This window comes from Helianthus annuus, chromosome 17 (genome assembly GCF_002127325.2).
Source record: "Helianthus annuus cultivar XRQ/B chromosome 17, HanXRQr2.0-SUNRISE, whole genome shotgun sequence".
Lineage (NCBI taxonomy): Eukaryota > Viridiplantae > Streptophyta > Magnoliopsida > Asterales > Asteraceae > Helianthus > Helianthus annuus.
Genome location: NC_035449.2, coordinates 124,386,545 through 124,458,633, shown reverse-complemented (window position 1 = coordinate 124,458,633; position 72,089 = coordinate 124,386,545). Strand labels below are relative to the sequence as shown.

Below are 72,089 nucleotides of genomic sequence, written 5' to 3'. Positions count from 1 at the left end.
GACTATTTTTTTGTTCATATGTTTACTTATACATTCATTAACAATGATAAAGCCGATTGGTAGTACGATATAGCTCTATAGGACTAGACACCCCATTCCTGTTGTATGGAATGTCAGAAACCAAACTTTATCCAAATAGAATTTGCCTTTGTGGTAATTCTATAGTCTCCAAAGTGTAGTTTGATGCACTAAGGTTTGAATGTATTGCTAAACCGCGATTTATGGTATATTTCGATATACTACCAACGTGATACTGTTTACTAAAGCATAATTTGATATGCTATTGTTTACTAAGATATAGTTTGATATATTACCAAACCACGATTTAGGTATGTTCCGACATACTACCAACATGATAATATTTACTAAAGTATAATTTTGATATACTATGTACGAATCCAACATATATTTTGTTATTTACTAAAACATAGTTGATATGTTACTTACCAAACCAAAGTATACTTATGATATACTACCGAAAACTATTATTTTAACAACTAAAGTATATTTGATATACTATCTGTTTAACTGTTTTGAAACTAAAATATATTTTAATATATTACTTATCCGACTTTCTTAAAACCAAGGTATATTTTTATGTATACCACAACTTTTATATCAATGCAAAGTGTTCTAGAAACCAAACTTTTATCAAGGATTCATGGCTACTTTTATAAACATATAATCTTTTCTTATATGATCCAAAGCCATGAATCTAATTCACAAAACCTATGTTACTCACAGGCATTTTTATGCTGACGTATTTACTTTCACATATGTTTCAGGTTTATTCGTGACGACTGTTGATTGCTTTATATAGGATGGACGTGGGGCTTAGTAATTATAAAAACATGAACGGCAATTGTACTGTTTGTTGAACAAATTCCAAGACAATGTAACTTTTTATGTAATAAAACAATATTCTAAATTCCATGTGTTGTGAAACAATGATTCTGTTACAACACTCCCCGACGTTTCCGCCACGATTTATTGTTTTACGTGGTCGGGGTGTGACACTTTTGATTCCTGACACTTAGGAAAGCATTCAGGACCATTTTGCCATAATTTTGCATGTTACTAGCTTGTTAAATTCTTGAATTTTGCTGAAATATGCTGAATTCAGCACTTTAAGTGGGTTTTAGGCACTTCCCGGCACTTTAACTATCACATAGTGAAGCAGTTTTATGATCCTCACTTTCCTACACACTATACTAGTGTGGTACCTTGGTTCTGGGGCTCATTCTGTGTCTTAACATTATGTTTGTCTAAGTACTGAACTCCCGTCAATATTTCTAATTTGTCTGATAGTTGTGCCAACTCTGTCCTGAGCATTCATAGAATTATATTGTGTTGCAAGTAGTAATGATAAAAGTCTTGCAACATGAAATGCCATTGTGCGTATATAACAGTAATCAGAATTTCATTTGTCTTGTAAACTAGATCATGCATAGTTATTAAATCACATATTACTGTCTAATTATTGTACGAAATGTACGGAAAAGTGACAGTTGTCACATTTATAACGCCAAAACATGCAAAAACATTACTGAGTTTTGTTGTCAATAAAGTTTAGTTGTATGGGGTGGACAACATTGTCAGTTATCTTTCTTAACTAAGGATTAACAATGTGACAACTCGAACTTCCAAGGTTGGTCTCGTAATTTTGACTTTCAGTATTCTCCGTTTATAGTTGTGATTGTGCTAAACTTGTTTCGTAAACGGAATCGCATATGATTGAGTGTGTAGATAGATTCTAAGTGTTTGACTGTTGCGTTGGGCCACGAGCGTTTGGGCCGCACACACACAGTGTATAATTGGGTCGCGCTTACGGTTGGGCCACATACTCTTCTTAGTTATAAGATATTGTTTCTAAATCCCTTTGGTCCATATACACACATGTTATCCTAGATCGAACTACACAAGCCCGGAGCCCAAATCGAGAATGTATGTACGCCCAGTTACACTTGGCTTATGTTGGGCCTGGTAGGGCCCAGGTGGATCTTAGTATTGGGGGCCGACCATTAGTATTTGTGCACACACATGAAGTTTACGTAATATGTACCACAAACATATGCAAACCCTAGTTTCCTTGTATCCCTTCTTCTTGATTGCTCGACGGCAGCAGGTCTACCCCTATTTCCGATCAAACCTCCGGCGACTTCCGAACACTCCGATTACTCCACGGCGGCCTACGTCTCCACCGCTCGGAGCTCCGTTTCTTTAACCGGCACACACACCTCGTTACGAACCCGAAACCAGGTTAGAACGCAGCCTTTAATTGTGTGCTTGATTTGTCAAACCGTATGAACCTGCTGAATGTTGTTTTAAACCTGCTACATCTCATGTCGTGATATTGTTAAATGATGATACAAAGCTGTTTGAAAACTTGAAGCTTATATGCATAAATAGACATGCTTGTTGAATTATTTAGGAAAATAAGTGCTCTAGTATACACCTACGTTCTCGGTTTAGTGAAACAAGGAGTAACATGTCTGATGGTGTGTGCATACTGTGGTTTGATTGTGAAAACGTGGCTTAATGTGTTCATACCGTGATTTGATGTTGTGACATACTAGATATATGAAGATGAGCATGTTAATGTGATGATTGATTCTAAATACGTGATGTTGATAATGATGATTCAAGACTTTGTATCACATTAATGTTTATGACTTAAATAGTGAAGCTGGGTTTTGTTGGAATAATTGTCACTGTGCCTTCACGGTGGTACAACTGTGTATGCACTGAGTACAACCTGGTTATGCTTGTTAAATGATTAGAAAGTAGAGAATGATTTCTGTTAACCAGAGAAGGATCGAGTACATGCTTGTTAGGAGAACCGACGAACTAAGTTAAAAAAAAAATATATATAAGTAGTTGTGATAGTGTCTACTGTGATCTGTTTGTGATTTAAAGGTGTCGATGAAGAACCAATTCCAACATACGAAACTTGTAGGATCAAATGACGAAGTTATTAGTTGATTTCAATGACAAAATATATGAACTAGATTGTGTCTATTCGGCATACAAATAACTTGAATATAGGAGTTGGGTTTCAATAGTGGTACAAAAATGATTGCATAGGGTACAACCCCCTTTTCTTGAATGTTTGAATGTTGCATGAATATGATTTTGTCTTATATGGTTTGATTTAGAAAGATATGAGAAAGGAAGATACTGATTGCACACTATAAGACACTTGGGCCCCACCACTAGAGTTGCATGCTACTAATTAAGGTCACACAATTGATGTCAAGTATACAAAATTGTAAAAAGGAAGGGTGTTGTCTGATCGCACAATTCAAAAGGGCCTGGCTCCACTTTTGTCTTTTGTTGAGTCGCACACTCATGTTTGGGTCGTATGATCGTACACTACTTGTGAAATGCGTGTTATATGTGAATTACGTAATCTTTGTACACCGCCTGTCGATCATGTGAAAATATGCGAAATACGTGATTACTTGATACGTGTATGAACTATGTGTTATACGTGAACTATTTGCATATGGTCTTAACAAGTGGTAACCGTTATAGGACACGGTTGACCAAGTTTAGGATAAACATATTTATCTACCGAGCAAACCTAAGGTGAGTTCACTGCACTTTCCTAAGCATGCGTCCCGGTGGTTTGGGACATCTGGTAAACGTTTCTAAAGGGATAACGGGTAACGTTCCGAGGGGGAATGCATGTGTAATGGGATGTTGGTTATCATACTCAGTTTTCTATCATTGTAAGACCACTACATCTACCGGGTCGTTGCTTGTAGGGCAACGGGGGTTATTAGTTGATAGCGCTATTAGGTTTGGCACCCTCACGACGTTCGAGGAGAACGGGCGTGAACTAATTACCTTAAAACATGACCAATGCTTTGATAGAGGCATTGGGGTTGGCAATCACATATCATATGGCCATTCGGTAATCGAGTAATAACAACATCGAAACATCAACTATCATAACAACAAACGACATATCGTCTTGTAAACTGTTTTACTCACATGATCGGTAACACAACTTGGTAAACAAACACAAACTTTGAACTCACCAGCGTCGTCTGACACACTTGTCTGCATGCTTGCAGGTCTATTGAGTTATATCTTGTGGAACTTGCTGTCTGGGAGGCTGGGGTGGTCATGGGTCGAGAAACAAAGAATCTCCATACAAGCTTAATGGTTTATGTACGCATGGTTTATGAAATACTTAACAAATGAATTATGCTTCCGCTGTATACAATGAATGACAAGTAACATTTGTAATACTTTATGTTAATGAATGAAATTTTATTTAAATACATTTATGAGTTCAATGTGATTGGTGGCTTGGATCCTGGTACGTCACGCGCCTCGTGGGGGTTCCCGCATGTGGTATTTTGGGGGTGTGACAGTTTGGTATCAGAGCCACTGGTTATAGTGAACTTGGTTTTAAAACGATTTCATAAAACCAGACTATAACCGAACAGTACCGAAATCGACCATGACACTCAGCTCCAGACTGCAAGGTTCGTCTTTCTCACTTGTTGCATACATTACATGAATAGTACACATTTGTTTATGCGTAACGTATGAACACACACCCGTCACTATAACATGATTACATGGATTGCTTGCTTACATTATGATGTGTTGATAGTATGCCGTAGTCCTTAGATTCCTATGATCTTGTCATTTTGATAACCTCTGTTTGATATCTGAGTTTGGAGAGCCATTTGACACGAGTTAGGAGGAGCTGAGATGAGCATGCAAATCACAATATTATTGTGGGTGCACACATAATAATAATGTGGGGTGCATGCGAGTCCCAGTGAGACTTAACAAGTGAAAAGGGGGTTCTGATCTGTTATTTGATCAATGTGAAACGTAACAAGTCTATAGGAGTCATAATAATGATTGTCTCCTACTCGAATGTGACCTTTTCACCTCCTTCTAAATCCTTTCGAATCTCGATGCTATCGAGTATTATCTGAACACCCCTCTGAACGCCTAGCGAACCGTGTAGAATGTTAGGTGCTGGTACAAGCGTCCCTGAATTGGATGTTGCAAAGTCAATGATTAACCTTTCTTACTTCTCATTGTATGGTGGACTCAAAGATTTGGCGCATTAGATCCAGAAGTGCGATCACTTCTGCAACACTTTCGCAGCAAACCGTGTAGTATTTAATCAACTTGGAAGAACGATGGACAAGAGGGTAAATGTAGTATTTTACCGACTTCAGCATTTGAACGACTCTAGTTACTGGCAACGAATATCAGCGATTTGACTCCAAACGAATCCTTAACCCTAGTCAACAACTTATGGGAGCTGACTTCTACGAATTAATCGGGGCATAAATGATGACAATTGACCATGATGTGGAATGTGTAACTGCCAGCACAATGAGTAGCGCCATGGAACGTGGCACGGAATGTGAAGAGATGGACATTGTTGGTGAAAGATCACAGGACTCCATTTCGAGAAACAGCACTAGAAGCAACAGTCATGATGACAGCAAGGTACTTGCAAATCGTGACTTTCGATATAGAAACGATGGTGGATTCAACAGGGAAAGGCCGATGTTAAGGCAAGACTCCAACAACCCAGGAAGAAATGACAGTTTCGGGAATTCTAGTAGCAGTAGCAACAACACTGGATATGGTACTCGTGAAGGACATTTAGGTTCAGCGTGGGCGATGCCAGGATTATAACATTATGGTGGCCTAAACGTTCTTGGTAACTAATCGCTTCGTCACTGTTTTGCTTAACCCTGATGCTTCTTGCAACCGAAACCGCTGTGGAATCGGCTGATGGCAAGACAATTGAAGGCTCGTAAGTTCGTTAGGATGCAAACTCGACCTTGTGGGACAAGTGTTCGACCCCGACCTTCCTTCTGCTATCTTTGACGATTTCAAAGCAGTAGTTAGTGTGGATTGGCTATCCAGATATCGCGCAGCTACACCCTGTAAGGAGAAAACATTGTGTATCCCTCTTCCTAGTCGAGAATCGTCACCTGACCTAGGGTGTTAGAGTAGTGTAAGGATTACCAGCATGTCAGCAATGAAGGCCCAGAAGTGTTTACGGAGGGATTACTCTGCCACGTTAACAACCGTCACTAACGTAAAGCTAAGGAAAAGAGGATCGAGGATCCACCAATCGTTTAAGATCTCTCTCGGTATACTACCCAAGGAACTTTCAGGTTCACTTTCATGACTGTTAGGTAGAACCTCAGTCTGATCTCACGCCAGAAGTAGCCCTGATTACTCATACTCTCCACCGTTTTGCACCAGGAGGGTCACCGGAACTGTCAAACCAACTACCGAAACTGTTGGACAGGAGTTTTGTTGGATCTAGTTCTTCGCTTTGGGGAGCCCCAGTTACACCTGTGAAGGTAAGCCTTTTTGTATGTATATTGATTATCCAGAACTCAGCAAGGTGACAGTCCAAAACTGTTTGCCTCGACCATTGTATTGGCAACCAGTTGACCAGTTGCGAAGGACAAGCTTCCATTCGAGGATTGACGAACGAGCAGACTTTCATCAGATGGAAGTCCAAGGGGAGGACGTTCCTAAAACGACATATTGAACGCAATGTGGCCACTGTCAGGAGACACAAGAAGAATTATTCCATGACCTTTTGGGATAAACAACACATCACATGAATCGACCGTATCTATTGTGGATGTCCTGAATCACTTCCAGGAGAAAGGAACACCATGGGTGGCATTTGTATCCTGTCTTAGAGATCCCGAGGGAGTGGCCACTACATGCGAAGTCTCGTTAGGAGTAACTTCTGGAGTCGAGAAATACATACTTTTCTTAGACACGTAGCCGACGAAGAGGTAATACACGTGGATCTCGTTAATATCCATTCTGTTAGAAACTGATCGACACCAAAGATCCCTTTGGGGGTACAGTAAACCTTTGGTCTCCCAAGATACAATCGCAGATTCATCGCAGGATTTTCAAGGATTTTGCAGCTCTAACCTCTTTAACACAGCCGTGTGCTGTGTATCCGTGGGAGACAGAACAGGAGAACGTCTCTTCAAGCTTTTGAAGCTCAACACTACAATGTCCAGAGTATTGTCTTTACCTAAGGATACGAATGATCTAGTAGTATATCATGACGATTCAAAGTAGAGACCCAGTCATGCCAATGCGGCACGAGAAGGTGACGGTTTATGTAGTGGATTTACAGGAAGAATTGCACGAGTAATAACCTGCGGTAGAAGCCATGGACCTTGGAAATAAGATGAAGGATTTATTTGGACGGTACCAATTGCACCATTTAGACCGATCATAAGGGCCTCCTGTGTACCCTTGTTTTGAGAGAGCTAATTATGCGATGGCATTGCTGTATGGAACTCTTGAATGATTACGACTGTGAAACCTGAACGTGCACGAGCTTTGCAACTCACTATCGACTTACCTGCTCAGACTCACTCCGTTCAAACTGGAGAACTGAAAGAGGAGGATTTTCGAGATTGGACCCAGGCGAGGCAGGGAGAAGGATCAGTAACTAGAAACACACATAAGGAAATGAGTACAGACTACCATGGATTCGGTCACTAGTCTGCTTATAACTCAAAACGGAACCCATATCACCTGGGTGATCGTTGATTGTCTCATGCTACGAGCACATTTTCTTTCGATTATGGAAACTGACAAGTCTTTACAGCTGTGAATGTTCCTCTGAGAGAGGCGGCTTTTAGGCACAAGGAGCCAGCCTCTGTTACCTTTTGATTTTGAGCTATACCTGATGGATGACTGGCAATACACAACACCCTTGTCCCACGTCTGGACATGAGCATTACTTATTGTTGTAGGACAATCGGACGGAACAACGAGCCATCTTGACACACGAAGGCATGCTGCGAGCATGTGCGTGATGGACTTTTGTAAACATTTGGAAGAACACTTATCCTTGAGCATACCGCCATTACCACTTTAGTATGCATACAGCTCTGTTTGAGGCACGCATGAGTTCAACCAAATTCCAGCTCAGAAACTCATCTTTGCACCCCCCCCCCCCTGCACGCGGGTAGTACTCGTGGTAAATCATGTCATAAAGCTACTCGAACCACATGGAGAGATTGTTTAGATCGGAAATCGTCTGGCGGCAACGTGTGACCATCAGGAAAGCTAATAAGCTTAGGAAACACTGGGAGTTCGCTGTAGGCGAACACATGATAATCTAAAGTCTCACCCTGGGAGGGTTCGATACACTATGGAAAACGTGACAAGCTTAACTTACGATATGTTGGGTCATTCAGAATCCTGCTAAGAATCGGTTGCGTGGCCTACAAACTCGAGTTACCCGACCGGTTGGGTAACATGCACAATGTCAATTACGTCTCGGATCTAAGGCAGCGTTGGATGAAACATTTGTGATGACTTTACTAGATAAGTTGCAGTTGTCAAGGAGCCAATCAAAGACATAGATGAGGAGGTAAGGATCGTTAACACAGTTGGATTCCAATTACGAAATTTTGTTAAGAACTCAAGATGTGGACTGGAGTTCACGTGGAAAAGCAATGGTCAGAGCAAGCTCTAGCATCCGGAGTTGTCGAAACGGTTGTATCAACTTCTGATATCATTGACGAATTTCGGGACGAAATTCTCTTTCAAGTTGGGGATGATGTGACACCCAACTGACTTCGCAATCCTGTTTTTACAATTTGGTTTTCGTGGTGTCTGTGTAGTTGTCTAGATGATTAGTGTTCGTGTGTAATGCTTGATTATTTGTGTAGTATTACACATAGTTTAATTAGAGTTTCTTTCGCTTCACTACTCTGTTGTGCTTGTCAAATTTCGGGACGAAATTTCTTTCAAGTTGGGGATGATGTGACAACTCGAACTTCCAAGGTTGGTCTCGTAATTTTGACTTTCAGTATTCTCCGTTTATAGTTGTGATTGTGCTAAACTTGTTTCGTAAACGGAATCACATATGATTGAGTGTGTAGATAGATTCTAAGTGTTTGACTGTTGCGTTGGGCCACGAGCGTTTGGGCCGCACACACACAGTGTATAATTGGGTCGCGCTTACGGTTGGGCCACATACTCTTCTTAGTTATAAGATATTGTTTCTAAATCCCTTTGGTCCATATACACACATGTTATCCTAGATCGAACTACACAAGCCCGGAGCCCAAATCGAGAATGTATGTACGCCCAGTTACACTTGGCTTATGTTGGGCCTGGTAGGGCCCAGGTGGATCTTAGTATTGGGGGCCGACCATTAGTATTTGTGCACACACATGAAGTTTACGTAATATGTACCACAAACATATGCAAACCCTAGTTTCCTTGTATCCCTTCTTCTTGATTGCTCGACGGCAGCAGGTCTACCCCTATTTCCGATCAAACCTCCGGCGACTTCCGAACACTCCGATTACTCCACGGCGGCCTACGTCTCCACCGCTCGGAGCTCCGTTTCTTTAACCGGCACACACACCTCGTTACGAACCCGAAACCAGGTTAGAACGCAGCCTTTAATTGTGTGCTTGATTTGTCAAACCGTATGAACCTGCTGAATGTTGTTTTAAACCTGCTACATCTCATGTCGTGATATTGTTAAATGATGATACAAAGCTGTTTGAAAACTTGAAGCTTATATGCATAAATAGACATGCTTGTTGAATTATTTAGGAAAATAAGTGCTCTAGTATACACCTACGTTCTCGGTTTAGTGAAACAAGGAGTAACATGTCTGATGGTGTGTGCATACTGTGGTTTGATTGTGAAAACGTGGCTTAATGTGTTCATACCGTGATTTGATGTTGTGACATACTAGATATATGAAGATGAGCATGTTAATGTGATGATTGATTCTAAATACGTGATGTTGATAATGATGATTCAAGACTTTGTATCACATTAATGTTTATGACTTAAATAGTGAAGCTGGGTTTTGTTGGAATAATTGTCACTGTGCCTTCACGGTGGTACAACTGTGTATGCACTGAGTACAACCTGGTTATGCTTGTTAAATGATTAGAAAGTAGAGAATGATTTCTGTTAACCAGAGAAGGATCGAGTACATGCTTGTTAGGAGAACCGACGAACTAAGTTAAAAAAAAAATATAAGTAGTTGTGATAGTGTCTACTGTGATCTGTTTGTGATTTAAAGGTGTCGATGAAGAACCAATTCCAACATACGAAACTTGTAGGATCAAATGACGAAGTTATTAGTTGATTTCAATGACAAAATATATGAACTAGATTGTGTCTATTCGGCATACAAATAACTTGAATATAGGAGTTGGGTTTCAATAGTGGTACAAAAATGATTGCATAGGGTACAACCCCCTTTTCTTGAATGTTTGAATGTTGCATGAATATGATTTTGTCTTATATGGTTTGATTTAGAAAGATATGAGAAAGTAAGATACTGATTGCACACTATAAGACACTTAGGCCCCACCACTAGAGTTGCATGCTACTAATTAAGGTCACACAATTGATGTCAAGTATACAAAATTGTAAAAAGGAAGGGTGTTGTCTGATCGCACAATTCAAAAGGGCCTGGCTCCACTTTTGTCTTTTGTTGAGTCGCACACTCATGTTTGGGTCGTATGATCGTACACTACTTGTGAAATGCGTGTTATATGTGAATTACGTAATCTTTGTACACCGCCTGTCGATCATGTGAAAATATGCGAAATACGTGATTACTTGATACGTGTATGAACTATGTGTTATACGTGAACTATTTGCATATGGTCTTAACAAGTGGTAACCGTTATAGGACACGGTTTACCAAGTTTAGGATAAACATATTTATCTACCGAGCAAACCTAAGGTGAGTTCACTTCACTTTCCTAAGCATGCGTCCCGGTGGTTTGGGACATCTGGTAAACGTTTCTAAAGGGATAACGGGTAACGTTCCGAGGGGGAATGCATGTGTAATGGGATGTTGGTTATCATACTCAGTTTTCTATCATTGTAAGACCACTACATCTACCGGGTCGTTGCTTGTAGGGCAACGGGGGTTATTAGTTGATAGCGCTATTAGGTTTGGCACCCTCACGACGTTCGAGGAGAACGGGCGTGAACTAATTACCTTAAAACATGACCAATGCTTTGATAGAGGCATTGGGGTTGGCAATCACATATCATATGGCCATTCGGTAATCGAGTAATAACAACATCGAAACATCAACTATCATAACAACAAACGACATATCGTCTTGTAAACTGTTTTACTCACATGATCGGTAACACAACTTGGTAAACAAACACAAACTTTGAACTCACCAGCGTCGTCTGACACACTTGTCTGCATGCTTGCAGGTCTATTGAGTTATATCTTGTGGAACTTGCTGTCTGGGAGGCTGGAGTGGTCATGGGTCGAGAAACAAAGAATCTCCATACAAGCTTAATGGTTTATGTACGCATGGTTTATGAAATACTTAACAAATGAATTATGCTTCCGCTGTATACAATGAATGACAAGTAACATTTGTAATACTTTATGTTAATGAATGAAATTTTATTTAAATAAATTTATGAGTTCAATGTGATTGGTGGCTTGGATCCTGGTACGTCACGCGCCTCGTGGGGGTTCCCGCATGTGGTATTTTGGGGGTGTGACAGTTTGGTATCAGAGCCACTGGTTATAGTGAACTTGGTTTTAAAACGATTTCATAAAACCAGACTATAACCGAACAGTACCGAAATCGACCATGACACTCAGCTCCAGACTGCAAGGTTCGTCTTTCTCACTTGTTGCATACATTACATGAATAGTACACATTTGTTTATGCGTAACGTATGAACACACACCCGTCACTATAACATGATTACATGGATTGCTTGCTTACATTATGATGTGTTGATATATGCCGTAGTCCTTAGATTCCTATGATCTTGTCATTTTGATAACCTCTGTTTGATATCTGAGTTTGGAGAGCCATTTGACACGAGTTAGGAGGAGCTGAGATGAGCATGCAAATCACAATATTATTGTGGGTGCACACATAATAATAATGTGGGGTGCATGCGAGTCCCAGTGAGACTTAACAAGTGAAAAGGGGGTTCTGATCTGTTATTTGATCAATGTGAAACGTAACAAGTCTATAGGAGTCATAATAATGATTGTCTCCTACTCGAATGTGACCTTTTCACCTCCTTCTAAATCCTTTCGAATCTCGATGCTATCGAGTATTATCTGAACACCCCTCTGAACGCCTAGCGAACCGTGTAGAATGTTAGGTGCTGGTACAAGCGTCCCTGAATTGGATGTTGCAAGGTCAATGATTAACCTTTCTTACTTCTCATTGTATGGTGGACTCAAAGATTTGGCGCATTAGATCCAGAAGTGCGATCACTTCTGCAACACTTTCGCAGCAAACCGTGTAGTATTTAATCAACTTGGAAGAACGATGGACAAGAGGGTAAATGTAGTATTTTACCGACTTCAGCATTTGAACGACTCTAGTTACTGGCAACGAATATCAGCGATTTGACTCCAAACGAATCCTTAACCCTAGTCAACAACTTATGGGAGCTGACTTCTACGAACTAATCGGGGCATAAATGATGACAATTGACCATGATGTGGAATGTGTAACTGCCAGCACAATGAGTAGCGCCATGGAACGTGGCACGGAATGTGAAGAGATGGACATTATTGGTGAAAGATCGCAGGACTCCATTTCGAGAAACAGCACTAGAAGCAACAGTCATGATGACAGCAAGGTACTTGCAAATCGTGACTTTCGATATAGAAACGATGGTGGATTCAACAGGGAAAGGCCGATGTTAAGGCAAGACTCCAACAACCCAGGAAGAAATGACAGTTTCGGGAATTCTAGTAGCAGTAGCAACAACACTGGATATGGTACTCGTGAAGGACATTTAGGTTCAGCGTGGGCGATGCCAGGATTATAACATTATGGTGGCCTAAACGTTCTTGGTAACTAATCGCTTCGTCACTGTTTTGCTTAACCCTGATGCTTCTTGCAACCGAAACCGCTGTGGAATCGGCTGATGGCAAGACAATTGAAGCCTCGTAAGTTCGTTAGGATGCAAACTTGACCTTGTGGGACAAGTGTTCGACCCCGACCTTCCTTCTGCTATCTTTGACGATTTCAAAGTAGTAGTTAGTGTGGATTGGTTATCCAGATATCGCGCAGCTACACCCTGTAAGGAGAAAACATTGTGTATCCCTCTTCCTAGTCGAGAATCGTCACCTGACCTAGGGTGTTAGAGTAGTGTAAGGATTACCAGCATGTCAGCAATGAAGTCCCAGAAGTGTTTACGGAAGGATTACTCTGCCATGTTAACAACCGTCACTAACGTAAAGCTAAGGAAAAGAGGATCGAGGATCCACCAATCGTTCAAGATCTCTCTCGGTATACTACCCAAGGAACTTTCAGGTTCACTTTCATGACTGTTAGGTAGAACCTCAGTCTGATCTCACGCCAGAAGTAGCCCTGATTACTCATACTCTCCACCGTTTTGCACCAGGAGGGTCGCCGGAACTGTCAAGCCAACTACCGAAACTGTTGGACAGGAGTTTTGTTGGATCTAGTTCTTCGCTTTGGGGAGCCCCAGTTACACCTGTGAAGGTAAGCCTTTTTGTATGTATATTGATTATCCAGAACTCAGCAAGGTGACAGTCCAAAACTGTTTGCCTCGACCATTGTATTGGCAACCAGTTGACCAGTTGCGAAGGACAAGCTTCCATTCGAGGATTGACGAACGAGCAGACTTTCATCAGATGGAAGTCCAAGGGGAGGACGTTCCTAAAACGACATATTGAACGCAATGTGGCCACTGTCAGGAGACACAAGAAGAATTATTCCATGACCTTTTGGGATAAACAACACATCACATGAATCGACCGTATCTATTGTGGATGTCCTGAATCACTTCCAGGAGAAAGGAACACCATGGGTGGCATTTGTATCCTGTCTTAGAGATCCCGAGGGAGTGGCCACTACATGTGAAGTCTCGTTAGGAGTAACTTCTGGAGTCGAGAAATACATACTTTTCTTAGACACGTAGCCGACGAAGAGGTAATACACGTGGATCTCGTTAATATCCATTCTGTTAGAAACTGATCGACACCAAAGATCCCTTTGGGGGTACAGTAAACCTTTGGTCTCCCAAGATACAATCGCAGATTCATCGCAGGATTTTCAAGGATTTTGCAGCTCTAACCTCTTTAACACAGCCGTGTGCTGTGTATCCGTGGGAGACGGAACAGGAGAACGTCTCTTCAAGCTTTTGAAGCTCAACACTACAATGTCCAGAGTATTGTCTTTACCTAAGGATACGAATGATCTAGTAGTATATCATGACGATTCAAAGTAGAGACCCAGTCATGCCAATGCGGCACGAGAAGGTGACGGTTTATGTAGTGGATTTACAGGAAGAATTGCACGAGTAATAACCTGCGGTAGAAGCCATGGACCTTGGAAATAAGATGAAGGATTTATTTGGACGGTACCAATTGCACCATTTAGACCGATCATAAGGGCCTCCTGTGTACCCTTGTTTTGAGAGAGCTAATTATGCGATGGCATTGCTGTATGGAACTCTTGAATGATTACGACTGTGAAACCTGAACGTGCACGAGCTTTGCAACTCACTATCGACTTACCTGCTCAGACTCACTCCGTTCAAACTGGAGAACTGAAAGAGGAGGATTTTCGAGATTGGACCCAGGCGAGGCAGGGAGAAGGATCAGTAACTAGAAACACACATAAGGAAATGAGTACAGACTACCATGGATTCGGTCACTAGTCTGCTTACAACTCGAAACGGAACCCATATCACCTGGGTGATCGTTGATTGTCTCATGCTACGAGCACATTTTCTTTCGATTATGGAAACTGACAAGTCTTTACAGCTGTGAATGTTCCTCTGAGAGAGGCGGCTTTTAGGCACAAGGAGCCAGCCTCTGTTACCTTTTGATTTTGAGCTATACCTGATGGATGACTGGCAATACACAACACCCTTGTCCCACGTCTGGACATGAGCATTACTTATTGTTGTAGGACAATCGGACGGAACAACGAGCCATCTTGACACACGAAGGCATGCTGCGAGCATGTGCGTGATGGACTTTTGTAAACATTTGGAAGAACACTTATCCTTGAGCATACCGCCATTACCACTTTAGTATGCATACAGCTCTGTTTGAGGCACGCATGAGTTCAACCAAATTCCAGCTCAGAAACTCATCTTTGCACCCCCCTGCACGCGGGTAGTACTCGTGGTAAATCATGTCATAAAGCTACTCGAACCACATGGAGAGATTGTTTAGATCGGAAATCGTCTGGCGGCAACGCGTGACCATCAGGAAAGCTAATAAGCTTAGGAAACACTGGGAGTTCGCTGTAGGCGAACACATGATAATCTAAAGTCTCACCCTGGGAGGGTTCGATACACTATAGAAAACGTGACAAGCTTAACTTACGATATGTTGGGTCATTCAGAATCCTGCTAAGAATCGGTTGCGTGGCCTACAAACTCGAGTTACCCGACCGGTTGGGTAACATGCACAATGTCAATTACGTCTCGGATCTAAGGCAGCGTTGGATGAAACATTTGTGATGACTTTACTAGATAAGTTGCAGTTGTCAAGGAGCCAATCAAAGACATAGATGAGGAGGTAAGGATCGTTAACACAGTTGGATTCCAATTACGAAATTTTGTTAAGAACTCAAGATGTGGACTGGAGTTCACGTGGAAAAGCAATGGTCAGAGCAAGCTCTAGCATCCGTAGTTGTCGAAACGGTTGTATCAACTTCTGATATCATTGACGAATTTCGGGACGGAATTCTCTTTCAAGTTGGGGATGATGTGACACCCAACTGACTTCGCAATCCTGTTTTTACAATTTGGTTTTCGTGGTGTCTGTGTAGTTGTCTAGATGATTAGTGTTCGTGTGTAATGCTTGATTATTTGTGTAGTATTACACATAGTTTAATTAGAGTTTCTTTCGCTTCACTACTCTGTTTTGCTTGTCAAATTTCGGGACGAAATTTCTTTCAAGTTGGGGATGATGTGACAACTCGAACTTCCAAGGTTGGTCTCGTAATTTTGACTTTCAGTATTCTCCGTTTATAGTTGTGATTGTGCTAAACTTGTTTCGTAAACGGAATCGCATATGATTGAGTGTGTAGATAGATTCTAAGTGTTTGACTGTTGCGTTGGGCCACGAGCGTTTGGGCCGCACACACACAGTGTATAATTGGGTCGCGCTTACGGTTGGGCCACATACTCTTCTTAGTTATAAGATATTGTTTCTAAATCCCTTTGGTCCATATACACACATGTTATCCTAGATCGAACTACACAAGCCCGGAGCCCAAATCGAGAATGTATGTACGCCCAGTTACACTTGGCTTATGTTGGGCCTGGTAGGGCCCAGGTGGATCTTAGTATTGGGGGCCGACCATTAGTATTTGTGCACACACATGAAGTTTACGTAATATGTACCACAAACATATGCAAACCCTAGTTTCCTTGTATCCCTTCTTCTTGATTGCTCGACGGCAGCAGGTCTACCCCTATTTCCGATCAAACCTCCGGCGACTTCCGAACACTCCGATTACTCCACGGCGGCCTACGTCTCCACCGCTCGGAGCTCCGTTTCTTTAACCGGCACACACACCTCGTTACGAACCCGAAACCAGGTTAGAACGCAGCCTTTAATTGTGTGCTTGATTTGTCAAACCGTATGAACCTGCTGAATGTTGTTTTAAACCTGCTACATCTCATGTCGTGATATTGTTAAATGATGATACAAAGCTGTTTGAAAACTTGAAGCTTATATGCATAAATAGACATGCTTGTTGAATTATTTAGGAAAATAAGTGCTCTAGTATACACCTATGTTCTCGGTTTAGTGAAACAAGGAGTAACATGTCTGATGGTGTGTGCATACTGTGGTTTGATTGTGAAAACGTGGCTTAATGTGTTCATACCGTGATTTGATGTTGTGACATACTAGATATATGAAGATGAGCATGTTAATGTGATGATTGATTCTAAATATGTGATGTTGATAATGATGATTCAAGACTTTGTATCACATTAATGTTTATGACTTAAATAGTGAAGCTGGGTTTTGTTGGAATAATTGTCACTGTGCCTTCACGGTGGTACAACTGTGTATGCACTGAGTACAACCTGGTTATGCTTGTTAAATGATTAGAAAGTAGAGAATGATTTCTGTTAACCAGAGAAGGATCGAGTACATGCTTGTTAGGAGAACCGACGAACTAAGTTAAAAATATATATATATATATAAGTAGTTGTGATAGTGTCTACTGTGATCTGTTTGTGATTTAAAGGTGTCGATGAAGAACCAATTCCAACATACGAAACTTGTAGGATCAAATGACGAAGTTATTAGTTGATTTCAATGACAAAATATATGAACTAGATTGTGTCTATTCGGCATACAAATAACTTGAATATAGGAGTTGGGTTTCAATAGTGGTACAAAAATGATTGCATAGGGTACAACCCCCTTTTCTTGAATGTTTGAATGTTGCATGAATATGATTTTGTCTTATATGGTTTGATTTAGAAAGATATGAGAAAGTAAGATACTGATTGCACACTATAAGACACTTGGGCCCCACCACTAGAGTTGCATGCTACTAATTAAGGTCACACAATTGATGTCAAGTATACAAAATTGTAAAAAGGAAGGGTGTTGTCTGATCGCACAATTCAAAAGGGCCTGGCTCCACTTTTGTCTTTTGTTGAGTCGCACACTCATGTTTGGGTCGTATGATTGTACACTACTTGTGAAATGCGTGTTATATGTGAATTACGTAATCTTTGTACACCGCCTGTCGATCATGTGAAAATATGCGAAATACGTGATTACTTGATACGTGTATGAACTATGTGTTATACGTGAACTATTTGCATATGGTCTTAGCAAGTGGTAACCGTTATAGGACACGGTTGACCAAGTTTAGGATAAACATATTTATCTACCGAGCAAACCTAAGGTGAGTTCACTGCACTTTCCTAAGCATGCGTCCCGGTGGTTTGGGACATCTGGTAAACGTTTCTAAAGGGATAACGGGTAACGTTCCGAGGGGGAATGCATGTGTAATGGGATGTTGGTTATCATACTCAGTTTTCTATCATTGTAAGACCACTACATCTACCGGGTCGTTGCTTGTAGGGCAACGGGGGTTATTAGTTGATAGCGCTATTAGGTTTGGCACCCTCACGACGTTCGAGGAGAACGGGCGTGAACTAATTACCTTAAAACATGACCAATGCTTTGATAGAGGCATTGGGGTTGGCAATCACATATCATATGGCCATTCGGTAATCGAGTAATAACAACATCGAAACATCAACTATCATAACAACAAACGACATATCGTCTTGTAAACTGTTTTACTCACATGATCGGTAACACAACTTGGTAAACAAACACAAACTTTGAACTCACCAGCGTCGTCTGACACACTTGTCTGCATGCTTGCAGGTCTATTGAGTTATATCTTGTGGAACTTGCTGTCTGGGAGGCTGGAGTGGTCATGGGTCGAGAAACAAAGAATCTCCATACAAGCTTAATGGTTTATGTACGCATGGTTTATGAAATACTTAACAAATGAATTATGCTTCCGCTGTATACAATGAATGACAAGTAACATTTGTAATACTTTATGTTAATGAATGAAATTTTATTTAAATACATTTATGAGTTCAATGTGATTGGTGGCTTGGATCCTGGTACGTCACGCGCCTCGTGGGGGTTCCCGCATGTGGTATTTTGGGGGTGTGACAGTTTGGTATCAGAGCCACTGGTTATAGTGAACTTGGTTTTAAAACGATTTCATAAAACCAGACTATAACCGAACAGTACCGAAATCGACCATGACACTCAGCTCCAGACTGCAAGGTTCGTCTTTCTCACTTGTTGCATACATTACATGAATAGTACACATTTGTTTATGCGTAACGTATGAACACACACCCGTCACTATAACATGATTACATGGATTGCTTGCTTACATTATGATGTGTTGATAGTATGCCGTAGTCCTTAGATTCCTATGATCTTGTCATTTTGATAACCTCTGTTTGATATCTGAGTTTGGAGAGCCATTTGACACGAGTTAGGAGGAGCTGAGATGAGCATGCAAATCACAATATTATTGTGGGTGCACACATAATAATAATGTGGGGTGCATGCGAGTCCCAGTGAGACTTAACAAGTGAAAAGGGGGTTCTGATCTGTTATTTGATCAATGTGAAACGTAACAAGTCTATAGGAGTCATAATAATGATTGTCTCCTACTCGAATGTGACCTTTTCACCTCCTTCTAAATCCTTTCGAATCTCGATGCTATCGAGTATTATCTGAACACCCCTCTGAACGCCTAGCGAACCGTGTAGAATGTTAGGTGCTGGTACAAGCGTCCCTGAATTGGATGTTGCAAAGTCAATGATTAACCTTTCTTACTTCTCATTGTATGGTGGACTCAAAGATTTGGCGCATTAGATCCAGAAGTGCGATCACTTCTGCAACACTTTCGCAGCAAACCGTGTAGTATTTAATCAACTTGGAAGAACGATGGACAAGAGGGTAAATGTAGTATTTTACCGACTTCAGCATTTGAACGACTCTAGTTACTGGCAACGAATATCAGCGATTTGACTCCAAACGAATCCTTAACCCTAGTCAACAACTTATGGGAGCTGACTTCTACGAATTAATCGGGGCATAAATGATGACAATTGACCATGATGTGGAATGTGTAACTGCCAGCACAATGAGTAGCGCCATGGAACGTGGCACGGAATGTGAAGAGATGGACATTGTTGGTGAAAGATCGCAGGACTCCATTTCGAGAAACAGCACTAGAAGCAACAGTCATGATGACAGCAAGGTACTTGCAAATCGTGACTTTCGATATAGAAACGATGGTGGATTCAACAGGGAAAGGCCGATGTTAAGGCAAGACTCCAACAACCCAGGAAGAAATGACAGTTTCGGGAATTCTAGTAGCAGTAGCAACAACACTGGATATGGTACTCGTGAAGGACATTTAGGTTCAGCGTGGGCGATGCCAGGATTATAACATTATGGTGGCCTAAACGTTCTTGGTAACTAATCGCTTCGTCACTGTTTTGCTTAACCCTGATGCTTCTTGCAACCGAAATCGCTTCGTCACTGGCAGTGGTATAATTGTTCGCACGCATGGTGAGGTCAACACACACGAGGTGACCAAGATGGACCAACTGTTATTCTTCAAGCGGTTGCCTCACAGAATCTTTGGGTTTGGTCTGCTTACTTTCGTGTGGCAGGGTCATACAATGATATAAACGTTTTCAAGCAATCTCCATTGGTAGAGGACTGTATTTCTGGTGGAGCTGAGAAAGCATCTTTTTATGCAAACGGGAACTACTATCCGCACAAATATTATTTGTGCGATGAAATTTATCCTAAGTATTCGATGGTCGTAAAGACGTTTAGGGACCCGTACGATGAAAAAAGAGTTTACTTTAAAAAAGTTCAAGAGTCTTCGCAGAAGGATATTTAGAGATTCTTTGGGGTTCTTCAACAACGGTAGCATTATTTGAGAAATCCTTGTCGTGCATGGATCAAAGAAAAAATGAGAGATGCTATGTACGCTTGTATAATGATGCATAATATGATTTTGGAAGACGAAGGAAGAGAAATATGCCAGAACTATGTACCGGAAACTGTTTAGGAATATCACCAAGCAACAATGGAAGACAGAGTGAAGAATACACATGAAATGCGATCTGAAGCCGCACATAATGCGTTAGCAGTTGATTTGGTTGAACATGTGTGGTCGGTTCGGTATATTCCAAACGAGGGTGAGGAAGAATCAGATGACGAGGAAGACGAAGGTAACGAGAATGACGAAAGCGAAGACGAAAATCAAGACAAGTAGTATTATGTGTTTGTGTTTTATTATTTATGTAATTTTTATTTAATTAATTAAATATTATTAGTTTTGAATTGAACAAAAAAATAATTGGTTAATGATTGCTTTGGACATTATAGGGCGTTATCTCACTATACTCATTTATGAAAAACACCCCATAATGTTCCTTTGGTAAGTGAACTACCATGTGTCACAAAACAAAACAAAACAAAACAAAACCCACAAAAATAAGACATTATTCACTTGTACAAGTACACATCTTGTTAGACCATGTGTAGTCGAGCGTTTTTTGTTTTTTTTTAAATTCACAAAAAACGCCCAACACCCATTATATAGGGCGTTTTTTTTTTAAATTTCAAAAAAGCCCCCTTGGCGTGGTTTAAAGCACGCCAACACCCTTCTCCTTGTCCAATCATCTTTCATCTCCCTTTTTGTTATCCAATAAGATTTTTAGGTGTTTTTTCTTTATTTTATTTAATGCCTCAATAATGCCCAATAATGACGCATCCTCACTACACCCATTTTAGAAAACGCCCAATAATGCCTCTTTGCTGATTGGACCACCACATGACGTAAAATGCCTTAAGATGAGGGCATTATCTTCCCCTTCCACTACACATTTTCTTATAATCAAAACCGAGTGTGGAGAAACAAATACCTTGATAGAGGGCTTCAAACCCTTTAATTTGTATTTATGGGTTATTTTTAAATATGTATCCATATTTCTTCCGACCTGGTCAATATAGAAGACTATGTATACTATTTACTATCAAACTCTTTAAAGATCCTGCATCTCCTCTTTCCTCATACCACACGAAAGTATGTTCATCCTTGACAGAAAACTGCCCTTATGGCTATTATCTTATATTTTCATACATCTAATCCATACAACCACCTTAGCTCAACCAGATTTCCTTTCCTACTTCTGCGAAAGCGCAGCTAACTATACAATAGACAGCACGTACCAAAGGAATCTCAACACCACCCTCTCCACACTCCCCACCACCAACAATGGCTTAGGTTTCTACAATCTCACCATCGGCCAAGGAAACGATACGGTCAACTCGATCGCCCTATGTCGGGGCGACATTAACCTTGAAATGTGTCGTAGTTGTGTTAATGACTCCATTATCAAGTTGCCACAACTCTGTCCTAACCAAAAGGAAGCAATAGGATACTACGACAACTGTGTGGTGAAGTACTCCAACGAGGTCATATTGAGAAACACAAGGATAAAGTTTTATGTGTATCTAGCTAACCCCCAAAACGCAACGGATATCGATCAGTTCAATGGTGCTTTGGGGCCGCTACTGAAGGATCTGAGAGGTAACGCGTCGGCTGGCGGTCCCCTACAGAAGTTTGCCAGCGGGAGCACAAGTGGTCCAGCTTTCTCAACGATTTATGGGCTTGTTCAGTGTACTCCAGACCTATCGGAGATACAGTGTAGTGATTGCTTGGAAGCTATGTAGCACGGGGACTCCATTTATGTGGCCGTACCCGTCTCGGGTACTTGTCGGGGACGGAAACACCATGGGTACTCGTTGGGGACGTTTCCTAAACGTTTCCAATGTCGGGGACTGGTAGAAGTATCCAGCCTGTTTCCATTTAATTTTAGGGTTTTTACCCTTTCAAATTCCACAACCGGCCATTAAATAAATAGACCTATAATATTCGGCTTCTCTAATCTCTTAACTCTCAAGTCTCATCATCTCTAATTCTCTATCGATTGCCAATCTCTCACTAGATGAACCGGAATTTGAAAATGATTTGATTATTGCTAATTAATCACCTTTGAAAGATGTAGTATTTTTGGAATTTGTTTAATGTATTTTTATTTTTTTATATTTTTTTATTGCCGTACCCGTATCTTAAAATTTTGAGTTTTGCCGTTCCTCGTTCCCGTACCCGTTCCAGTGCTACTTAGCTTGGAAGATATAATCAACCGAATTGCACTTTATTTTAATGGGAGAGTTGGAGGAAGAATTCTTGTACCTATGTGCACCTTTAGATATGAGACGTATCGGTTTTTTAACCAGACTGCTCGGGCAAATGCACCATCACCACCACCAATTTTACAGCCATCTCCGCCAATAGCACGACCTTCATCACCACCAGGTATGAGTTATATTTTCTTTATATCCTGAATAAATTATATTATATATTAGGAGATATACATAGATCTGTTTACTTTGAATACGAGTGGCTAAATTAAACATTACGCAGTTACGTCCTAATCAGTTTGATTAAAATATATATAATGAAAGAAGATTTTCGAATTATTTCGGTAAAAGTGGTTGGAGGTGTGGGGCTAATCTTATTAAAAGAAGAACGCGTCTCAACCATCAGATCAATGTCTTCACTATATATGACCAGTTTTTAATAAAATTATATTAAGGAAGGTGGGGTGGTGGGGAGTTTCCGGGGTTCCTTGTTGTGCCTATATCTTTCTATACTAATAAATAAAAATCTTTTTTGGAAATGTGTCACTTTCTTATATTTTCTCACCTTATTTTCTTATTTATCTCTTATATTAAATAATAATAATAATTTTAAACAAAAATATTAGATAAGAATAAATATTTAGATAAGGATAAACATTTGTTTTTATTATTATCATATTAAATAATAATAATAACTTTAAACAAAAAAATTAGATAAGAATATAAACGCTTATTTTTATTATGATCATATTAAATAATTATAATAATTTTAAGCAAAAAAATTGTTAAGAATACAGATTTAGCAAAGTAACATGTTATAGTAAGTAAATAGTACATTAAACTTCAATTTGAAAAGATAAATCTTGACGACTATATGTGTTAACATATGACATTATATTGTATTAAACACGTAAAATATATGAGTTTTTTTAAAGATATATCTTTTTTATTATTTATTATATAAAATTACATTTATGCAAAATAAAAAAACAAAGTAAAATGTTATAATAAGTTAATAGTACATCAATGTTCATTTTTAAAAGATAAATCTTAATTACTGTTTATATTAACATATGACATTATGTTTTATTCAATACATGCAATATACAAGTTTTTATTTAAATATATCTTTTTATTATATATTATATAAAGTTATATTTATGCAACCCGTGTAATACACGGGGTTTTAACCTAGTGTATATATATATATATATATATATATATATATATATATATATATATATATATAGTTAAAAAGTTAATTACACAGATGAACCTTGTGGTTTATAGTTAGTTTACCTTTGTATATTAATTTTTTTAACAGTTTAGGTTTTATAGTTTCAATTTTGTAACACATTTTGGTACTAACACCAAAATTATCAAAATAATGACTAAAATACCCTTCCATTCTTTTTAATTCTATCAATGTAACACCTTTGGGTAGTAACAACTAATTTTATTTAATTTAAATTAGTTTTACAAAATCTATTTTTTTATTTTCATCTTTTTATTATATCTCTTAATTAACATAAAATCTATTTATTTTTTTTATTTTTTTATTTATAAATTTAGATTAAAAAAGTCAGAAAACGTCCGCTCCATTTTTTTTATTAATAATAATACTAGATGTGGTGGGGTTCGGCTACAAAGTCCATTTTTCCTACAAAGTGTACAAAGTCATAAAACACCACAATTTTAGCCATAAAACACACTCAAAACCCACAAATAACAGAGTGAAGATCACTAAAACACAATATCCAAACCTTAACAGTCCATAAAAACTTCAAACACGCCACCGTAGAACTATGAATATAAAACACAACATGACAATCAACATAAAACACACTAATATTAGTCATTCGATCATCAAAGCCTTATCATCCAAAACACAACACAAAACCCCTAAATATGGTGTTTTAGTAATCTCCACTTTGTTATTTATGGGTTATGAGTGTGTTTTATGGCTGAAATTGTGGTGTTTTATGACTTTTTACACTTTGTAAGAAAAATGGACTTTGTAGCCAACTCTCACCCATACTAGATAAATATCTGACTAATATTATGAATATATAAAAACTCTTTATAATATAAATTCAATAATGAAACAAATGATATAATAAGTATCTATTAAGATCTATAGTAATCTTGAAAACACATGAATATAACATCTGAAAATTAGTTAAATTAATATATCAAGATATGTAGCATAATCGAGAAAAACTGTTTAAAAATAACTACAACTAATTTAATATATTTTATAGTAAAGTCGTAAAAATGTATAATCTAATCTGATTTGTTTGTTACGATCAATTACTTGGCACATTTTGAGACGGTGTGATTAAACCATGACGTCTCTATTTTATTTATATATCTATGTGCTTAGGAAACACTTTAGTGCTGATGAGATACAGTCTTTTATTATTATTGTTATTGGTTTCATATTATTTAATCCTATATATTTAAAATTACAAAAATTAAAACTAAGTTTTATACATTAAACATGTGTAATACACGGAGTTTGAACCTAATATCTTAATAGTAATTTATTTGTACATTACCAACTATTATTATACCTATTGAATTTTTATTTATTTAAGATTTTGAGTAACTTCTGTCGTGCTAAATTATTTATCATTTCATAAAAAATTATATATAAATATTTCTTATAAAAAATAAAAAATAAATAGATTTTATGTTAATTAAGAGATATAATAAAAAGATGAAAATAAAAAAAATATATTTTGTAAAATTGATTTAAACTTTAAATGAAATTAGGTGTTAGTACCCAAAGGTGTTACATTGATAAATTAAAAAAAAATGGAAGGGCATTTTAGTCATTAAATTGATAATTTTGGTGTTGGTACCCAAAGGTGTTATAAAATTGAAATAATAAAACCTAAACCTGTTAGAAAAAGTTAGTACCCAAAGGTGAAACTAGCTATAAACCACAAGGTCCATCTGTGTAATTAACTCTATAGGTAAATTTAGAATTTTTTTTATCAATTTATTATATTCTCCTAAATTAGCTAACTAATTAAACTTGTAACTCATTTTTAAAACTCTTTCAAGACAATCTAATTTATGGTAAGATAATCTTTTGATATGTGTAGGATAAGGTGTACGCTAATTTCGATATGTATGATAAATTTTGATATTTGCTCGTGTAATTTTTTGAAAATGTGTAGAATAAAGTATTTTTGCCAAATTAATGAGAAAGAAAATAAATAATAGGAGTTATGAACTCTTTATTGTTTTACCAGTCTGTCTTTTCTTTTTTACATCACATATTAATTTTTTTTTTCAAATGATCGTTCCTTTATGTATAGGGAGGAAAAGAGTAAAATGAGAAACACCTGATGTATTGAGAAACGTAACAAATATGCCTTACAAACGGATTTTTTTTTCAAAAAGAAATTTTCTCCAAAAACTTTAAAAAATCAACTATTCTAGAAAATAAATAAAAAATTATAAAAATGTCGCCGGTAAAACATTTACTGGTTATCGTTTCGTAAAAGAAATTGCATAAGTGTAAATGAAGAATAACAACCAGCTCGGCAATTTTTTAATTTTTTTTCAGATGTATTTGTAACATTTTTATCTTTGTTTCTTTAAAAAAATGGTGGGCAAACTCGCACGAGAAACTTATAGTGGTTCATCTCATCTCTGATCTGGAGCACTTGATCAACATTATCATTTGTCGATTAATTAGTTTTCCTGTTATTCAACCTTTTAAAACATATAAGCGAAATCACCATTCTCGTTATTATAGGACTCCTACTAAACAATCATCAATTTTAAAAAGCAAGCGGTTCTAATAAACAAAAGGTAAAATAAAAATAAGCGAACATTGAACAAACGAACTGTCCAAATAAATGAAAGATTTGAAAACTTTGAAGTTAATGTTTTGCAATGGGAAACTAAATTCATTAAACAACTTTAAAGATCTAGATGTAATGAAGGGATTCACAGCATCAAGTTGTTTAGGTTCAATGACATTAGTATAAGAATTTTTTTATTTTACCTCCTAAAGCATAGGACCGGGAGGCCTTGGCTGAATTCCTGGCTTATTGAAGTTTGACCTTCTTTTTGAACAATCCCAATTGGAAATTAGTTGGTTTTGCAGAGGTCAAACCTACAATGACGAACTCCAACGGTCTTGATTAACTTGTCCACCATCATATCACATGACTTGAATCCATATCGCATAGATTTTAGATATTCTAACTCACTCAGATCTCTAGCGGTTGTGTCACACAACAATTCTTTCTTCTGACCCCGTCACAGGATTACTTGTTTCATTCACACGCATGCCTTCTTCTTGGTCTATCACAAATTTAATCTCGTCATCACGGTTGTTTCTCACAACTGGTTCTTCATTATTGATTGCTTCCCTCACGGATTCTTCACTTTTTCCTTATCCACTCACTGGATTATTTTATTGCATATTGCACATGTTATCTCTCTCCTCGCATCACACGGTTTTTCTGCTTTGATCGTTTCACATGACCAAATTTTCCATTTTACTTGTCTTCATCGTCTAGGCACATCAGAAGTGTAGGTTCATCATCATCTTCTGTTTCGACCAAGAGTGTCTCATTTTCCTTGGTTTTCTTTTGTTGGTTTCAAAATAGGACATTGGAATTAGGAAAGAGAACTTCCTTCCTTTTAAATAACGATTTGTGGAGTTGGTCCGGTTATTCCTGGCATATCTTTTGACCAAACAATCTTCACTTTTAATATACCTTATTTTTCTTGTTTCAAAAATTTCTAACCACCAATACAAACTCCTGTACCGGTAAACTTTGACTTTCTAGAACCTTCAATTCTTAACCCGCGTATAACTCCAACGCGTAATAACCAATCAATCTAATTCGCACTAAACCCAAAAATTAAAAAAAAAAATTAGATTCCTAACCCCTGGTTCGACCCTTAACCGAAAATAAAACTAACTTGCGAATTGAGAAAGAATAATAAAACCTGATCGCGAATTCCCTGTGATTTGATGCCTTGCGATTCCTCTAACTTGATGCTCTGATACCAATTGTTGGCCCTAATGGATCTTTGATCTCTAGACAATCGAATAACTTGAATATATAAACTGAGAATTTGAATTCAATACATTGGAATAGACTGAATTTTACAAATGAAATCTAAGCCCTATTTATAGTTTCTAATGGGTGCGAGTGAATGGACATGTCTCTTCACGAACGGGTGCGTCCTTTGATCTTGTGGATGAGAATTAACATGAAGAGGTGTGTCCATTCAATCTAAAAGTCGTGTCCTTTTCTTTTCTTGTGGCTGCCAATCGATCAAGGGGTGTCTCCCAAGGGATTTCGCCACCCTTGAGGTGGTAGTTATCAACTTCTGAAATTTCACATTCAGTCCCTATACTTTGTAACCGCCAATCTTTACACTAATTACCATATAACCCATGTACTTTAAGAATGTGTACAAATTAAGGATTTCAGAAAGCAATTGAATTGTCTATGTAGTTGTTTGGAATTAAGGTTTATGGAACCAAATTTGACGAGATTGATAGCTGAAATTTTGGAAATAGAATTTTTTGGAGATTAGGTTTGATGTTGCAATGATAATCAGGATATATCCGGGCAGAGAGTGTTTCTAACATTTGGGTAAGCAAGTGGTTTAGGTAGGAATTTTTTGTGATGAAGGATGTGGTCTAGACGATGTTGAGCTTTGAAACATTACAACCCAACAACGTTTCTGTTTGTCGCAACCTTTCATAACCGTTTTCAACGTCTAACTTAGGTCTTTGGGCAAAAATTGATTCATCCCCAACATTTTTCGTTTTCTTCTGTTGCAGGAAAAGAGAATAACACAGCAAGAAATGTGATAATCATAATAATTGTGATAGTCATCGTCATCATAGTAATCGCTTCACTTTGTATCACAATGAGATTCAGGAAGAAGAAAAAGCAAATTACATCTTCAGCAACCATTACAAGTATACATTGTAAGTTCATAAATGGAAATTGATGCATAAGTGTGACCAATAAATATTGTGAGCAACACTTTTGTGTTGTGGATAAATGTTTAACTTGGATTTTCCTATTAAACAATTGTTTGAGTTTTTGTTATGGTATTACCAATGCCTCGAAAGCAATTTCTAACTCCTCATCATTTCTTATAGCTGACGCAACGACAATGGATATTGGCGCAGCAGAGTCTTTGCAGTACGACTTTAGTACTGTGAAAGCAGCAACAAACAATTTTTCTGAAGAAAATAAGCTTGGACGAGGTGGTTTTGGAACGGTTTACAAGGTATGAACTAATCACTTTTGGTAATTATCATTACAATAATTACATTAATTGGGAGCACTTTTTTTTCTACTAAGGGGGTGTTTGGTGTTGTATTTTCAAAATAGATTTTTCGTTTTCAAAACTGCATTTTGAAAAAGCATGTAGGTACATGCTTTTCCAAAACTGCGTTTTGGAGGCAGATAAGCACTTTTTCATCCAAACACTTTTTTAGATTATTTATGTTTTACAAATGCAATAAACAAATAATCACTTCAAAACGTAATCTCAAACACCCTCTAAGTACATGGAACTAATCCCTTTTAGAGTTATAGTAATATATAGATACAATAAAAGCTTAAGATCTACATTTCTTTGGGTGTGTGAATATAAAATGATGGCGCATAAAATTTGGATGGAGTTATCGATTTGGACGAAAGGGGTAAGTTTTGTCAAGTGCGGTCAAAAAAATCTTTTGGACGGGAGTTGCAAAAAGGCCAAATCTCAGAGACGAAAAGACATTTTACTCTGCTTAAAAAATAAATTGATAGTGCTTAAATAAAAATAAAAATGACCATTAAAATGAAACTACAACTATATTATCAATAGTAAATCAAGAGTCTTAATTTAGTGTGGATAATATGGTTGTATGCTTGTAAGCTCTTTCTAATTTTTTTAAATACTTGCCTCCTAATTGTTGTGGTGCTTTACATTTTTACAAGTATAACCATATATACAGCTATATAAGTGTTAAAAAGCTCGTATATATTATACATTGTTTTAAAGCACATATAAACAAGAGTGTAGAAATAACATATTCAATGTAACAACTAAGATTCCTAAAATAATTAAGCATCGGTTTATATGCTATCATATGATATCTAGGGTAAGCTTGGTGAAGGAGACCATATAGCAGTAAAGAGGCTAGCATTGGATTCTGGGCAAGGTGATGTAGAATTCAAGAATGAGGTGTTGCTAATGGCAAAACTTCAACATCGTAATTTAGTTCGATTGCTAGGTTACAGCATAGAAAGAAGCGAGCGACTTCTCATTTACGAGTTTATGCCAAATGCAAGTCTTGACAAATTTATATTTGGTATGTTCTTTAAGACCATACATCCTTTTGAATACCACATGTTGCATTGCATTTGTCGTATAAGGGTTTTGGATATTTTATTTTAATACCAAATGCAAGTATCCATAGGTAAGCTGGATAATTCCTATTTTATTATAGGAAAATTCCATTGGATTCTAACCAACTTTTACAATTGTTTCAGTTAATTCTTTCAAACTTTTTTTTTTCAATTTAGTCATTGTGCTAATTCTCCCAATTTTATATGTTAAGCAAGTTAAAGTGATGGGTGACTTTTTTTTAGAATTATTCTTCTAATAAAATTTGTTGGCTTGGAATAATTAATAAACTTTAAAACCTAAAAATCATTAGGCCTCCCTTCATGACCAATATCCTATGTCTATCATTAGGCTACCATCACCATCTCCCGTCGGTAACAATCACCATCCATCACCGATCACAAACTTAACAACACCATTAAAACTAGTTGGTTTATTAGAATTAGTCGGTGTCATTTCTCACATTTCCCCCTTGATCATCCTCGAACCTAATTAAGCTACATCAATTTCCCAAATCCGCAACGTAGGAACCAAAATTAAATCGTCACCGACAATGTTTGGACAAGCTTTGACTATGGGGGAAACCATTGTGGGTTAGACATGAAATCGGAGCTTGATTTACAGCCATGCGTTTTGGACGACAAAACCGGATTCCCAAACCTAGCTGCTGACATAACACACACCGTATCAAGGATTCAGATAGGATGCAAGAATGTTCACTCTACTTTGGTTTCGTACTCTCACTAGAGGGGTATTTGGTTCAGGTAAGATGAGATGAGGGAGTTGGCAGACTTAAGTGTTAGGTTGAACAAGGCGGTGCAATGGAGTTTCACATGAATATTGCATGGAAATATTGGTATTAGCATTTGTGGTGTGGTGGAGACGGCCATCAATGAAGATGATGATGGTTGTCGTGGGACATATTTATTAATATTAATTTATATTGTATAATTATTAAATTCACAGGTAAAATATATAGGATTAACACATTACCAGTGACTACATTTGGACATTTTTTTGAGTGACTTAATTAGATCAATTGTAAAAGATGTTTATATTTCTATGAAGTTTTCCCTTTATAATATCACAAATAACCTCATAAAAGACCTAAAATTTAATAAAAAAAGGAAAATATTGTTGCTTGATCAATTTAACTATTTAACGTGGGTAGAAAATGACGTTTTGTTGCAATGGATATTGTTACTAATACCCAATAAATGATGATGTTTGCAGATCCAATTAAACGTACAGTTCTTAATTGGGAAAAACGATACAATATAATCAAAGGAATTGCAAAAGGACTACTATACCTTCATGAAGATTCCCGTCTAAGAATTATTCATCGTGATATGAAGGCAAGTAATGTTTTGTTAGATGAACAATTGACACCTAAAATTGCTGATTTTGGAATGGCAAGGTTGTTCAAAACTGAGGAAACCCAAGGAGACACAAGCCGAATTGTTGGAACCTAGTAAGTACTCATCCTTTAGATTTTGTTTTAGTTATAACTCAAGGACCACTACGACTTGTTTATTTTCATCATTCTAAGGCAGACCTGTTATTACTACAAATTCAAGCATTCCCTCTGTTGTGATCGAGTGTACGCTTCTACATTAATATTTCATGTGGCGTTTCTTAGAACAAATGCGTTATAGTAATAAACATAAATGGAAGTCCTTTTTAAAAGATAATAACTATCACAAAAATTTCAAAAATTACGATATGTGATCATGACATGATGGTTGCCATGTCACGTTGTACAATTGTTGTTTTTGCATTACGAGATTTGCTTTAAGACTATAGCTTTCTTGTACTAAGAGCTTCAAAATATTTAAGAGGTTTAAGTGTGTTTGTTGATATGTAGTTGTATAAAGGAAAGTGTTAACCTTTTCTCCATCACTCTTATAGTGGTTACATGGCGCCAGAATATGCTATGCATGGGCAATTTTCAGTAAAGTCAAATGTCTTTAGCTATGGTGTGTTAGTTCTAGAAATGGTATCCGGTCAAAAGAACCAAAGCTTTCGAAGTGGAGAGAGCATAGAAGATATTCTTAGCTATGTAAGTATCCTCCCTGTCTACAAAGTCTAGAACACCATATATACACCATTGAGATCATAATATATTTCTCACACACACATATATACATATATAAAACAAAAATTATGATTATTTTTTAGGCATGGAAAAGCTGGCGGAATGGGACAGCATCAGATATAATAGATCCCACATTGAAGAGTGGATCAGGTTCATTGCGTGACATCATTAGAAGCATCCACATTGGATTATTATGTGTCCAAGAAAATGTTATTGATAGGCCAACCATGGCTTCGGTTGTTCTTATGCTTAATAGCTTCTCCATCACGCTTCCTGTACCCACAAAACCTGCATTTTTTATACGCAGTACCATTGATCCTGAAATGCCACTCCTACAAGATTACAGTTCTTCGACAGGGAGCAGTGGTTTAGAAAAACCTAAAGTATTTAAATCTAGATCCAGATCTTCTCAATATTTTGCAAATGAAGTTTCAATATCTGATTTTGGTCCTAGATAGGCATCTAGAATGCAATTGATATGTTGCAAGTAAATTGAATTGTTTTAGTGAATAAACACCATTTGATTTTACGACTTAAATTTCATGTTAAAGATAAAGGTGTAAACTTGGATTTTCTTTTGTGATTGTAATGAGAATTGCAATGTTTATTAGTTATAACTATGTTGCATATGTTTGACATAGTCATATTGTGATTTACTATTTTACATATACTTTTTGAGTTATTGCAGGAAAATAGAACATGTTTTTATTTTACATATACTTTTTGAGTTATTGCAGGAAAATAGAACATGTTTTTATCACATCCCAACCGATAGCGGAAACATCGTAGTGAGACGAAAACCAGATTGCAGAAAATAATCTTTAAAATAAACCTTTTCGTCACTAATGGGTCAGCTTTCTCGAGGACACCTTTAACGATGACAAAACAGGCTTTTGCGTCAAACCTGAAGTTGTCGGCCCAAGACTTTTCTTGACGACATGTCGTTGATAAAGGCCGTGGTATCAGACGAGTTTTCTTGTAGTGAAATTTGAGTTCTACTAATTAAAATGTTCATATTGTACATAATGTACCTTTTTATTGCATATGTTCCCAATAATTGTCTATAGAAATGAACATGAAGAATTTTCAACAAGAAAGCAAAGACTGAACAAAAAAATTGCAAAATACAGAGCTATTTGTTGTTTAATTAACCCGTCGTGTGGCACTATTCACTTACGCAGCGTCTCTGAAACTTATCACACAAGCATTAGAAGCTCAAATCTTGAAGAGATCACATATATGTACAATCATGTACCAAGGCTTCTGACTATTATGATTTCTGAAGGATTCGGCACCCAAAATACACAGTTATGCATCCTCAAATCATGTAGTCCGGTGCGTCTACTTCCCGATGTGATATTTGAAGTACATACCATGGAACCAATGGGTTCACACCTATGTGAACTAACGGTTGCATCCACTTTCATGTCTTACCTGTGACAACCCTCAAAATCCCATGTATTCCGTACAATTTATTAATAATAATTAATGTGCTTGACGACTGTGTGGAATTACGTAACTGCTTTCTGATATCTGTGTTATATTTACATGTGCATGTTGACACACTAATAGTGTGCAGAAAAGTTACTAAATAGTCCTGTATGCTTTCCTGAGTGTTGGGAATTAAAAATGTTACAAAAAGATGTATATAGGACACTATATGGAATAACTTAGCACTTTAACGAACTGGTATCTAACCGAACAACCGGACATTACCCGGAACACTAAAATATTGTAAAAAGCATTGTTTTTATTTTTCTGAGCTAGTTATGGTTCCCGAACATCATGACACCTCTTACAAAATATCTACTAACTAATATATGTAACTAATACTTAAGATGAAAGTAGATTGTAACTATTTAGTTTAACCTATGCTAGACCCCCCCCCACCTAATCTATGGCCATCATGGCCCCTACACAACTTGATTTTATTTCATTTGTTTATTAGATCATGTCCCCCCCCTACATGACACATTACACAAAGGATTTAGTGGAAACTTGGTTATAAGTAATGCATGAAAGGTTTAGTGCTCATTTCTCACATTTCACCAACACACACCAAAACTCTCTCTTCCCTCCTCCCTTGGCTTTGGCTGAACTCACCACCACCATCATCACCTTCATTCAATCTTGCTTTATCCATTCCATTCATAGACAAAGGTGTATTAAGGTGAATCATGAGGTGTGTAACTCGCGGATCATCAAAGACCTTCTTCGTTTGCTATTAACCACCTCATTTCTTCTCTTGATCTTCCCTAGCTTAAAAGCTAGTAGTAAGTGACTCTAAACCTCTTCTTGATCTTGTCTAGAGTGGTTAATAAGCGTTTTGTCGGATAAATCGTGAACACTAAAAATCAAAACTAAAAAGTCTTGCTAGAGTGATGAACTTGTTGGTTAAAGAGTAAATAATGATGAAACATGGTAATACAAGATAAATCTAAAATATATGAGTATTAGTTTGCTGTAAATAACTTATAACCTGTTGTAAATCATTATTAGAATGAATGGTAATCATATGTGTGCGTTTTAGTAGCCTTTAGACTGATAACAGCTTGCTGATGTGTATTTTCAGCCGCCTTTAACAGGCTGTAAACAGGGCATAAATTCAACGAAAAACCGATATTTTGAATCTAAAATATGTTATTATGAAATACGGTTCTAATGGAACTGGAATCGTAATTTTTGGACATCGTTTACTATTTTTAAAGTATTAATTTGTAACAGTAACTTAAGCTGAATTTTGACAGCAATAAATGGGTGTCATACTTTCAGTCATAACCTGAAATTTTTTGATGAATCGGACCATGAAATATGTACAGTAGATGACAACCGATGCATATGTAATTACCCCACTGGAATTTCGTAAATCCGACACTCGATGAATTTTTAATAAATTGTTCCGTGGACTGTGGTCAGAAATACACAAATCTGAGTTCAGTCCGGAACATGAATTTTTATAAAATATTGGTAATTAACTGGGCCCCGATATTTTTACACAATAAAATATGGAACGTTTAAGAAATTCTGTAAAAATTTGGGAATTTTTGGAATAATTTAACTATTTTATTTAAATGCCCGAAAACAGCCGGTTTTGAATATTAATGCTGAATTGATATAAGTTGTGACTTGCGTGTCTAAATGTCGAGTATGCTATCCGTGAATGATCTAACATGTTATATATGTTATGCGCATTATCGTATGTTTGATTTTGAGTGGGGAATGAATGGGAAATTTAGAGGGCATAAACCGCTAAAGTGATGCATGTTGTGTGATAGATACGTGTAGGAACTTTGTGTTCTATTTAAAAGCCACTAAATGACTAACTGGTAAATCATACTAGGACGTGATTGACCGACCTTGACTGTTAGCTATATTGAGAATCTAATCGAGCAAACCGAGGTGAGTTCACACACTTTCTAAGGCATGGGATTCCCGGTGGTTTGGGAATGGGTTAAAGAATTAAAACGGAATCTACATATCTTACTTAAGTAGGATATGTACGGCCATCCTCCTCGGGTAGGCTGCCAGTATTAATCCTGCGTATTCTCTTTGGGAGAACTACGTACGTTCGTCCTCCTTGGGTAGGACAACAACCTTAAAACTTACTAGACAAAACTCTATCATAAGTCCCTCATTTTATATCGACTTAATCGCCGAGGCCAATGGCGAGCGGGTCATTAGTTAATAGCGCTATTAGGTTTAATAAACCTCACACCGTGCCAGTCGGACGGGCGTGTACTAGTGGACTATGGCAAACCATCAGTGATGATAGACACTGATGTAGGGCACAACTTACTTGCGTAGTAGTCGATATCATACGGTCTAGTAGTTCACACGGGGAAGCCCCCACTAATCATGAACAGGGTATGGGTAATAAAGAATGAACTGGTTAAACTTTCTTTCAACTACGGGGTAACCCCCACGGCAATTACGCCAACGAAAGACAAACCACGTTTTCGGAAAACAACTTAAAACTAAACAACCAAACGTGAACTCACTCAACTTTGTTGTTGACTCGTTGTTACATGCCTTACAGGTCGCTAACTGCTTGGAGCTTGCACGAGGAAGGAGTCGTTGTGGTGTACGGACAATTATGTCCCGTGTTTAATATATAATCCTTATGAACTTATTAAACCTATCTGTCGGACTTTAAACTTATGAACTGCGAACTTATGTTTTGAACTTTATGTTTATGCTTCCGCTGTCTAAATTAAAACTTGGTTAACTAGCTTTTGGTCACCAATCGTATTGTGGTTGGCTTGATTTATTTAAATACGTTGTTCAGTATGATTGGTGGCTCGATCCTGGTCACGTCACGCCTCCAAGCGGTGGTACTCCGCATGGTGGATTTTGGGGGTGTGACAGATTGGTATCAGAGCCATTGGTTATAGTGAACTTGGTTTTAAAAGGGAAAAGTTTTTCGATAAAACAAGACTATAACCTGTACAGTGCTCAACGATCCACAACGACGCTTCGCTCCACGTGCAAGACTCGACACCATAAGTGGTATGATATATGTTATATTGTCGGTTAGATAGTTCTCACTGTGCATTAGTTAATGTGATAATTGCTATTTGAACCTTGTGTGCTTACTCTCTCCTGTCGTCCCACACTTACGCACTTTCGCGACACTTTTCTCACTTACGTTGCTTCATCATGAAGATCATGAGCGGACGCGGAGGACGTATCAACCTCACTCAAGCCCAGCTGGCGGCTCTGATCAACGAACGAGTTGCTGAGGCACTCGCAGCTGTTCCTGCAGGAGGCATAACCTGCTACTTCGACCTATCTTAGGTTGTTTAGATCTTACCTTTGCAAACCTACCCTCGTGCTTAACCTTGTCATTTATTCTCGCACCACAGGTCAACATGCTCAGCCTCCTGTGTGCACATTCAAAACCTTAATGGATTGCCGACCAAGCACTTTCAGCGGCACAGAAGTTGCTGTAGGCCTTCTTCACTGGTTCGAGAAGCTGGAGTCTGTTTTCGAGATGTGTGATTGCCCGGAAGATCGTAAGGTGAAGTATGCTACTGGAACACTCGAAGGAGCTGCGTTAACCTGGTGGAAAGCACAGGTCCAATTGCTTGGGTTGGCGGTTGCTAACGCTACCCCATGGAACGGCTTCAAAGAACTGATTAGAGAAGAGTATTGCAGTCGTGACGACATCCACAAGCTAGAGGTGGAATTTTTCAACCTGAAGATGAAGGGGTCTGAGATTGAGGCGTATACTAAGAGGTCAAACGAACTGGCCATCCTGTGTCCTACTATGGTGGACCCTCCTTACAAACGCATTGAGCTGTACCTTAAGGGCTTGGTGCCAGAAATTCAAAGCCACGTAACCTCAGCTAACCTTGGCACTATACAACAAATCGTCAAGTTGTCTCATCGTCTCATTGATCAGGCGGTTGAGCAGAACAAACTGCCCAAGCGTATTAGCGCCACTACTTCTGATGCTCCCAACGACAATAAGTGCAAGTGGGATGGAAATCTGGGCAAGGGTTCTGCTTCAGCTCAATCTCAGCAGAGAAAGACAGATGAGTACAGGAGCCCCAGTCAGCAGTCATCTGGAAATCAAGGTCAGGGTGGGTACAAGGGAAATCACCCTAAGTGCAATCGATGTAATCTGCACCACAACAGCCAGTGCAACAAGGGTCGCTGTCAGAGATGTCACAAGCTGGGCCACGAAGCCAAAGATTGCAGGAGCCCACGTCCTGTGAATCAAAATCGCCAACAACAACAAGCTCCACAGAACCACCAGTAGCAGCATCAGCAGGGAAATAAAGGATGCTTTCAGTGTGGCGCTGAAGGCCACTTTAAGAGGAACTGCCCCCAGCTGAATCAGAATCAGAACAACAACCAAAGGAACGGGAATCATAATGGGAACAACAATGGAGGCGACAACGGAGGTAACAATAATGGCAATGGCGCCCAGGGTCGTGTATTCGTGATTGGTCAGGGAGAAGCAAGGAACGATCCCAACGTTGTGATGGGTAAGTTTCTTCTGGACGACTTCTTTGTTACTGTTTTATTTGATTCGGGTGCCGATGCTAGCTACATGTCCTTAGAAGTTAGTCAGATGCTTAAGCGTACTCCAACACTTTTGAACACCAAGCACATCGTAGAGTTAGCAAATGGTAAAAGTTTAGAGGCTACACATATAGTCAAGGGTTGCAAGCTTGTCCTTGCCAATCAGACCTTTTCTATCAACCTCATCCCTATCGTTCTGGGTAGTTTCGACGTTGTCATTGGGATGGATTGGTTGTCTCAACACCAAGCGGAGATTATTTGCAAGGAGAAAATCATCCGCATCCCTCGCCCTGGTAAAGAACCCCTTGTGATTCGTGGCGACAAGAGTGGTGCTGTTGTAGGCATCATCTCTTTCCTTAAAGCCCAGAAGTGTTTACGAAAGGGCCACACCGCTATCCTAGCCCTCGTTACTGATGCATCCGCGGAAGAAAGGAAGATAGAAGACATTCCTATTGTACGCGACTTTCCCGAGGTATTTCCTGAGGAATTACCTGGCCTTCCGCCTCATCGACAAGTCGAGTTTCAAATCGAGCTAGCTCCTGGAGCAGCACCAATAGCTCGTGCGCCTTATCGACTTGCTCCATCAGAACTCGAAGAACTGTCTACGCAACTACAAGAACTCTTGGAAAAGGGATTCATACGTCCTAGCTCTTCGCCTTGGGGAGATCCAGTCTTGTTTGTAAAGAAGAAAGATGGTACTTTCAGAATGTGTATTGACTATCGCGAGCTTAACAAGGTGACTGTGAAGAATCGTTATCCTCTTCCACGTATTGACGACTTGTTCGACCAATTGCAAGGGTCGAGCTATTACTCCAAGATTGATTTGAGATCGGGATACCATCAGCTAAGGGTCCGAGATGAGGACGTCTCCAAAACAGCATTCAGAACTCGTTACGGCCATTACGAGTTTCTGGTTATGCCATTCGGGCTGACGAATGCACCAGCGGTCTTCATGGATCTCATGAACCGAGTGTGCAAGCCTTACCTGGATAAGTTCGTTATTGTGTTCATCGACGATATCCTGATCTATTCTAAGAGTCAGGAGGAACACGAGCAGCACGTACGACTTATGCTGGAACTTCTTCGAAAAGAGCAGTTGTATGCCAAGTTTTCAAAATGTGACTTCTGGCTTCGCGAAGTCCACTTTCTAGGCCATGTGGTAAATAAGGATGGAATTCATGTGGATCCATCTAAGGTTGAATCGATCAAGAATTGGTCTGCACCCCGCACACCAACAGAAATCCGCCAATTCTTAGGTTTGGCAGGATATTACAGAAGGTTTATCAGAGATTTCTCCAAGATTGCGCAGCCTCTCACTTCACTGACTCAGAAGGGTGTCACCTATCGTTGGGGTGATGCCCAGGAGTCCGCATTTCAGCACTTAAAGGAGAGACTTTGTAGCGCACCTATCCTCTCTTACCTGAAGGCACAGATGATTTTGTGGTTTACTGCGATGCTTCCATCCAAGGACTTGGTTGCGTGTTGATGCAACGCGACAAGGTCATTGCCTACGCATCACGCCAACTTAAAGTTCACGAAAGGAACTACACTACTCATGATCTGGAACTGGGAGCAGTTGTTTTCGCGCTTTAGATATGGAGACATTACCTGTACGGTACCAAGTGCACCATTTACACCGATCACAGGAGTCTCGAGCATATCTTCAAGCAAAAGGAGTTGAATATGCGACAACGCCGATGGGTCGAGCTCTTGAACGATTATGAATGCGCAATCAAGTATCATCCGGGCAAAGCCAATGTTGTGGCCGACGCCCTCAGCCGGAAGGATACTATACCTAGGCGTGTACGTGCGTTACAGCTTACCATCCAATCCAACCTTCCAGCTCAGATTCGTGATGCTCAGGTTGAAGCATTGAAAGCAGAGAACATCAGGGCTGAGTCCCTACGAGGACCGAGGCAATGACTAGAACAAAAGGAAAACGACGCCTACTATGTTAACGGACGCATCTGGGTTCCACTGTATGGAGACCTGCGCGAGCTTGTGATGGATGAAGCGCATAAGTCTCGTTACTCAGTACATCCTGGCTCGGACAAGATGTACCATGATCTCAAGACTACATACTGGTGGCCTGGTATGAAAGCCAGCATAGCAACCTACGTCAGTAAATGCTTGACTTGTGCCAGGGTCAAGGTCGAATACCAGAAACCATCAGGCCCACTCCAACAACCAGAGATACCTAAATGGAAATGGGAGCAAATATCCATGGATTTCGTTACTGGCCTGCCCAGATCTCAACGCGGAAATGATACCATTTGGGTGATCGTGGATCGACTGACCAAGTCTGCACATTTTCTGCCTATCAAAGAAACGGATAAGTTTTCTACTCTAGCAGACATCTACCTAAAAGAAGTGGTATCAAGGCACGGAGTGCCAACCTCCATCATTTCTGATCGTGACGCGCGTTTCACCTCTGAAATGTGGCAAGCTATGCACAAGTCTTTTGGCTCACGATTAGATATGAGCACCGCTTATCATCCACAGACGGATGGGCAATCAGAACACACCATCCAAACTCTTGAAGACATGCTTAGGGCATGTGTAATCGATTTTGGTAACGGCTGGGAAAAGCATCTCCCGTTAGTGGAGTTTTCATATAACAACAGCTACCACACCAGCATCCAGGCCGCTCCGTTCGAGGCGTTGTATGGACGCAAGTGCCGATCACCTCTTTGTTGGGCAGAAGTTGGTGACAGTCAAATCACCGGCCATGAACTAGTAGTAGATACAACAGAAAAGATTGCTCAGATACGACAACGAATGGCGGCAGCTCGTGACCGTCAGAAAAGCTATGCCGATAAGCGAAGAAAACCACTCGAGTTCCAGGTTGGGGATCGAGTACTACTCAAAGTCTCACCTTGGAAAGGTGTAGTTTGTTTTGGCAAACGAGGCAAGCTCAACCCGCGTTATGTCGGACCATTCGAGATCATTGAGAAAATTGGCAAAGTCGCTTACAGGCTGAACCTACCTGAAGAACTCAGTGGAGTTCACAACGTATTCCATGTGTCGAATCTAAAGAAGTGTCTGTCAGATGAGACCCTCATAGTTCCTCTCAAAGAGCTCACAATCGACGACAAGCTGTGATTCGTTGAGGAACCAGTAGAGATTACGGATCAAGACGTTAAGATTCTCAAGCACACCAGAATACCTCTCGTTCGAGTTCGTTGGAATTCCCCTCGTGGCCCAGAGTATACCTGGGAACGAGAAGACCAAATGAAACTCAAGTATCCCCAGCTGTTTAAGAAAAATGCAACCACTACTGAGGCTGAAGCTACTGCAGAATTTCGGGACGAAATTCCAAATCAACGGGGGGATGATGTGACACCCCAGGAAAATCAGGAAAACAACGCAACTTAACTAGCTTCCTCAGTAACCACGCGCTAAATTTCGGGACGAAATTCTCTTAACAGGGGGAGAATGTGACAACCCTCAAAATCCCATGTATTCCGTGCAATTTATTAATAATAATTAATGTGCTTGACGACTGTGTGGAATTACGTAGCTGCTTTCTGATATCTGTGTTATATTTACATGTGCATGTTGACACACTAATAGTGTGCAGAAAAGTTACTAAATAGTCCTGTATGCTTTCCTGAGTGTTGGGAATTAAAAATGTTACAAAAAGATGTATATAGGACACTATATGGAATAACTTAGCACTTTAACGAACCGGTATCTAACTGAACAACCGGACATTACCCGGAACACTAAAATATTGTAAAAAGCATTGTTTTTATTTTTCTGAGCTAGTTATGGTTCCCAAACATCATGACACCTCTTACAAAATATCTACTAACTAATATATGTAACTAATACTTAAGATGAAACTAGATTGTAACTATTTAGTTTAACCTATGCTAGACCCCCCCCCCCACCTAATCTATGGCCATCATGGCCCCTACACAACTTGATTTTATTTCATTTGTTTATTAGATCATGTCCCCCCTACATGACACATTACACAAAGGATTTAGTGGAAACTTGGTTATAAGTAATGCATGAAAGGTTTAGTGCTCATTTCTCACATTTCACCAACACACACCAAAACTCTCTCTTCCCTCCTCCCTTGGCTTCGGCTGAACTCACCACCACCATCATCACCTTCATTCAATCTTGCTTTATCCATTCCATTCATAGACAAAGGTGTATTAAGGTGAATCATGAGGTGTGTAACTCGCGGATCATCAAAGACCTTCTTCGTTTGCTATTAACCACCTCATTTCTTCTCTTGATCTTCCCTAGCTTAAAAGCTAGTAGTAAGTGACTCTAAACCTCTTCTTGATCTTGTCTAGAGTGGTTAATAAGCGTTTTGTCAGATAAATCGTGAACACTAAAAATCAAAACTAAAAAGTCTTGCTAGAGTGATGAACTTGTTGGTTAAAGAGTAAATAATGATGAAACATGGTAATACAAGATAAATCTGAAATATATGAGTATTAGTTTGCTGTAAATAACTTATAACCTGTTGTAAATCATTATTAGAATGAATGGTAATCATATGTGTGCGTTTTAGTAGCCTTTAGACTGATAACAGCTTGCTGATGTTTATTTTCAGCCGCCTTTAACAGGCTGTAAACAGGGCATAAATTCAACGAAAAACGGATATTTTGAATCTAAAATATGTTATTATGAAATACGGTTCTAATGGCACCGGAATCGTAATTTTTGGACATCGTTTACTATTTTTAAAGTATTAATTTGTAACAGCAACTTAAGCTGAATTTTGACAGCAATAAATGGGTGGCATACTTTTAGTCATAACCTGAATTTTTGATGAATCGGACCATAAAATTTGTATAGTAGACGACAACCGATGCATATGTAATTACCCCACTGGAATTTCGTAAATCGGACACTCGATGCATTTTTAATAAATTGTTCCGTGGACTGTGGTCAGAAATACACAAATCTGAGTTCAGTCCGGAACATGAATTTTTATAAAATATTGGTAATTAACCGGACCCCGATATTTTTACACAATAAAATATGGAACGTTTAAGACATTCTGTAAAAATTTGGGAATTTTTGGAATAATTTAACTATTTTATTTAAATGCCTGAAGACAGCCAGTTTTGAATATTAATGCTGAATTGATATAAGTTGTGACTTGCGTGTCTAAATGTCGAGTATGCTATCCGTGAATGATCTAACATGTTATATATGTTATGTGCATTATCGTATGTTTGATTTTGAGTAGGGAATGAATGGGAAACTTAGAGGGCATAAACCGTTAAAGTGATGCATGTTGTGTGATAGATACGTGTAGGAACTTTGTGTTCTATTTAAAAGCCACTAAATGACTAACTGGTAAATCATACTAGGACGTGATTGACCGACCTTGACTGTTAGCTATATTGAGAATCTAACCGAGCAAACCGAGGTGAGTTCACACACTTTCTAAGGCATGGGATTCCCGGTGGTTTGGGAATGGGTTAAAGAATTAAAACGGAATCTACATATCTTACTTAAGTAGGATATGTACGGCCATCCTCCTCGGGTAGGCTGCCAGTATTAATCCTGCGTATTCTCTTTGGGAGAACTACGTACGTTCGTCCTCCTTGGGTAGGACAACAACCTTAAAACTTACTAGACAAAACTCTATCATAAGTCCCTCATTTTATATCGACTTAATCGCCGAGGCTAATGGCGAGCGGGTCATTAGTTAATAGCGCTATTAGGTTTAACAAACCTCACACCATGCCAGTCGGACGGGCGTGTACTAATGGACTATGGCAAACCATCAGTGATGATAGACACTGATGTAGGGCACAACTTACTTGCGTAGTAGTCGATATCATACGGTCTAGTAGTTCACACGGGGAAGCCCCCACTAATCATGAACAGGGTATGGGTAATAAAGAATGAACTGGTTAAACTTTCTTTCAACTACGGGGTAACCCCCACGGCAATTACGCCAACGAAAGACAAACCACGTTTTCGGAAAACAACTTAAAACTAAACAACCAAACGTGAACTCACTCAACTTTGTTGTTGACTCGTTGTTACATGCCTTACAGGTCGCTAACTGCTTGGAGCTTGCACGAGGAAGGCGTCGTTGTGGTGTACGGACGGTTATGTCCCGTGTTTAATATATAATCCTTATGAACTTATTAAACCTATCTGTCGGACTTTAAACTTATGAACTGCGAACTTATGTTTTGAACTTTATGTTTATGCTTCCGCTGTCTAAATTAAAACTTGGTTAACTAGCTTTTGGTCACCAATCGTATTGTGGTTGGCTTGATTTATTTAAATACGTTGTTCAGTATGATTGGTGGCTCGATCCTGGTCACGTCACGCCTCCAAGCGGTGGTACTCCGCATGGTGGATTTTGGGGGTGTGACATTACCCAAAGTATTCATTTTCCTTTAGTTCTAGTTGAAGATTCAATCCAGAGATCTAGCTTTTGAAATCGGTGTTACAACTATTGATGATTGCCTTTTTAGTTGGTTCAAGTTTTTGATTTTGATTATTTTTTTAATACTTGGTTGGATAATAACACAAAACCCACGTAATGATGCATTGGTGATTTTGTATTTATAAAGTTTTGATGTCTTTGAAACATGGTATTATTGGTGATTTTGTATTTATAAAGTTTTGATGTCTTTGAAACATGGTATTATTTCCATATCTTTGGATTGATGATGCTTTTAGACTTATTTGGTTGCTATTGATTATAAAGGCAAGCACTAGGATTTAGTTACATAGTTGACCTTATTATGGTTCACAAAATGAAGTGGACCACATATTTAAGGGTTCTTTTTTAATTTCTTTGCATACCTTTCTTCTGACCCTGTCAAAAGACATGGCTTGGTGATAAAATATGAAACATCAACGTACTTAAATACATCCTACATCTCCTCCCTCATCAATAACAAAAAAAAAAAAAATATGTTCATCCTTTCAGGAAAACCCCTCTCTTTGTTGTTATCTTTTATTTCCATATTGATCAACACCACCACCTTAGCTCAATCCGATTTCCTTTACCATATCTGCGAAAACACGGCTAACTATACCACAAACAGTAGGTACCAAAGAAACCTCAACACCACCCTCTCCACCCTCCCCACCACCAACAACGGGTTCGGTTTCTACAACCTCACAACCGGCCAAGGCAATGATACGGTCAACTCCATCGCCCTTTGTCGAGGCGACGTCACCCCGGATGTCTGCCAGAGTTGTCTCAATGACTCCACTGTTAAGTTGAGACAACTCTGCCCGAACCAAAAGGAAGCAGTAGGATACTACGACAACTGTTTGTTGCAATACTCCAACCAGAACATATTGGGAAACACAAGAGTAAAGACTTATGTGTTTATGGCTAACCCCCAAAATTCGACAAATATTGATCGGTTCAATGGTGATTTGGGTCCTCTATTGAGGAAGCTGAGAGGTGATGCGTCCGCAGGCGGCCCCCTACAGAAGTTCGCCACGGATAACACGAGTGGTCCAGATTTTTCAACGATCTATGGGCTTGTGCAATGCACTCCAGACTTATCCGAGACCCAGTGTAGTGATTGTTTGGAAGATATAATCAATAGAATTGCACTATATTTTAATGGGAGAGTTGGAGGAAGAATACTTGTACCTATGTGTAATTTTAGATATGAGACATATCGGTTTTATAATCAGAGTGCTCGGGTTACTCCTCAACCACCACCACCACCATCACCAACGGTTTTACCATCATCTCCGCCAGTCTCACCACCAGGTATGCATTGTATCTTCTTTATCGGATATAAATTAAATTAGTTTACTTTGACCAGGACTAATAACGTTTTTGGCGTATACACTTATGTCATAGTCTTAGTTTGAATATTATTATTGAATTTAAATTTAAAGCATGAAGCTGGTGCTTTACACACGCAATAGGTGGGGCCTTGCCTAATTGCCTATACAACAGTTTGGTTTGAAGAAAAATATTTATTTAAACTAGCAGGGCCGTCTTCGAAAACCACAAATAAAATTTTGGCCCTGTGCGAGATAAAAATATTGGGCCCTATTCGCAAATTTTTTTGGCCCAGCAACGCCCTTCAAGAACGTAATCGGATTTTGTTAATAATTTTCTACTATAGAACAAATAACTTATCATCCATATCAAGCTTACATCTTCCACTCTTTAGAGGTATACTATATAGCCTAACTAAATCATAAAACCAAACATAAATATGTTACAACAATAAAGCAGCAATATATGGATGTTTTCTTTCATTGTCACCATTATTCATATCATCCACCGAATCATTTATATTTTTCCAAGAATATGCCATCTCCTGATTTTACCATTATTCATATCATCCACCGAATCATTTATATTTTTCCAAGAATATGCCATCTCCTGTCATAAAATCATAAATGTTCCAATTTTCCAATGTGTATTCAATAACTTATTGAAAGTTCCAAGAAAGCCAAAAAATACTCTAATTTTTGTAGCAGCTTTTCGTTTAAAAATTATGGGCGATACCTGGTTTCGAACCTGCATCTCATGTGCATCAATCAAAGCGCTCAACCATCTGAACTATAGCTACTTGTGTGTCATGAATTGATTCGTATTTAAATTAAATATAAAACAGAAATTTTTTTTTGGGCCCTATGAGACTTTGGGCCCTGTTCGGTGGCCCATCCTGCACACCCTTCGGGCCGGCCCTGTAAACTAGTATTTATTTTTTTTCAGAAAGATGATGGGGGTGTGGGCTGCACATCTTATAGTTGTATTGACTAATGACTTATCTGCTAGGCGTCAACTATCACCGTGTCTAATTAATTTGGAAACAGATTTTGAATGATAAATAGAAGTCAATAAAAGATAACATATAATAGAAAATACTCTTCAAAATTAGAAATTTATTTTATACGATAACATTGTTACTTATGACACATATCTTTTTTATTGTTTACCGTTTGATAAATACATTGTGTTTAGGTGATATTTTATTTTTTTTGTTTTGGTTGGTCTTTTTATCTTATAGGCAAAAGATCAAATATAAATAGTTTTATGGTACAAAACACACGAGATGCATTAAAAGTTATAAAAAAAGACGGTGACACTTTCGTAATTATTTAGTTGTAGAGTAATTATCAAAATTGCCCTACAAATGATTTTGTAAGGTAATTTTGATGTTGTTGGGTGTTAAATAATATGAAGAGTCTCAATCTTTATTATTTGAGCCCTTTTAATGTACTTAGTTTCCTCTATATATTGAGGGTATAGTCTCCATTTGTAATAATCCAATAATAAGAATAACCATTGTTCATTCATGGTATCGAGCCACTTGGTTGAATTTCCCTTTGCTCTCTGCCGCCACCTTCTGCCCTCCCATCCCCTCTGATCATCTTTCTTCATCCATGGCAATATGGCATCATCTTCCCACACCCCCACTTTACCCATGAATAATTTGGCTCCTATGATAACCATCAAACTTTCGACTTCAAAGTACATATATTGGCATAAGCAAATCTTACCTCTTCTCTCCTATCAACATCTCTTACCTCATGGGTCACAAACCATGCCTCCACAGTGGCAAAGAAGATATAAATCCTGAATATACTACTTCAATGCAAGAAGAACATCAAGCTATAATCATTCTCAATGCCACATTAACTGAAGAAGCCTTGGCTGTTACTGTCGATTCGTCATCGGCCCGGGACATTTGGGTTGCTCTCGAGGCGGCCTTTTGTAATACCTTAGTGGAACGGGTACAAAACTTGCGTGACAATTTACGTGCTCTCAAAAAAGGAGATAAAATGTGGCTGATTTTGGTCGTGAATTCAAATCCATTTGTGATCAATTGCACGCGATTGGGCATCCGGTTGACTCAATGGATCAACTCCATTGGTTTCTTTGTGGCCTTGGCAAATCATTTGAATGCTTCTCTACAACTATTTGATCTTATCGCCCAACACCAAGTTTTGTGGATCTTTTATCCAGCGCGGAGAGTCATGAACTCTTTGTGAAAAATTTGAGTTCCAAATCGTCACCACCTACGGTGGCTTTTACTGCCCAAACCCATCGACCACAGCAGGCCCGCTGGGTAGCCCATTCGTCGCACCCCTTATCCTCAAAACAGGCCATATCAGCGTCCATTTAATCACAGGCCCAAGCGGCCCAATAGACCTACTTATGGTCAGACTTTTGGTCAGCCTTCTCGTGGCAATTTTGGTCAGCCCTTTTCTCATGATAACCGTCCTCCCACATGCCACCTATGTCTAAAAACTGGGCCTTCTGCGTCTCAGTATTGGCATCTTGCCTCGTTCGCGACATCAGCTTCAACCATTGTTCATTCATTGAGTAATTTTGTAAAATGACCTTATAGGGTAATTTTGATTTTATAGCGTAATTTTGTAGAGTATGATATTACTCTACAAATGATCTTTTAGGCAGTGGCGGATCTAGAAAATCCGCCAAGCCGTAACGTTTTATAAATAAGCCGTAACGAAATCGAAAAAACCTCAAATTTTTCCAAAGTATACACTAATTTTTCCAAATTTTTCCGCGCCAAGCCGTAGCGGGCGTTGCCCCCCGGCATAAGGTAGCTCCGCCCCTGCTTTTAGGGTAATTTTATCTTGTAGGGTAATTTTGATCTTGTAGACTAATTTTGTAGAGCATTATAATTAGTTTATGAATGATCTTGTAAGGTAGTTTTAATCTTATAGGGTAATTTTAATCTTCTCGGTAATTTTTTTGAGTTTCATAATTACTCTATAAATGATTTTGTAGGTTAATTTTGATTTTGTAGTGTAATTTTGATCCTGTACAGTAATTACGAGTAAAATAATTAAGAAAATGCCACCGCGTTTTTTTAACTTTTCATGTCTTTCGTACGTTTTGTACAATAAGTCTATTTGTACATGATCTTTACCCTTATCACGTATTCAAATAAATAATATATATTTTATAAAATTAATACACCAACCTATTAGAGCCTTCTATCGCCCGTTTGGTAAATGAGCTTATATGTGTTGTGTTTAATTACATGTTTTTGAGTTAAGTTTGGTATATCAGACACACACAAAAAAATATGTAGATTGCATCCGAGTTTGTCAATCCATCTCCCAACATGACATGATTGTCGCGTATTGACTTGTATAATTATCACACCAAACTGACACGATTATCACCATACATGGGACTCAATGGTTGGATATCGGCTTGTAGTTGGTACCATGTTTATTATCTGACTATACGTAACACACACGGGTTAACATTTTTTTTTTTTGAATGGAAACTTTCATTAGAACAAAAACGCCGCCAGCCCAAAACCGGGCAACCCAGACAACAAAACAAGAGATTACATAATTACAAATTTACACCAATCAACCCAAGAAATATCCTTATGTTTCGAGCGAGTACCACAAAAAACCCAACGCCTTCACCTGACTGATGATGTTATCAATTTTAATCCTCTTATTTGAGAATAAAAGATCGTTCCTGGCCTTCCATATACTCCAACACCCGATCGTAACCAAATCCTTGAATGAAATCCTACTTCCGTTGTGACAACCTCGTCATCACATTAATGTTCAGAAGGTCTTTAAAGGAGAAAACGAAAATGTTTGGGATATTACACAAGGGTTAACATGGGAAGTCACTTTTAGGAATACATGAATCTAAAAAGCAAATACTCATGATTGGTGTATAATTTAGTATCGATAGTCAATTTTTTTACAGCCCACATAAAAAACATAAACTTGAATCTATTTTGTGTTCATATAATAAATAAGATTTGTATATTTATAACTGTGTAGACAAACTGTCTTCCACGATTACTCGAATATAAAAAACCGATTACTCGAATTTGATTTGTATATCGTTATAACTGTGTAGACAAACTGTCTTCCACGATACTCCACATAGCAACCTCTCTCGTCATCCAAGCCTTTGATAACCTTCTCCAACTTCTAACCTTGATCTCCAGGCTACCATCTTCAAACATTATCGACGCCCCCCACCAATTGACTTTCCTAAAAAAAAACCGATCAGAACTATTTCCAACAACTACAACCCCAACAATCGACTTTCCTAAACAATCTTTGTAGATTCAAATAAAAGCCCATAATACTTTACCATCAAACTCTTGTGGTCATAATTTGATTGACTAGCCTAGAGATTGGCATCACATACAGAAAATAGATACTTTTTGTTAAAAATTAACAAGTTCACTTTTTAATGTTGGATTTTGATTGTTGATTAGTCATTGAGTCTGCTCTTTAGAATCAATAGTAGTATGACAGTTTGACTGTTTTAGGAAAACATTACTTGATTTGTTTAGGGATAACATTAACTACACGATCCATTTGGAGTTCAGTTTACAAATATTACAAGAAAAGGCTGAAATGATTGGCCTCAGGTCGAAGACATAGGTGCAGATATGTATAAAATCGATCTAAAACGAAATCTTAAAAGGTTTCTTCATTGATTGTCTATTAATCATACATTTATATGAAATTGGGTATAGTATTGTTAAGTGAACATTTTTTTTGTTTTTGCAGGCAAAAAAAGTAACACTACAAGAACTGTGGTAATCATAACTGTTATTGTGATAGTCGCTGTCATTATAGTAATCGCTTCACTTTGTATCATTATGAGATCCAGGAAGAAGAAAAGGCAAGCGATACCTCAAGCAGTTGAAAGTATTCATAGTAAGTTCTAAGTTTGCAACATAGAATTCATAGCTGGGACATAAGTTTTAAGTTGCATTTTCCTATCAAACATCACACCACTTGTTTATGTTTTTTTTTGCTATTTTATTAATCACAACGAGCTACAACAACTTCTAACTCCGTTTTTTCTAATAGCTGAAACGGCTATGGATATTAGGACAGAAGAATCTTTGCAGTACGACTTTAGTATAGTGAAAGCAGCAACAAATGACTTCTCAGAAGAAAATAAGCTTGGACGAGGTGGTTTTGGAACGGTTTACATGGTATGAACCTATCCATCTTTTGTTATTATCATTGTGTGTACATTAATTGGATGTACATTTTTCTACTATCTTTTGAAAAAACACTTAAAAATTAAGCTTGTTACACTTATTGATATGATCGAGATGGTTAATTTATAACAATACTAACATTTATAACGTAGAAGAGAATATCCGTGACCACATATTGAAAAAAAATGTATGTACTAAAAAAATCAAATATATGCTTCCAATAAATGTGTAGGCATAAGTTGTATGTTTGTAAAATCTTACTAATCTTATTTTTTTACATATATGAACACATAAATTCCTAGGTTATTTTATATCTTTTGCTGCTTATAAGTGTAACTATCTTATACACTTGTATACAACTACAACAACCGTACCCAATAAATCTTAGAAATAACAAAGCTATTAGTAGGATCTAAGTAGGTTGAGATCTAAGCTGCCCAGTAAATCTTAGAAATAGGAAAGCTATTTGTAGGATCTAAGTAGGTTGAGATCTAAGCAAGTCTTACCTCTATTATATCCCTGCAACTAGAAAGACCGCTTTCACAGTGACCTCCGGCTTCAAAACAAATAGTATACAGACAACTACCAAATAGTTAAAAAAGGGTGGAAGAGTAACTATTATAAAAAGATATAAATAAAACCTCATTAGACAACTCATAGACTTATTTGTGGGAAGACAGTAACATGTGAAGACCCTATAAAGTGTTGGGAAATCTACACTACAAAAAAAAGCTAAAACATAATTGTATCCTCCCCTATAAGTAAGTGAACAATCGTATACACATGTATACATACGCTATAAAAATGGGATTTTATACGTTTGTTAAAAGCATGTACAAACAAGAGTGTGGAAGTAAGATATTTGTTATACGTTTTAAGAATTTCAATAAGAATTAAGAAATGGTTTATATGCTATCATATGATATTTAGGGTACACTTGGAGAAGGAAACCAAATAGCAGTGAAGAGGCTAGCATGGGATTCTGGACAAGGTGATGTAGAATTTAAAAATGAGGTTTTGCTAGTAGCAAAACTTCAGCATCGTAATTTAGTCCGGCTGCTAGGATTCAGCATAGAAGGTAGTGAACGCCTTCTCATTTATGAGTTCATGCCAAATGCAAGTCTTGATCAATTTATATTTGGTAAGTCCTCAATAGCACACATCATTTTGAATTCACAATTTTCATCACATAAACAAAGTAAACTTAACAACTAAATAGTAGATAAATGTTGCGTATTGTATTATACCATTGGAAGTTCTTAAACAATATTCTCTTTTCGGGTTCATAAACAAAATCCTTTGTATAATGTTACTTATAACATCACAACAATGCATGGCACTTAGTAAAAAAAAACGCTATGCGTGATTAGATTAACATGGATAACAAATGATGTTTCATTTTAGTGATATTGCTAATGATATCCAATAAATGTTGTTTGTAGATCCAACTAAACGTACTATTCTTGATTGGGAAAAGCGCTATAATATCATCAAAGGAATTGCGAAGGGGCTACTATACCTTCATGAAGATTCCCGTCTAAGAATAATTCATCGTGATATGAAGGCAAGTAATGTTCTGCTAGATGCACAAATGACCCCTAAAATTGCTGATTTTGGTATGGCAAGGTTGTTTAAAACTGAGGAAACCCAAGGAGACACTAGCCGAATTGTTGGAACCTAGTAAGTACACTTCCTTCAAATAAAATTTCCTCTTGGAACATTACTACTTTCTAGAGTTGTTTTACTTCCAACTCATGGACCACTAGACCCTGTGTTTAGCATATACTACTACAAAATCAATCATTCATTTATTCATTTTCCCTGAAAAGTAGCTACAAAATTAATATCCTAATGTGGCCTTTCTTAAAAATAGTAATGAACATGGCATGTTTTCATTGAGCTTTCAAAGTTGCATTTTTTCACCTTCCCGGTACCAATAGTAAGGACTGCCACATAACATATTACATTGCCCAGTTATGCCTTATGAGGATTTCTTCATGACTATCAACTTTCTTGTACTTATAAAAAAATCAATATATAGAAGATATGTAAGTGCGTGTTTGAGTATGTGTTGCATTGAAGTAAATGACTAACAATTTTCTGTTGCATTGTTATAGTGGTTATATGGCACCTGAATATGCCATGCATGGACAATACTCAGTCAAGTCAGACGTCTTTAGCTATGGAGTGTTAGTACTAGAGATGGTAACAGGTCAAAAGAACCAATGTTTTCAGAATGGAGAGAGTGTAGAAGATCTTCTTAGCTTTGTAAGTATACTTCACTTTTACGAAGTTTGAATAATATATACACCATTGGATCAAAAAAAAAACAAATTGTTAATATCATCAACTAAAAGTTCTACTTTTTCTTTAGTGGTATAAGAATCATAAAAACAAATTGTTAATATCTTTTAGGCATGGAAAAGTTGGAGGAATGGGACAGCCTCAGATATAATAGATCCAACATTGAAGGCTGGATCAAGTTCATTGCGTGACATCATCAGAAGTATCCATATTGGTTTATTATGTGTTCAAGAAAATGTTATTGATCGTCCAACCATGGCTTCAGTTGTTCTTATGCTTAATAGCTTCTCTATTACGCTTCCTGTACCATCACAACCTGCATTTTTCGTGCGTAGTAACATTGATCCTGAAATGCCACTTCTGCATGAGTACAGCTCTTCCACAGGGAGCAATGGTTTTGAAAAACCTAAAATATCAAAATCTAAATCAAGATCATCTCAGTATTCCTTAAATGAAGTTTCAATGTCAGATTTTGTTCCTAGATAGGCATCCAAAATGCATTATTTTTTTTATTTCGAATTGCAAAGTTCAACATAAATTAAAATCCTTATCCTGCATTGTTATAAATATTTTGCATTGTCATAAGTAAGTAAATAGAACTATTTGTGCATGCTAATATAAATATTGTTAAGATAAAATCACTATTCGCTTCCTCATTAGATTTATTCTAATTAAGAACATCTCAATATTCAAAATATATAAGTAAAAACTATACATTATGTATATTTATATCAAACTTCATAAAGTAGGCATGGTTTTAAATTTTAATAAATGAATTTGGAATTTGTATCGGGTACTTCAAACAACAAAATATAATTTATCTAATGTTTCTATATATTAAGCTACGCATTAACTATTTCCACAATGCTCCTCTTTCAAGCATATACAATTCTTCCTTCTCCTAACACGTCAAACACTAATAAGTTGTTGGTGACCCTTTAATGTATTTGGTTTTCTCTATCACTATTACTTTAGCGACATCAAGGTGTGTCAGTTTATACATATGCTACAGCGAAAATCATTGATATATATCACACTTAATTTTACTAATTCCTGGTGTGAGAATTCATGATCATATAAAGCATGTAGAAGTTCACTTGCACCTAGGCCAGATAAGGGGATATTTATTGTAAATTTATACCCTCCTAACCTTGTGAATATAGGTGACTTTGTACTCACTATCCAACTTCTTCAATTTAGTATCCTACAACTCTCTCCATCACCAGAAAATAATATGTTCATCCCAGGAAAACTGCTCTTATGGTTGTTATCTTTTATTCACCTATATTTAATCAATGCCACAACGACTTCGGTTTATTTAATTTCTCCACTGGCCAAGGCAATAAGGCAGTCAACTCAATCGCTTTTTGTTGAGGTCATGTCAATCTGGATACCTGTCGAAGTTTCCTTGTAACTCTTTTGTTAACATGTGACAACTCTACCCTAACCAAAAGGTAGCTGTAGGATACTACAATTGTTCCTAACCATACGTCGTTCAAAAAAAAAAATACTACAACTGTGTTGTTTAATATTCCAAATAGAATATATTGGGCAAGCAGATTAATTCATTTAAGTGGGTTGAAATCATGACTAATATGTAATGTGATGAGTCAAAAAGTTAATTGGGCCAACAAGACTGGACTTCATGCGTCAACAAGCAAGTCGGTGAATAAAAATGAAAAAGGCATCGAGTAAGAGAATTTAGGGGGTTTTGTTTTTAAGTACGACAATACGCAAAGGGGCAGCTGCTTAGGGCACGATCTTCGAGAATGAAACAAGACGAAAAGAAAGGAGAGTTTATTTATTTGTTTTATAACTAGTAAATTTCTTGCGTGTTGTGGCGGCGTCGAAACGTAAAGTAACTGAAATTTATATCGTCTAATGGAAACGTACTGTGTGGGACCCGACTCGTTTTTTCAAATAAACTTTACATAAAACATAGATCAACTAAAAGTATATAAAAATAAGCACCAAATGCAATATATTTGACCCACCTTATTTAGGAAAGAAATTTACATCGAGAAGAAAACCAACCTAATATATACCGACACGTACATAAAAATAAACACCTAAGAATTAATGGTTTTCTTAAGTTAAATAGTGGTACGATGTGTTGGGGAAGCGGCGAAACGTAACGTAGCTCAAATTTATACTATCAAATTATATTTGACCTAACTCTTTTTCAAGCAAAATTAATTTCAAAACGTAGAGTAACTGAAAACATACAGTAAAAGAAGAACGAAGACGTATTACATTTGACTATTCATATTGAAACGTAAATCAACTTGAATTTATACCAACACATACATAAAACTAACCACGTAAAACTTGATTTCAAATCTTTAAAAAGTTGAAGGGGTGCAAGTGTGAATGTTGAAAGTTGAGGGATAATGGTACAAAAAAACAGACACCAACAGAAAAAACACCAACAAATCAATACGATGTTACTTTGTATTGTAGGTATATATATAGGGGTGTTTAAGATCAACCGGATATCCAAAAAATTCGAATAGTGAAGATTAATATCCAAACCCGTATCCAAAATTAAAAAATACAAAAAAAATCGTTTTGTGCATAGATTAAAATTCAAAGTAGATTTGATTATACAAATTTCCAACATTGAGAAAAAAAACCAGAAAAAAACAATTATAAATCCACATTCAAATCAGATTATTTACTATTTTTACTATTCTTTCCTATATTAAAACTAAACATAGTACTTGTATCATATGTATATTTACTATTTATTTTTAGTTTTCGGATATCGGATAATCCGATTATATGATTTTTTTTAGAAATTCATATCTGAATCCGAAAATCCGGATTATCCGGTTCTCGAATATCTGAATTTTCGGTTATCCAAAGTATCGGATATTTCGGATATTTCGGATATGAATTTTCGGATATATTTCGGATCCAAATTTTTAAAACCCTAAGGTATATATAATTATAGTGAAGAAGCGTGTAGTGACATTATTCGATTTCAATATTATTATGAGTGGTTGTTGATGCATAATGTCTGCTGCCTACGTCATCAAGTCGTGTCATGAAATAGGACTAAAATGTTAGATTATTTCATGTTTTTATTTTGTATTGTACTTTCGTACGGAAGTAGTTAGTTCGTGCGAAGGAAGTCGATTCGCACAGATGTAACTCTAGTTCGCACGAATGAAGATGCTCTAGTCCATACGAATATAATGATGTTTAGTTTGTACGAAAGTAGTGATTCTCTAGTCCGCACGAAGATGAAACACATGTATAAATAGTCGTGTGGACGGAATGTTTGCAAGGAATGTGTGTAACTGACGGTAAAACTGGCATCCAACTGATGTGGACTTCATGTCCCTACCTGCACCTCCAAAGTTACTGTCAGAGAAAGCGCATAAATCAAAAGGAGTCTCCTTTCGACACAAAAGTCCAAGCCAAGTTTAGGGGCAGCCTGATAACGTGCACATTGACACATAGCAAACATAATGTCTGGTCTACTGGCCGTCAAATACATCAACGAGCCAATCATCGACCGATACAATGTCTCGTCAACAGCTTCTCCCTCCAGATCTTCGGTCATCATTGGTCTTTCTGCCATAGGAGTATTTGCAGGTTTTGCATCCTGATGCTTGAACTTTGAAATGATGTCGTCAACATATTTTCCTTGATGAATTAGGATTCCCTTGGAGTCTTGACGAACTTGCAAACCCAAAAAGAAGTTCATTTCTCCTAGCACGCTCATTTCAAACTGCATCTTCATGACTTATTCGAACTCCTTGCATAGTGCGTCACTAGTGGATCCAAAGATGATGTTGTCCACATAGATTTGCACTAATATTTGACCATCGCCCACCTTGCAAATGAACAGAGCCTGATCTATGATTCCACGAGTGTATCCATTTGCGAGCATGTGCTTAGTCAGAGTAGCGTACCATGCACAAGGAGCTTGATGCAACCTATACAAGGCTTTGTCAAGCTTATAAACATGAGCTGGATACCGCGGATCAACGAAACTGGGAGGTCGCGACACATAAATCTCTCCCTTCACTTTGCCATAAAGGAACACCGTATTAACATCCATGATGGACCTTGAACCCCATAAATGATGCATAGGCTAGAAAGATTCGAATTGCTTCCAATCTGGCCATAAGAGCATACACTTCATCGTAGTCAAGGCCTTCAATCTGGTTGAACCCTTGAATGACCAATCTTGCTTTATTTCGAATGACCACTCCGCTATCATCTCGTTTGTTTTGATAAACCCATCGTGTTCCGAGTGATTTCTTTCTAGCAGGAAATCTAACCAATTTCCATACTTGCAATTTTTCGAACTGGTTCAACTCATCCTCCATGGCGTCTACCCAGCTAGGTTCTTGAAGAGCCACAGAGGTTGTCTTAGGCTCGATTTGAGAGATCAAATGTCACACCCCGACCTGCAGCGGAAAGGTACGGGGCATGATGATTGCCCATAGCTCATGACGACTAATTATTGTTTCAATATTTAAAGCATATCTATCTAAATAGTCACATAACATATAATAATCAAAATTGTTTATACATTGTTCAAAACAAACATATCAAGATTTCAATTTAATTTCCTAAGGCTAATGCTACGTGTCCATATCACATATCACTTGATCATCAACTTTGAAAACCTGCACCACGTTAGAAAAATATATTTTTGGGTCAACAAATATGTTGGTGAATAATTTTCTCCGTTTTATAGAAAACAGTTTTATATTTATTTCTTTAAAAAAATATTTTTAACATGCACCTCAAGGTTAGTATGTAAATGGTCTCATATCATCAACATAGTCAACATATCCATAAATCCAAATTTACCAAACAAGAATACACAATCAAATAACAACACAAACAATCAAAATAAATAGACTCCTGATAATAGCGTGCATTAGGCTCAAGCCCCGAGGAGCGAGTCTAATACTGTTGGCAATACTAGGCTACAACCCATGGCCGTGGGGAACCTAGTCAGTCGTGGATCCACTAGACACAATAGCATGCAATAGACTTAACATCAGATAACATATAGAATAATAAAATACACATAAGACGTTCACATAATAACACTTGATCATAGCATGTTAAGTAAATCGAAAAGTGTAACCTGATGCACCCCAAATTTGAAAAGTTAAAAAGGAGAAAGTGGAAGAGATTACTCACAGGTTGCAAAGAGTTAATCCACGAGAATTATCGCACGAGTACATGAGGTATAACAATTGACTAAATCACCCTAGAATAAATATAACCAAGATTCTAAATAACGAAATACTTGAACGAATATACTAATTTTAGAAAATTGGGTTCTCCTGTTTAGGGACCTTAAATTATAGAAAATAATTATTTGACAAAACAACCAAACCAATATAATCTATAATATATTAAAAAGGTGAAGTGATGGATAAAGATGTAATTTTACCACTTATACAAGTTGTTCAACAAGATGTACAAAAGAGTTTAAGCCATACAATGGGAACTCAACAGCCATTTTAAGACGCCAAGTGGGGCAATTTAGACAATTTCTCCTTCTCTCTGATGAGCAATCAATTCCCTAAACCTCCTCTTCAATGTGGCCGATCATTTCCATCCGACCCCTGATAAGAAGTAACGGAAAAAGATGCTTTATATGCGGTTCCACAAAAACGATGGAAGGGCGACGGGTCTCGCAGCGGCTGTGCAGCGACCTAGGGCTGACAACAATTCGCTTTTGTAAGTTTGGTGATTCTCTTCTACTCACGAGAACCCCGATTGAACATCTACTCTGTTTGATGGCAGGTAGGGTTCAGAGTACACGATTCAGATTGATACATTATTCACGAATTCTTCCTGAGATTTTTACCACATTTGATATGGATAGAAGATAACTTCTTCATGAATACAGGTGATTTTGCTAACTTTCTAAATTGTGATGGAACTTTGGTTTTCTATATGAAATTTAGGGTTTGGATCGAAGTGTGTTTCTTTATGATTATTGATTAAATACAGGTATTTACTTTACATTATTATACTACATAGGCGTTTGCTATTGTTCGGCAACCTGCTAGGAGGAAGCTTGGCATGCACCATTTTGATACACATGTCTTTCTCTCAAACACACACTACATATGGTTGTTTTAATTGGAGAATGTTAACTTAATTGTATTCATATAAAGTTCAATGAGTTTATTACTTTATTTTATGCGATGGAATATTTAATTTGGTGATTAGAGTTTGGTCTAGATTATTGGTGGTGCAGTTTAATGACAGGTCTATTGCTGAGATGAAAACGAGATAGGGAAAAACACTGGTCTCAACATTGGTTGCATATCTTAACACCTTGACTGGCGAGGGTGTTCATGGTATGTGTATACTCTTTGGTTGTTCTTCTACTTTGAATTTACTCTAATTGTTTATCTGGAAGCTAGAAGCAAAGTTACAGTGCAAGCATGTTGCATATGCCAATATATTTTATTATATGATCAACATGATTTTTGACATACAGTGGTTACTGTTAATGATTATTTTGCTCAATGTGATGCTGAATGGATGGGCTGTGTTCATCGCTTTTTAGGTCTTTCTATTGGTCGTATTCAAGTAATTAAGAACCCACTTTGCTTAATTATGAGTTTGACACTGTCATATGTTTTTTTACATTCTAAAATCTATTGCAGGGGAGATCTTGTTCAAGTAGATACTTGGGTAGCCCCAAATGATAAAAACGGTATGCGCCGTGATTGGTTGCTTTGTGATTATAAAACAGGCGAGGTTTTAACAAGAGCCTCAAGGTTATAACCTATATAAACATTTTTCTCTTAAACATTATTAATTTTTATTTGCTGATTGTAACAACAAAAAAATTGGTTATATTTTTCCAGTTACTAACTGGGTTATGATGAATAAAGAGATAAGGAGGTTATAAAAAATACGAGGCGGAAGCGAAAATTGACAAACTCGAAAGACGAGTTATCGATGTTGTGTTTGTCACTGATAAGGTGAAGTCACATAGAATACTTGAATGATCATAATAGTTGTGAATATGTTTTTACTATAAAGAGATTATTCGTTTTGTTTCTTTTTGTATATTCTGTGTTATTAAGTTGAATTTACAATATTGAATTTAAAAATAGTCAGACCACTTTGGTGTCACACCCTGGCTTTTGAGGAAGCGTGGGTTTATTTGGTGTGACTTCTTAATACCATAGCAATTATCATAACCATGCTATATGAAAATAAAACACATGATGTTCATCCATTCATCAAGTTTTTAAAATAAACACGACAACATTGTTTTAAAAAGTCGACACATCATACCAAATATAACCATGACATAATGAAAACATGTTCAACGACATGACAAAAGACTTGAAATAAAAACACAGTTTAAGACTTGTAACCCATCCAGGCAAAGGTCACACTTCCTAAACTCGGATGACATCATTATTCCTACGCAGCTTGAAGTGATTGCATACCTTGCCAGATCCACTAATTTTCTGAAATACATGTAATTTGAAAAATCAACAAAAAGTTGAGCGAGTTCATGTAAAAGTGAGTATGTATAAACCATTAAAGTATGTATAAAAGTCCCTGGTATGTAGCAATAAGGAAAAAGAGATCACCAATGGGTTGCAAAGCCACTGGTATGTGTGAGAAAGTTCAGGGAAACTCAAACCTAGCAAGTTTGTTACCGGGCTTCGGCTGGAAGACACAGTCACCTCTATGGGCCGCCCCGGCCTCACGGGTGTGGGCTCGCTACACCCAAATAGATCTATCACTCTTGTGTCCCTCGGTCCTAACAACGAGGATTAATGGCCTCAAGTGTTGTGCCCACCCCTCACATGATCTAGTAGTATAAACCCTCCCTACGCTAACCATACCATGTAATAAATATTTGTAATAATTATCGCATGTATTTCACCCCCGAAGTATAAAACTGAAAACAGTAAAGAGAAAAGGGGGACATGAACTCACAGAAGTGCGTAACCAGAAACGTCAATCTCCAACTCAATCTGCTGCGTGACGACCTACACGTACTAATGCCTATTAGACGGATGGCCGTGCCTTGGCTTAGGGTTTAACGTTCTTGGAGAAATAGTTAGGAAACTATTTCGTATTCACACTTCTTATTTATTTCATAAGTATATTCCTTCCCAAGGATGGGGGTTTTATACATGTATACGCTATAATTCCGAAAAATATATTTTAAGTCTCACTTAGAAAATATATTTTAATCACTTGTCTAAAATGTTTTAAATTCCAATATATATATATTTTTCCCAAAAATATTATATTTTACTTCATAAGTTTCCAAAAATATTATTTTATCAAAAATATACGTATGACAGTATTTTCCGAAATATACGTAAGTTACGTTTTAAAGTTCGCGTTGTAATAACAATACTTGTGTAACTTAAACATTTATTTTGTGAGAGTGTTGGTATTATTTTGGAGTCATAATTTCATGACATTTTCAAGTTATATTATTTTTACCCTAAAAATAATATATCTAGTGCACACAATAAAGAAAGAATCACACAAGCGTTTTATTATAAAATATATATATTCTAAATATATATTTATCAAATTTTATTTATAAAAATCCACCTCCGGTACTTGGTATTTTTGTAATAAAAATCATGGCGATGTTTATTTTGAAAACCAAGTTAAAAATATATTTGTAAACATTTGTTAGAAAAAATATTTCTAAGTGTTGTAATTCTAGAAAAAATTCGCCAGAGTTTCCTCTGTAAATGGAGGTGTCCATGCTTTTTAGCATATCATTTTCTTTTGTAAAATCATTCAAACAATTGACAACCAACAATATGCAATCTTTAATCACTAATCTTGCCAAAAATAAGCCTAAATCATAAACTCATGAACTTGAAAGTTTATAAAAACAAGTAGTAACTTACTAGCATAATTAGTAAGTCTTGTTACCCTTAAAAATGTGATTAGTTTCTTAAAAACTTTATTTTTAAAGAATGTGTATTTTCACAACTTCTAGTCATATTTTCTAAAAATATTTCTTTGTTAAATTTTCTTCCTACACAAGTGTTCCTACACTTGTTTACCCACTAAAATGTGTTTATTTCATGTAATAACTAAGTTTTAACAAAACTCGTTCCTTTCACTTGGTTCTTTCGAAAAGCCGCTCATAGATCTTTAGATCTACAAGTTTACAACTTTATTTTTCAAGAAAACTTATATTTATTCAAGTTCAAAGTTCATGTGTGGATGGTTTCATCGTTCTTCATATCTTTAACCTTTACATCTTGCTAGTTCATGTTCTTAAACATGATCTAGCAAGTCTAGGTGATGAACCATCTTACTTCTACTAACAAACAACATGTATTAAGCATAACAACACAAGATCAACATGATTTCAACATCATTTAACATTACTTCATCTCTTTATCCATTCTTCATCCTTTATGTTCAAGACTAGTTTAAGTTCTTTAGAGTTTCTTAACATTTTATCATTCAATCAACTATTAACCACTAAAAATGAGAACAAGATGAAGATTTGATGCACCTACTACTAGCACAAGGCTAGGGGAATTTCAAAGCGTAAAAGTGGTGGATAAAAGAAAACAAGAGCGGTTCTTGAGCTTCCGAGTGCACCAAGCTTACTTGTTGGACCTCTTGCACCTTTGTATGTATGTAGAATGGCTTGGAAAAGACTTGATGGTGGTGGTATGGTGGTGATAGGTGGCGGCCAAAAGTGAGGAAGAGGGGAAAGGAAAGCTTGTGTTTGTGTGTTGTTGAGAAGTGAGAGAGTGGTTAACCTTCATACTTATTTATAAACTATATTCAACATTACCCATTATGTAATATGCTTCTTTAACCACAACATGAGCCAATAAAATAATCAAAAGAAGTGTGGGGATATCCCCACACTCATAACCGTCGAAGGGGGGGGGGGGTAGGGGGTTGGGTTGTGATTGATCTAGTTACAAGTCTTAGTTAGGATTAAAGTGTTTAGTTAGTGTGTTATTATGTGTGTTATAATATAAAGTGTGTTAGGGTGTTCGGGGACCCTAACTAGCTCAGAAAAGTAAAAACAATGTGTTTGGCAATATTTTTATGTTTCGGGTAAAGTCCGGCTGTTCGGTTGGATGTTGATCCGTTAAAGTGCTAAATAAAGCTTTAAAGTGTCTTTTATATTATTTTTAGTGACACAATAAATTCCCAACACTTTGGAAAGTGTCTAGGACTATTTTGCCAAGTTTTTGCACTTTACTAGCATTGTTAAAGGCTGAATTTTCGTATTTAGTGCAGAATTCTGCACTAAAAGTATGTTTTAGGCACTTCCGGGCACTATAACTATCACCTAGTGACGCAGTTTTATGATCCTCACCTCCCTACACTCCCTACTAGTGTAGTACTCTATCTCTGGCTCATACTGGCCTAAAAAACAATGTCTGTCTAGGTGCTGGCATTGTCAGCATGTCTTTATGGTTATCCGCTCACTGTGCTAACTGTGCTTTGTGCATCAAGTTTGTCACTAATGTTTGTGTATAATAAATAGAGCGACAATATAAAATGTGATGCATGAGTATGTATGTATTAGAAAACAGAAAGCAGTTTAATCACAGTTGTAATCAAGCACAGTAATTAAGCCCTAATTAAATATTAATTAATTTGTACGGATACCTGGAATTGTGAGGGTTGTCACATTTGGTTCAGGTGAACATAGAGACCAAGTATATGGTTTTGGATCCGGGAAGTGTGGTTAACTCGGAATATCTAAAGAAAAAGTCAAATCTGTAAGTCTTCCACAGAGTGTTTCCGGACTGCAGGAAGTCGATGTTAGTAGTATCAGTGCAAATGGAGATCATAGTGCAGCATTATCTTGTGAGTAACCAGTTCTTTGTTACACACACACAAAAAACTAAATTTTGACGTTTTTATTTGTTTTTTATTAGCTGACGCGCATTTATACACTTGGGGAAGAGGTTTTGGTGGTACTCCAGATATGTGTTGTCCCAATCGTGTGATTTCACGCTACTCATTTGTAACACCCCAAATTTCGTATGCTATAATATGTAACGCCCCAAAACTCGAATTGTTTAATTCGCTAATATATGTCCATATTCCATGGTATGAAATACAATAATTAGACAATTGACCTAGTTAAAATATTTGGCCAAAACAAATAAAGAATGAATGATGGGGCAAGAAAAATGAATGGCAAACTTAAGGGACCATAGTTGTAAAAAGGAGAACTTGATTTTATAAAAAAAAATTACACACAACACACACATATGTGTGTGTGTGCGACGTGAAGAGCAGGAGAAAGGGGGAGAATAAAACCCTAACAACACAAAATCAGTCAAATAGGAAAGGAATTTGAGGGCTAAATGAGTGCATGAACTAAGCACTATGATCCCCTAAGTGTTCCTAACATCAAGTAAGTTAAATTATATGTTTTAATGATAGTTGATGAAGTGGGTTTTAGTCAATCCGTGAAATCTTATGAAATTGAACATGTATATATATTAGATTCACCACATAGAAGATGTCTTATGCTTGAATATGAATGTATTGAAGATTTGAGAATAAACCCACTTGTTCAAGTAGCATGATAATCTTGTAGTTGTATAAGTTGAGTAATTTTGATGAATGAATGATTATGTACTAATGTATTGTTAGCTAATCATGTTGTAGGATGCATGAATCATGTGAAATTGGTTGAATGATTGAGTTTTTTTGTGGTTTACTAATGGGTTATGCATAAAACTCATGTACATGATGCTTAAAATGTTGTACGCCCATCAAGTGTTTGACAAAATGCCTCAATGATAAACCATGTAGTTTTGAATAGATTGGGAAGTGTTGTGATGCATAAGGATAACATAATATACAAATATTGTGAAACATGGTATGAAGTATGAATGTTGCGTGAATGTAATTGTTATGTAAATAAACGGCGCAATCTAAAATGAGATTGGATTATATATAGGATTAAGGTTAGAAGGTATATTTTGTATGCAAGAACTTATGTGTTATGTACTAGCTAATTTATGTGTCATGTACGCTAGTAATGAAGCATGATGATACATATCCTATATGTGCACTAATAAACTAAAAAAGTCAAATATTGTATGACTTGATAGCCGAATGAATAAACGTATGTAAGCTTACTATGTTATGAATATGACGACATGTTCGGATAGGAGTCATGTCAACATGGATACAAACATGGAAGTTCCACGGGTCGAAGGTAAACACGGAAGCTATGCTTAAATTCGGACAATTGAGGTAAGTAAACTCCCAGACTCCATCTTTAATAGTAATGGAATTAATTGTATGATAATCGTTAAAGGTTATGTTGAAATTTGTTATTGAGGATGATTACGAATGAGTAGTATTAAGTAAGTGATTTCCGTAATCACTTCTTAGTTGGTGTGAGTAATATAATGTTTTAATTAATTAAACATGATGTTTGAGGTCAAATATGTGTTGAAGTCTTTCATCATAAATGATGGGATTAAAGTTGACTAAAACGCCCTCGATGGGTATATTGGGCAAACGATCATAAAAGTAGTTTAGAAACAAGCTATTCGATTAGTGTAATGTATTGGTCAAGTATGAAAGTGGGGAGTATGGTTTTGTAAGTCATAGACCATTTAATGCGCATACACCTTAACGGGTCAAAATAAGCTTTTGAGCGAAAATGGGTGGAAAAGGTGTAAGGTATCCGGGAATGAATCTTTTATGATAGATGACCTAGAAATTATTAAGTTCATATGAAGTTAAGGTCAAACCAACAAGTTATGTTGCTAAATACATGAACGGGTCGAATAAATCATAAATGAATAATAAGCCGATAGTGCGTAAGCTAGGAATTTCCTTAATCCGGATATGGGATTTCAAGTCCACATGATAGAATGTTAATTTACAATCACGTAGGAAGAAACGTGACGCAAAACGGATAAAAAATGAGAGAGTTATGTCCGTTAAGGTAAGAACTAATGGCTTGGAAAAGTGCAGAGCTGACACGGCCGGGTGAAGGTTTTGTGAAAAATATTATTTATGTGATTTGTGCATCGTAGGCTTCGGTATATTATCCTGGACTACGGTGGGCCTCCCAAACATGATTTTTATCGTTCCTTTGATGTATATGGGTTATAAATCTAAGTCTAAGTCCCATGTGATTAATGTATGAGTATGTAAGAGGTATACAAGTTATTGAACGTGTACATAGGAACGTATGTACGTATGCAGATGTGTATTTATGTATATATGAAGGTACGTATGAGTGTATGCATGTATGTAGAGACATAGGAATGTATGTAGGTATGTAGTTGTGTATTTATGTATATATGAAGATACGTAGGAGTATATGCATGTATGTAGAGATGTAGAAATGTAGGTACGTATGTAAATGTGTATGCATGTATGTATGCATGAAGGTGCGTATGAGTGTATGCATGTGTGTAGAGGTATAGGAAGGCATGTACCAATGTAGATGTGGATGTATGCATGAAAAAAAAAATGTAAGTATGCATGATTTAGATGCGTTGAGTAATACGTTATTAATGGTGTACCTTGAGGATGAAAAGTGATGCAGGTACATTATTGAATCCTCACCAGGATACGGATACGCAGATGAAATGTTTAAAGCTAGAAAGATAATGAAAAGGGGGGAGTCATGTCAACATGGATACAAACATGGAAGTTCCACGGGTCGAAGGTAAACACGGAAGCTATGCTTAAATTCGGACACTTGAGGTAAGTAAACTCCCGGACTCCATCTTTAATAGTAATGGAATTAATTGTATAATAATCGTTAAAGGTTATGTTGAAATTTGTTATTGAAGATAATATCGAATGAGTAGTATTAAGTAAGTGATTTCCGTAGTCACTTCTTAGTTGGTGTGAGTAATATAATGTTTTAATTAATTAAACATGATGTTTGAGGTCAAATATGTGTTGAAGTCTTTCGTCGTAAATGATGGGATTAAAGTTGACTAAAACGCCCTTGATGGGTATATTGGGCAAACGATCTTAAAAGTAGTTTAGAAAGAAGCTATTCGATTAGTGTAATGTATTGGTCAAGTATGAAAGTGGGGAGTATGGTTTTGTAAGTCATAGACCATTTAATGCGCATACACATTAACGGGTCAAAAAAAGCTTTTGAGCGAAAATGGGTGGAAAAAGGTGTAAGGTATCCGGGAATGAATCTTTTATGATAGATGACCTAGAAATTATTAAGTTCATATGAAGTTAAGGTCAAACCAACAAGTTATTTTGCTAAATACATGAACGGGTCGAATAAATCATAAATGAATAATAAGCCGATAGTGCGTAAGCTAGGAATTTCCTTAATCCGGATATGGGATTTCAAGTCCACATGATAGAATGTTAATTTACAATCACGTAGGAAGAAACGTGACGCAAAACGGATAAAAAATGAGAGGGTTATGTCCGTTTTGGTAAGAACTAATGGCTGGGAAAAGTGCAGCGCTGACACGGCCGGGTGGTTAGCTGACACGGCCGGGTGAAGGTTCTGTGAAAAATATTATTTATGTGATTTATGCATCGTAGGCTTCTGTATATTATCCGTGGACTACAGTGGGCCTCCCAAACATGATTTTTATCGTTCCTTTGTTGTATATGGGTTATAAATCTAAGTCTAAGTCCCATGTGATTAATGTATGAGTATGTAAGACGTATACAAGTTATTGAACGTGTACATAGGAACGTATGTATTTATGTATGTAGATGTGTATTTATATATATATATATGAAGGTACGTATGAGTGTATGCATGTATGTAGAGACATAGGAAAGTATGTACGTATGTAGTTGTGTATTTATGTATATATTCAGATACGTAGGAGTATATGCATGTATGTAGAGATGTAGAAGTGTAGGTACGTATGTAAATGTGTATGCATGTATGTATGCATGAAGGTGCGTATGAGTGTATGCATATGTGTAGAGGTATAGGAAGGCATGTACGTATGTAGATGTGGATGTATGCATGAAAAAAAAATGTAAGTATGCATGATTTAGATGCGTTGAGTAATACGTTATTAATGGTGTACCTTGAGGATGAAAAGTGATGCAGGTACATTATTGAAGCCTCACCAGGATACGGATACGCAGTTGAAATGCTTATGCTAGAAAGATAATGAAAAGGGGAAGTGTACAGGAATAAATTTTGTTTATGTATTGTGTGCTAATGTTATGATTGTATGTGGTGAGTACAGGTTATGCAAATCACGAACGATTATCACGAGGAATAGAGATCGAAGACCGAGTCACAAGATAGATTGTACGGGATTAATTGAGTATATACTTTAGCAAACGGATGTTATGCTTTTGTTTTGTAAAACATATATTTTTAAAATGAACTTTCAAGTAAGTTAAGACGTCTGTAATAAAAGAAATTTTACGGCAAGAATTTCCGCTGCGACTTTTGTCAAATATGTATTAGGGTCTTACAAGTTGGTATCAGAGCCATGGTTTTAGTGAAATCAAGTATGAGGAGATGAATACTTGAACTCAAACCTGTGTGCTCTTGTAACTAGAAACCCGTACAATCTGAGACTCGATCAAGATCTAAAGGTAGAAACAAAGTTAAGTATGTATTAGATTATGTATTTGAAGGGAATTAATAGTATGTTTTGTGAAGGGTAAGCGCAATTGTTTGGAAGGGATGATCCGTGAATGCGGTCTAGGACCGGCACCAAGGCATGTAATAAGACCATTGCCCAGGTACGTAAATTTAACATGTGAGTGCATGTAATGGTAAAGCCTATTGAGTGAATGAAAATTTTAAATGAAGGATAGTAATGGAATAGTAATGAGGATTTTGGAATGATAAACGTGCCGAAACTTAATTCTTCGGACATAAGGCGATGATTACATGAAGGCACGAAACTAGTATGTAGATTGCGTACCTGGCCAGTACACAAGAAATATATGACGTTCGTGAGACCGTGATAATTGTTGCAGGTATGTCCGAAAGGATTGAGTATTAGGTGGACGTGTGGGTGAGAATTATAAGACTCTTAAGAAAATTTAAGCAACTTATATAAATGGAATGAATGAATGATGTGTTTGAATCCGCGAGACGGATTCAAACATAGAAGTAATGGTATGTACGAATGATATGTTTGAACCCGCGAGACGGATTCAAACATAGAAGTAATGGTATGTACGAATGATATGTTAGAACCCGCGAGACGGATTCGAACATAGAAGTAATGGTATGTACGAATGATATGTTTGAACCCGCCAGACGGATTCAAACATAGAAGTAATGGTATATACGAATGATATGTTTGAATCCGCGAGATGGATTCGAAGCATAGAAGGAATGAGAAAGTATGAATGATATGTTTGAATCCGCGAGACGGATTCAAAACATGGAAAGGAATGGAAGGTGGAATGAAAAGCCCGAATTCGTAAGTAAATGCGGACCGAAGAGGTAAAAATTCTTAAGGTAAATATTAACCAAGTTATGTTTTTCTTATGAGAGCTTATAGCTCGGCTAGGAAGGGATGTGACAGAACTGGGTAATGGGTAAGTGTAGGTCAGAATGTATTTACGATTGGGATTTTGAAAGGTCAACCAAAGTAAATTGATGGATATTTAAGCAAGTAATAGCAAGATAGCATAAGGTAGTTGACTTGTCAAGTAGATGAAACTGATAAAAGCTAATGCAGTAGCAAGAAACTTTAGGCGAAAGAAATAAGCTCTAAAATAAGTTATGTGCTAGACATATCATTAATTGGCTCTTGGGAGTCAGGATGAATGACGTCTACGACTTAGACAAATGATTTAAGTAGGGACGGAAACGGGTAAAAATCTTGCAAATTAATAATAAAATGATGAAATGAAGTCTTTGCAAGTATGCAAGAATGGAAAGGACATTATGAACGTGTACTTTAATACGTCTATGATGGGTAAGAAGTACCAGGTTGACTTTAAAAAAAAAGTTAAACTGCGAAAGTTGACAAATAAGTTAAAGATCGGAGAAAGAATGGTCATGAATTGACCCGTCATGAGAGGGTCAAACAACAGAAGAGATAGGTTAGGTAATGGTCATGTATTGACCTGTTTTGAACAGGTTGAACGAACTAATGCTTTGAAAAAGAACTGAGAAAGGATTAATATATATATATATATATATATATATATATATATATATATATATATATGGAGATGCAATAAAAATTATGTCTGAACGAAGTTGAATGAATTGTTTAAACCCCTAACCTTATAATAAGAATGGCAGGGATCATGACATGATGAACCTATCGAGGATGGTGAAAGAATGCCCATGAGCGGAGGCTCATCACGAGGATGAATCCAATCAAGCTGGAGATGGTATGAATGGTAACAAAGAGGTTCGGATCGCTTTTGCATGTCGTAATATTGCGCCGAAATGGTAAGGTTAGTAGTATCTGAATATAAATGGTTAAGCGAAGGGCTGAATAAGTACAACCGCATAAATTCATGATAGCACAAAATGTGATATAAAAAGGGAGGTTTGACTTTTATAGGCTAGTCAAGGAATGAATTTCAACTCGAACTTAATATCATCGAACTATATGATAAATGCGTTTGAGTGGATGAAATTGTATGCGGAAATGTATATTGGAGTCATGGTAGGTATAGGTAGCATGAATTAGTATATGTGACGAATGTAGGGGACATGCTTGTATGCATCATGAATGAAATGAATAGATATATAAAAAAATGAATGAATGATAACTAGGGATTGGTTTTCGCAAGGAATTGAAAATATTGATAGGTATGAATGTATGTCGGGATGCTAGTTTCAAACTAGGGACTACGGGATGTGTGACTAATGGCAATTTCTCACAACATACTTAGGTAAGTCCTCCAATGTAACCCGAATGAATGAACAAACGAAGGATACAACTAGACGTGTTATAGAAGAAACGAAAAAGGATTTCTAGAAATGATGCTCTTAAAGTTATGACTATATTAATGGGTAAGCCGATTTTAATGAAGCAGGTTTCGGGGACGAAACCTTCTTTAAGGGGGGTAGACTTGTAACACCCCAAATTTCGTATGCTATAATATGTAACGCCCCAAAACTCGAATTGTTTAATTCGCTAATATGTGTCCATATTCTATGGTATGAAATACAATAATTAGACAATTGACCTAGTTAAAATATTTGGCCAAAACAAATAAAGAATGAATGATGGGGCAAGAAAAATGAATGGCAAACTTAAGGGACCATAGTTGTAAAAAGGAGAACTTGATTTTATAAAAAAAAATTAGACACAACACACACATGTGTGTGTGTGTGTGCGACGTGAAGAGCAGGAGAAAGGGGGAGAACAAAACCCTAACAACACAAAATCAATTAAATTGGAAAGGAATTTGAGGGCAAAATGAGTGCATGAACTAAGCACTATGATCCCCTAAGTGTTCCTAACATCAAGTAAGTTAAATTATGTGTTTTAATGATAGTTGATGAAGTGGGTTTTAGTCAATCCGTGAAATCTTATGAAATTGAACATGTATATATGTTAGATTC

The 72,089-nt window shown here is 37.3% G+C and overlaps 3 protein-coding genes across 4 annotated transcripts; 2 read left to right on the top strand and 1 right to left on the bottom strand.

Moving 5' to 3' along the window:
* Positions 1–21,663: 21,663 nt before the first annotated feature.
* On the top strand, positions 21,664–32,755 carry LOC110924780 (putative receptor-like protein kinase At4g00960). Its single transcript, XM_035986307.1, has 8 exons — positions 21,664–22,338; positions 22,882–22,988; positions 28,638–28,787; positions 28,935–29,095; positions 29,957–30,167; positions 31,436–31,673; positions 32,111–32,261; positions 32,381–32,755. Exons 1-8 carry the CDS (start codon positions 21,695–21,697, stop codon positions 32,753–32,755), a joined length of 2,037 nt encoding a protein of 678 aa, XP_035842200.1. The 5' UTR covers positions 21,664–21,694.
* Positions 32,756–45,194: 12,439 nt separating this feature from the next.
* Positions 45,195–54,145, top strand: LOC110921139 (cysteine-rich receptor-like protein kinase 8). 2 transcript variants are annotated; one of them, XM_022165409.2, is made up of 7 exons: positions 45,195–46,053; positions 50,832–50,981; positions 51,138–51,265; positions 52,205–52,415; positions 52,717–52,954; positions 53,392–53,542; positions 53,690–54,145. In XM_022165409.2, exons 1-7 carry the CDS (start codon positions 45,234–45,236, stop codon positions 54,062–54,064), a joined length of 2,073 nt encoding a protein of 690 aa, XP_022021101.1. In that variant the 5' UTR covers positions 45,195–45,233; the 3' UTR covers positions 54,065–54,145. The 2 variants fall into 2 exon arrangements, with proteins under 2 accessions (XP_022021101.1, XP_035842447.1); XM_035986554.1 differs by lacking the exon at positions 45,195–46,053 and adding an exon at positions 50,724–50,745.
* Positions 54,146–56,915: 2,770 nt separating this feature from the next.
* Positions 56,916–57,326, bottom strand: LOC110924779 (uncharacterized mitochondrial protein AtMg00810-like). The gene has a single exon (XM_022168770.1). It carries the CDS (start codon positions 57,324–57,326, stop codon positions 56,916–56,918), a length of 411 nt encoding a protein of 136 aa, XP_022024462.1.
* Between the last annotated feature and the right edge of the window lie 14,763 nt (positions 57,327–72,089).

Bases quoted from the DNA above. Each gene is read 5' to 3' on its own strand.
- LOC110924779 (XM_022168770.1), bottom strand. From the start codon at position 57,326: ATGAAGATGCAGTTTGAAATGAGCGTGCTAGGAGAAATGAACTTCTTT.
- LOC110924780 (XM_035986307.1), top strand. From the start codon at position 21,695: ATGTTCATCCTTGACAGAAAACTGCCCTTATGGCTATTATCTTATATT. The intron at 22,339-22,881 runs GTAGCACGGGGA...GTGCACCTTTAG, and splicing joins AGTGATTGCTTGGAAGCTAT to ATATGAGACGTATCGGTTTT. The intron at 22,989-28,637 runs GTATGAGTTATA...CTTCTGTTGCAG, and splicing joins ACGACCTTCATCACCACCAG to GAAAAGAGAATAACACAGCA.
- LOC110921139 (XM_022165409.2), top strand. From the start codon at position 45,234: ATGTTCATCCTTTCAGGAAAACCCCTCTCTTTGTTGTTATCTTTTATT. The intron at 50,982-51,137 runs GTAAGTTCTAAG...TTTTTCTAATAG, and splicing joins AGCAGTTGAAAGTATTCATA to CTGAAACGGCTATGGATATT. The intron at 52,955-53,391 runs GTAAGTACACTT...GCATTGTTATAG, and splicing joins AGCCGAATTGTTGGAACCTA to TGGTTATATGGCACCTGAAT.